At 35.8% G+C, this 72089-nt stretch overlaps 2 protein-coding genes across 2 annotated transcripts in view; one reads left to right on the forward strand and one right to left on the reverse strand.

Moving 5' to 3' along the window:
* LOC131841632 (uncharacterized) overlaps positions 1–9331 on the reverse strand; it is a 17027-nt gene extending 7696 nt beyond the window's left edge. The window contains exon 1 of the mRNA XM_059189958.1: positions 9059–9331. Within this exon, the coding sequence (XP_059045941.1) occupies positions 9059–9232 (174 nt within the window). The 5' untranslated portion in view covers positions 9233–9331. The remainder of the gene's footprint in view (positions 1–9058) is intronic.
* A 17183-nt stretch (positions 9332–26514) lies between these two features.
* LOC131841642 (O-acyltransferase like protein-like) lies at positions 26515–60003 on the forward strand. Its single transcript, XM_059189967.1, has 12 exons — positions 26515–26587; positions 32849–32988; positions 34328–34649; positions 35141–35252; positions 36509–36596; positions 37254–37420; positions 45493–45675; positions 46914–47093; positions 48108–48258; positions 57670–57847; positions 59295–59437; positions 59899–60003. The coding sequence occupies exons 1-12, from the start codon at positions 26515–26517 to the stop codon at positions 60001–60003; spliced, it is 1842 nt and encodes a 613-aa protein (XP_059045950.1).
* Positions 60004–72089: the final 12086 nt, after the last annotated feature.

A 72089-nucleotide genomic window follows, 5' to 3' on the forward strand; every position in this document is an offset into this window, starting at 1 on the left:
GAGTTTACTGTTCAAACAGACAGTGATAAAATCGCAACATTCGGAATATCTTAGCGATTTTACTACTAGAAGTGGTAAATTTGATGCCACATTTTTGCAAATACATGAGTAAATTACAGTCTAACACCTCCGATGATGAAAACACCTATAAAAAATATTAGCTATTAACATTAAGCCCGCCTAGATTTATGTATGTATGTATGTATGTGTATTATTATTATTATTTTATTATATATGAAGGTATCCCAGCGTCCCCAGCCCAGTGAAAACCAGCGTCATGGCACCCCGTCACGACATATGCTGAACGGAGACCTATTTGGTACTGTAATTATTAATATAAAAATGTAGATCAAATTTTAAAATTATTTTCAGTGTACCAAATAAACAATCTTCTTTCTTTCTATTGTACAAAATCAATAAAGTTTTATATAAATAAATAAATAAGTAGACAATAATAATGAATCTATATACTGTAATTGCAAAGATATAGAAGTACCCATGGCAACAAACGACTTCCCATGGCAATAGTTGTTCATGATGATTTTCATATAATGTTAGACACAGACACCTATATAAATGTACATTGTAAATAATCTAGCTGCTAAAAAAAAAGAAATTCAATTGAGTTTCTTGCCAGTTCCTCTCAATTGGATCTATATACTGAATTGGACGGTAGGGATAAAAATATATTTTAAATTTATTTATTCAGATAACAGAGATCCAATTTGTTAGTAACAATTGTACTTAGCCTATGTTAGTATATCTAAAATTACATATTATCATTTAAGGGCCCTCGTAACAATTTGGGTTCAAAAACAAAGTATTGGGCTGTCAAATTTATTGCACAGTATTTTTAGAATGCTGTTACTGCTGCCCCGCAGTCTGTGCAATAGAGAAGCGATCCGTTTGCGTCTGATGGCATAATATAAAAAATGTGACGTTCATAAGCGGCTAAAATGTCCTACATGAATAAATGATTTTTAAATTTGATTTTAATAATAAACACCGATAAACGAGAGATCATTCATTCATTCATAAATTTAAGAGCAACGCTCTTGTCGGTGGAGCTATTTCCACTTTCTACGATCTTCCATCACACTCTTTAAGCCTTGATACGACACGACTCCAATTTTGTCTTTAAGTTGTTTGTTGTGTTGCTGACACAATGTCGACAATTGAGAATGTCTATGACTGATCCCATCTGGTAATACAGTCCTGAAGGTATACATATGATAACTGAAGTGAACAATTTTCCACAAGAAACAAAGTGGAAATTATAAAATAAAGTGAAAACACTTAACGCCTGAGGCTACCGATAGGTTCGAACCTCGGCTCAGGCCGTCGTAATTTCGATCCCCGTTTGAATTGGACGGGGGATCGATTGAAGGGGACTATAATTACACACTCGTGTATATATGTACATACATTTGTAATTTATTGCATTACATCCCTCCTGTGACGACCTCGGTGGTCTAACGGTCTAGCACACCGCTTTACGACCGATGGTCGCGGGTTCGATTCCTCGCATTGAACAAACATTTGTATTCATGAGTATGATTGTTTGTATCGGTCTGGGTGTTTTCTATGTATAATATGTATGTATTTACAAAAAAATATCTATGTATTTGTATCAGTTATCTAGTACCCATAACACAAGTTTCAGCTGGCTTAACTTGGGTCTCGATGGTGCTGTGTGAATTGTCCTGAGGTTATTATTATTACTGTTTACATAACGTTTGCTGTATGTATGTATGTGTGGATTATGACGCGCGTGATCCATCATTCGCTAATCTATACGTATCTACACAGTTAATGACCCGTGTCTGTTTGATTTAATGATAATACAAATATTTAAGCAGAAGATTACAAATTTATATACGACGCCCTCGCGGTCTAGCGGTTTAGCACACCTTACTTCCGATGGTCGCGGGTTGGATTCCTCGCACGGCACAAACATTTGTATTCATGAGTACGATTGTTTGTATTGGTCTGGGTGTTTTCTTATTGTATGTAATTACGAAAAAAATATATCTATGTATTTGTATCAGTTATCTAGTACCCATAACACAAGCTTTAGCTAGCTTAACTTGGGACTAGATGGCGCTGTGTGAATTGAACTGAGATTATTATTATTATTAACACATCAAGTGTATAACTTTTATACCCGTGTGTTTTATCAACTTACACAACTCTATCTAGTCGCAAATGAGATATATTTCTTTTCGTAAATACATATATATTACACATAGAAAACACCCAATCCAATACAAACATACCCATAAATACGATGTTCGTGCCATGCGAGAAATCGAACCCGCGACCGTCGGAAGTAAGGCTGTGTGCTAAACCGCTAGACTACCGAGGCCGTCAGTTTTTTTTAGAAGATGATATTGGGTGGTACACCCGCCGGCGCTAACGGTTTACGCTGGAGGGGCACCAGTGGAGGATAAGGTCAGATCAGTTAGCCCATCGTGACGAATTCACCGGAAATTTATCACGATGGGTTCCAAGGGGAGTTGGGGATGGTTCCCATGGACATCAACCTGACATGGTACATTGCTAGCAATAGGATAATTAGTCCACATTACTAACAATCCACTTAAAACTCCTAAACTGTCAAAGTCTGAAATAATTCAGCGCTTATTGTTATTAAAAATCACCTTGCAAGTGGGCGATGCAGACTTCCTCTTTTTAATTCTGCTAACTTGGATTCCCACGATGGAGAAACGTAGATTCTTCGTCGTCGGCAAAGCTGGTATCCATCTCTCAATTTTGGCTAGTTCCATCTCAATGTAGTTGTACGTGGTTTGTTTTTAGATATCCCTTTTTATCTCCAATAGAATAGAACGGTTTCCCAATTAGTGGTACGCGTACCCTCAGGGGTACATCAAGTTGCATCAAGGAGATCGTGCGGCTATCATACATACACATACACTCACAAACTATTACATTTATAATATTGGTGTTATTGCTACAATAAGGGGTACGCAAAGTTTGATGTTTTTTTTTGAAGTGACACGCAGCAATAATACGCAGAATAAAGATTTTTATCTATCTATCTATCTATCTATCAATAACTATTTGAGAACCTGTATTGCTGTATTTTTCCCTTTTTTTCGCTTATTTTTGCAAAGATCACAACTACGAGACTTGTGATTAGGAATCCTTTTGATAACAAAGTACCTATTTTTTGTCTTGCTCCTTCTCAGCTTACTTCAAATATCGCAACAAATTTTCGTACGATTTTTACATTAATCTAGACAATAACTTCCAGGTTTTTTTAAATTAACCTTCAACCAAACTACCTTCGGCATAAACACTGTGCTAAACCATTTTATATTACAATTTTAACACTTAACTTGCCGGGAGCAAACGTTGTTTTGCCTTAAAATAACAATTAAAAATTTAGGGGTGGACTACCCCTAACATTTAGGGGGATGAAAAATAGATGTTGGCCGATTCTCAGACCTACTCAATACGCTCACAAAATTTCATGAGAATCGGTCAAGCCGTTTCGGCGGAGTAGGGGAACGAAAACTGTGACACGAGAATTTTATATATAAGATAATACATTAAATATGCACTTGAAATAAATTCAAGGCAATATTCACTTTATTACACAGTATAATCGCTGTCGCTGTCTGTCCGTCCCTCTGTATGCTTAAATCTTTAAAACTACGCGACGGATTTTGAAGCGGTTTTTTTTAATAGATAGAGTGTTTCAAGGGGAAGGTGTAGTGTATAATACATGAACACCCGAGCGAAGCCGTGGCGAGTAGCTAGTTGCTGATAAAAATGGCGCGTAACTGTTATTCGTAACTGAAGTTAACATTGAACACTTATAGTATACGTAGAACACTAACAAGAGTATGAAACAGATTATAAAGTATTTAACCGACTGCGTATTAAATTATTGTATTAACGAGAGTGTAATTTTTTCTGAGGTTACAAAACCAATTTCCGCACTTATTTTAACTAAACAAGTTTCACTTTAGGTAGAGTAATCTAAACACAACTTTAACAACACAGATTCTGTTTAACCGACTGCGTATTATATTATGTATTAACGAGAGTGTAATTTTTTCTGAGGTTACAAAACCAATGTCCGCACTTTTTTTACTAAACAAGTTTCACTTTAGGTAGAGTTATATAAACACAATTTTATAAACACTAAATTCGTTTCAGCACACATTTATTTTGGAATATATTACATTTATGATAGTTACGAAATATATATATATATATATATATTTTTTCTTAAGTACTGATTGACTTTACAAATAGATCGATTGTGTTTGACCAGTAAATATCGAGTGAATGATAATGGTTGCACTGAATCGAATCAATATTATCTACGTTGATTTCTGATAAGATCCGTTCGTAAATATTATATAGGTCTAGGTAAGTAAACATACCGATATTGTAGACCGGGAGCTCGTAAAACTTGGGAATAACCTGAGGCAAGAATTTTATTTGCAAATTGTCATGAAATAGAAATAATCTTTATTCAAATAAACTTAATATAAGCACTTATGAATAGTCATATTTTTTAATCTACCACTCATTTGGAACGCAGACTCATCACAATAAGAACTAGCAAGAAACTTGTGTATTGCTCTGTTGTGTTGTTGTAACTTGTGTTGTTGTACCGAGAAGTAACTAAGTATATTTGATTCCTTAAAGCACTTTCGCAGACTCTCTGGAACCCAAACCGTAAATTGAGCATATGGCCTTTTTTTCTGCACACACACTACGTTATCATCATCTGCTTCTTCCTTATCCCATTTATTTGGGGTCGGCGTAATGTTTTTCGCTTCCATTCATCCCTGTTCGCAGTCATCTCGTTATTTACTTCCTTTCTTACCATATCATCTTTCACACAGTCCATGTAGGTATCTCTTTTTCGGCCTTCCTCTGCCCTTATAACCATCCACATTCATATGTAACACACACACTACGTTACTCATACAGTTTTTTTGTCATCTGTATTGCATTTTATTTTATCTATATATTTGTTGTGTATTGTATTTTGTTTGACTTGACTAATGTAATTGCATATCTGTTTTTATTTTTGTTCTTATTATTACAGTGCCTTGTATGTATGCGTGCCTTTAACGTGAATAAAATTTATCATATGTTAGATGCTCGGCTGACTTTAATGAAATAACTTAACAATATCAAATATATTTATATTATTATACAAGCTCTCATTTCATTATCGAAGACATTCTTAACGGTCGACGGCAAGCAGACCGTTCACTTCCTCTCTAAACACTATAGAATAGAATAGAATAGAAAATCATTTATTCAAATAAACTTAATTTAAGCACTTTTGAATAGTCATAACAATTTGTTTTTTATCTACCACTCGTTCGGAAAGCTGTCTCATCACAAGAAGAACGAGCAAGAAACTTGTGTGTTGCTCTTTTAAATAATCCTTGTAAGTTTACATTTACAAGTCGAAACGTGTGAATACAAACTACCAACAAGCACTAATTTTTGGGTCTAATATAAATATGCAATAAGATTAAATCAGTCGTAGTGATAAGAGCAGACCAGTCCCTACAAGCAGCACTCGTTTCACGAGTATGACGGATGAGCCAGCCATCATTGCGCTCGACCATATTTTAGGGAGCCCAATGACCCGGCCCACCACGTTGCCACATGTCTGAACATTTTAGTGAGCATGACTACTTATTCCACACGACCACGTCACAGCTACAAAAATTACTATATGGTAGTTACAGTATTCGCACTTTACATACGGATGCATGCGGCAATCAATATAAAAGCCGCTACGCTATCATATATCAAGAAAGCAGTATGAAAATTAAAATTATAACGTTGTCTGCAAATAAACTTATTCTTGCTATATATTGCTATCATCTATAAATTCATCTATCCTATAATAGGCTTTTTTACATAACATTTGTTTAATATAAGATTTGAATTGCCTCTCTGTAAGATTTAGCGTAGACTCTGGCAGTTTATTATAGAATCTTACGCAATTACTATGTATTGCTACATACAAATCCGTTGCGTAGTTTAAAAGACTAGCGTGCAGACAGCAGAAGCGACTCTGTTTTATACTATATAAAGATTATCAGCATGACTCATGAATATAAAAATTTCAAAATTTAGCTTTACAGAAAAGTTATATATAAAAGGTTCACGAGCTCTTGGACTATTTGAAATGGGTAGGTACGTAGCGAGAATTTTTAATTACATTCGTCTAAAGTAATAAGCTGATTGATATGTTAAATCGCGCAGAATAAATGCTACAATGATATAATCTGGTCACAATGATCACTTTATTCTCCCAAATTTGAATTTAAATGAATCTGTATTATTGTAAACATGTGTAACATTTATTTGAAAAGAATACGAGCTGAGTTTCTTGTCAATTCTCATCTCGAAATCATTCCGAACTGACGGTAGATTTGACATATCATAAGAGTCTGTAATAGACCTACATGAATAAAGATATTTTGAATTTGTAATTCGAATCTGTGGATACAGAGACAAAAAATCTTATATATAAAATTCTCGTGTCACAGTTTTCGTTCCCATACTCCTCCGAAACGGCTTGACCGATTCTCATGAAATTTTGTGAGCGTATTGAGTAGGTGTGAGAATCGGCCAACATCTATTTTTCATCCCCCTAAATGTTAGGGGTAGTCCACCCTTAAATTTTTATTTTTTATTTTAAGGCAAAACGTTTGCCGGACAGCTAGTATATATATATATCAAAAACATAAATGTAAAATGATAGCCGAGTTTAATATTATGATATATGCCTTGATTGTTGACTTCTACGACAAAAGAGATGAGATCTAAATGGGTGCCAAGTTCAATGGTCTGTCCTGAAATGTATTTATAACAATATAAAATATCATTTCTTCTTATAACTTAGGATAATATACTGTAGCCTAAGTTCTAACCGGCCAGTTCTCATATACCAATTATTACTTTCGATTGCTAGTTACTACTAATATTAAAATAGGAGCCGACAAGTAACATGTTTAGAACTTGCGAAGGCTACAGTATATTTCGTATCGACGTCGTGGTAACGGTGGTTATCACCTCACCACTTTATCATGTGATGAGGCGTCGCTCCGTAATTTATTGTTTATAGTAGAGTCTAGGTAGTGAGTATACAGGTGTAATAATTGTACTAATACTCACTAAATGATTACTTGAATGACGAGCGTGCATGGCATTAGTTGTTCATGCACGGGATTTTCATTGAATGTTAGACATAGACACCTATATAAATATACAATGTAAAGAACCTACCGTTTAAAAAAAAAATTTATAATAATCTCAGGATAATTAACACAGCGCCATCTAGACCCAAGTTAAGCTAGCTAAAGCTTGTGTTATGGGTACTAGAAAACTAAATACAAATACGTAGATTTTTTTTTGTACATACATATTATATATAGAAAACACCCAGACCGATACAAACAATTATACACATGAATACAAATGTTTGTGTCGTGCGAGGAATCGAACCCGCGACCATCGGACGTAACGCGGTGTACGTATGTAACGTAACCACTTGCGAATTGGTCAGAGATCGATCCATTCCCCTTCGGGAAACGTTCGTATTCCATCAGTATAAACAAAAAAATATTAAGGAAAAATGATCTGCAAATACAAGCGGCTTTGAAATTCCTTAACAGTTATATGGAACAGTACAGCATACCAAAGCGGTGACCTTACATCATACCATATTGATTCACGAACACTGTCCATATTGTATAAATCATTATTCACCTTTAAAAAACTATACAAGAATTATCTATGTACTATTTAACCTATAAATCTTACGGCAAAGTAGTTGTATATATATGTTTAATGTTTATATTTATTAATGTTATTTTATTCTATTTTGTTCTTTCTACTATATGTAATTGGTTTGTATTTATTAGTTGTAATTTTGTTTTAATTATTATCATTAATATTTTAAATAGTGCCCTCTCTCTCCCCCTTTTATATATATATTTTTGGTGCCACTGAAAACCAGCTGTATGTTCACCTAGGACATACATTAAAGCTGAGTGGAGCCATTTCAGTGCATTTTTGGATGTAAAAAATGATTTTGTTTCTACATGGTGAATTAAGTTTATGTACATTTTATTTGCTCTTTTTTTTTGTTTGTTGTTTATATTGTATTTTTTACATTGCACTGAATAAAATATTTTTCTTTCATTCTTTCTTTCGTTAAATCAAGACCAATTAATTAAATTGTTTTTTTTTTATAACATATACGAGCATGCGGCTCACCTGATTATTACCGCCGCTGCCATTAATACTGTTTTCATAGAAAAACATAAAATCCATAGCACTGACAATATTATCTGATTACACTAATAATGAGTGCGTAGCGATTTCTATGTTGATTATTGCATGCCTCTTACTTGTTATACTGTAATTATTTATATAAAAAAAAACATCTATTAAAAAGAGCAACACACAAGTTTCTTGCTCATTCTTCATGTGATGAATCTGCATTCCGAATGAGTGGTAGAATCAAAATATGACTATTCAAAAGTGCTTGTAATGAGTTTATTTGAATAAAGATTACTTCTATTTCTAGAATAGGACAGTAATAAGTACGATAATGTAATACATTACATTATACAGAACACATAAATATTTGAAATTTAAAGCTATTTGTAAAATGTATTAGACACTCAATGTGTCTAATAGATTTTACAAATAGCTTCTTCTTCAATCTTTTAGAAGAAAAAGTGTAATCCATCACATTTAAAATAAGTAATCATGTTGCTAAGTAACAGTTTATATGTAACGTGCAACTGAATCAGATTGAGAATAAATTATATTTGCTGCTGTATAGAATCCACTGAATAACTCCATCTAAATCAACTACAACTCAAATTTCCGACACAACATAATCTTGTTAATTAATACAAATATTAACGACCAAGGTTACGTTCAGGGTTGCTATATTTCCTTATGTTTGTTTTGATGTCAGCAATAGAGAAATAACGTTAAAATATGTATATATATCACGTTGTGCAGCGGTACTCACCTTGCCCAGATTTTCTACTGGAACCATAGACAGTAGTGGCTTCTCCTGCAGACCCTGGAGGTCACCGCCGGAGCCTGAGCGAGATGTGGAGCCCCTTTGTGATCCTCCTCGCGGAGTACTCGATTCATTCCCATCCTGTACACCTGCCTTCTCGTGGCTTTGATGGCTTCCCATTATTCACAATTCAAATTCGATTTACGTAATTAATCACTAAATACTTAATATTATGAGATTTTACACATAACGTATGGTTATAAACGAATGTATTTTGTCTTTTCTTTTTCTATAGTAGTTCGACACGGCAAGAAACGTCAGTCAGTGTCAGTTCCGCAGTTCAAGTCTGTCAGTCAGACGATTTTTTTATTAATATGTTTTAAGGCTCTGGATATAAGTCCTTTTAGCCCAACTTAAAGTTTTACAATATAAATTACAAAAATTGAATGTCCAATGTTAAATAATCATAAATGTAGTAAACTGTGTTGCCAACTCATTAGCATGATTTTGGAATAAATCGAAACGGTTTAATTTCACAAATTATATAGAGATACTTCGCATGTTTAATATTAAAACAGAATATATAGAAACATGTAAACATACGTACCAAATCATAGTTAAAGTCATAATTATTACTGCTTCGGAAAGATAGCTGTCTTTTCTTCGACAAAATGTTGATATTTCTTTATATTCATTCTATCTAGGACATCAGCACTTAGTATGTTCAGTAAGTGGTAAAGCCGATTAGATATGAATTTACCTTCCACACACTAATATATTTGACTGATAGACTTCAGACACATATCTACAAACAATCCGGTCACCTGTTAGCTATATACGCCTGGAGTTCTTAAATGTATAGGTAACTGGCCGTTAATAGCCGAAGACTATTTTATATAAAAAAAAAGATATAGTCCTGCTTTTGTTTTCCCGCCATTTAGATGTCTTATGCATGACCTTGGTGTACTTACTCTGGATTGCATTGCAAGTCACTGGGTACCATATCATACCATTTATGGGTATTTATAAGTTGGAAGAACACAAATTTATAGGTTTGTAATGAATCAAGTCTTAGTACCCTGTCTTTATTATTATTATTATTATTATATTTTAGCTTTGGAATTGAAACGACTCATCCTAGTAGTTAACTTTGTCCAAAGTCGCGCTGTGTTTAAAATAATATAATAAAACTAGCTGTACCCGCGACTTCGTCCGCGTAATAATGAAAAAATATTTAAGTCAATTAACACAATATAAGTCAAATAAATAAGTTTCATCATTTTAGCTTAATAATGATAAAAAATAAATATTTAATCAGTAGGCTAAAAAATAAATTTCGAGCTTCTAGCTTTAAACATGACGATACATCTATATGACCTTGGATCTACCCTTTCAATTCTCTTGTAACCTTTTTCATATTAAAAAGTAACCTATGTCCTTTCTTAGGATCTAGTCTAACTATGTCTGTTTCAAATTTCAATTTAAATCGGTTCAGTATTTTTGGCGTGTAAGCGAGACAAACAGACAAAGTTACTTTCACATTTATAATATCAGTAAGGTATTTAATAAACTAACTCTAAAAAGACAAAGCAAAAAGTTTAATCGTTCTAGCTTCCACAACCACACAAACAGCAAATTTCCACAATAACTTTCATTCCCTATTTTATTTTATATTCTAAAATTTGTAGGGGGAGGGGCTTCCCCTCCCCCTACAAATTTTTACAAACATTGAATGTCATATTTATTGATATTTAAACAACAGCCAAAAAATGAGTCTCAAACTTCTAGTTTTAAAAAATGACGATTCTTCCATACAGCTTACCATTGCAACCCCCTTACAATCCTTTTTTCACATTCAAAAGTACCCTATATTCTTTGTTCGGGTGTAAATCTACCCCAAAAGAACCAATGAAAATAGTTTTATTGTTCTAGTTTCAAAAATTACGAATTTACATAATAACTATCATCCCCTATTTTATTTTACCCTCTTAAGGATATTTTTTATACAAACAATGAATGTCATATTTATTTATATTTAATCAACAGCCTCAAAAATAAGTTTCAAACTTCTAGTTTCACAAATGACGAATTTACATAAAAACTTGCATCCCCTATTTTATTTCACCCCCTTAAGAGTAAAATTTTTACAAACTTTGAATGTCATATTTATTTATATTTAATCAACAGCCTCAAAAATAAGTTTCAAGCCTCTAGCTTAAAAAATGACGATTTTACATAAAAACTTGCATCCCTTATTTAATTTTACCCCCTTAAGGGTATTTTTTTTACAAACAATGAATGTCATATGTGTTTATATTGAATCAACAGTCTAAACAATAAGTTTCAAGCTTCTAGCTTCAAAAATGACGATTCTTCCATACAATCTTTCATCCCCCCCTTTTAACCCCTTACAACCCTTTTTTCGCATTAAAAAGTAGCCTATGTCCGTTCTCTCAGACTATATGTATACCAAATTTAATTCAAATCGGTTCAGTAGTTTTTGCGGGTAAGCGAGGCAGAGAGACAGAGTTACTTTCGCATTTATAATATTAGTTTTTGTCGCAGCACAAAAATATATTTTTATCGTTTCCGTACAAATAGTAATTTTACAGTATTAATCTACAAACCAACATTTTGTTTCTTACAATCAGCTAAATAATTTAAATAGTTTCATAATATATGACACAATGAAAAGGTCATTTATTTTATAAAAAAGACAGTTAGTTTTTATTTTAGTGAAAAATAAGAAAATTCTATTTTGATACAACAACCATATATTTATTAATACCTATATTTTATTAATTTTGTGTTAATGCTTTTTAAATAAACACCCACACATTATTTCTGTATAACCTACAAAAATGGGTAAATAATTTAATTACGGATAGTGCCACACCACAACATTCTTTAAAAAATGTAAATAATAAAATGTGAAGAAATTGTGATTGTTATTAAGATTTTTTTAATAAGTTCGTCAGAACAGAGAAACAACGTTTGACATTTATTATTATTTGACATTTGACATTGACTTTAATTATTGTAATTTATATTGTAAAACTTTAAGTTGGGCTAAACAGGACTTGTATCCAGAGCCGTAAAACAAATTAATAAAAAAAAATCGCCAAATTTGTCTCGCAATCGGCCAATTTCAGGTTTAAAGAAAAAACACATACACACGATATACGATTTTATCATAAAAAAGTGTCAAAAACAATATTTTCGCTAAACGTCAACGTCATGTTTCCGGCAAGATCTTTCGTTTTACATTATGTTATCTGTGGTTTTGTTCTCTGTGATGGATACCTTATTGGCGCAAACGCACGCGATGTGTTGATTGGTTGTTAGCTAGTGAAATGAAAAGATGGCGAATGGCGCAAACGCACGCGATGTGTTGATTGGTTGTTAGCTAGTGAAATGAAAAGATGACGAATAAGTATTCAACCGCATAAAGATAACCTTGTATTTCCATTTTGAACCCCTTACAACCCTTTTTACGCATTAAAAAGTAGCCTATGTCCTTCCTCGGCGTCTAGACTATCTGCGTACTAAATTTCATTTAAATCGGTTCAGTAGTTTTGGCGTGAAAGCGAGACAGACAGACAGACAGACAGACAGACAGACAGACAGACAGACAGACAGACAGAGTTACTTTCGCATTTATAATATTAGTAAGGATTGCATATAGTCATAGATAATGTTTGTTTTTAATAATGTGTCAATTAAATTAGTATAAAATGCTGCAAAGGTGTAATATCCTAGAAATATTAAATTGTTATATTGTGAATAATTGAATAACAGATAGGTACATAAATGTGAGAAGTTATTCGTGATTAGAAATGCAAATAAGCTTTAGATATGAACTCTATGGTAAATATACACTTTTAAATTTTACCCATCCCGACTTCGCACACGCGTACATGTATAGATTATATGTAATAAACTTTCTTCTTGAATCACTCTATCTATTAAAAAAAAACTTCAAAAGCCGTTGCGTAGTTTGAAAGATACATACATAGAGACGGACAGACAGCGACAGCGACATTGTTTTATACTATGTAGCGATGGTGGCCAATGGCGGCCTTAGGGAGTGGCATACAAGGCAATCGCCCGGAGCCTTGCTCTTGCAGGGGCTTCGCGTAAGGCAATAGTCCGGGGCCTTGTTAAAAAACTAAAGTAATAATAATAATAATCTCAGGAAAATTGACACAGCACCATCTAGACCCAAGTTAAGCTAGCTGAATCTTGTCTTATGGGTACTAGATAACTGATACCAATACATAGATTTTTTTTTCGTAAATACATACATATTATACATAGAAAACACCCAGACCGATACAAACAATCATACTCATGAATACAAATATTTGTGCCGTACGAGGAATCGAACCCGGGACCATCGGTCGTAAAGCGGTGTCCTAGACCGCTATACCACCGAGGTCGTCATAGAAATTTTAAACAACCAGTGATTGGCATTTTGCCTAGTGGCAAGTTACATAAACTTACCGTCTTAGACTTATTTAATGGCAAACGAACAAAATCAACACGAAAATATACAAAGAAAAAAAAAACGATTTAAAAAAATGTTAAATATATTTTTATTGAATCTGTGTTATGTATATGTATATAGAAATGTGCAAATAAACATGTTTGTCCTGCTTTTTTTTAATACGCGAACGAGTGCAGGTCGAGTCCTGGTCCATACGTATAGCGCTGGAATCAACTAAATCGCAAAAATTGAAGAGTTCGTTAACGATAACTAATGTTGTTATAGAAAATTTTCAAATCCATACCGCTGAAAATATTATCCAATTGCACTAATAATGAGTGCGTAGCTGTTACTATGTTAATTATCCCATGCCTCTTACTTGTTATACTGTAATTATTATATATAAAAAAACATCTATTCAAAAGAGCTACATACAAGTATCTTGCTCATTCTTCTTGTGACGAATCTGCATTCCGAATGAGTGATAGAATCAAAATATGACTATTCAAAAGTGTTTGTAATGAGTTTATTTGAATAAAGATTATTTCTCTTTCTATTTTGCGTCACATATATTTCTCGAAGGACAAAGGAAAGCCTGGACCTTGGCAATGGATAAGGACCCCGCTATAAGCGAGGGCCTTCCCCCATTGCGGTGGAAACATGCAAACAGCCCACCTGATCGTAAACAGTTTTTTGAGGGTTGATAAAGGAATGGTGTACCCGCCTGCGCTAACGGTTTACGCTGGCGGGTATCAGTGGAGGATGATAAGATGAGCACGAGGTCAGATCGTTAGCCCATCGTGACAAATCCATCAAAAATTTATAGAATAGAATAGAAAATCATTTTTCAAATAAACTTACATCGAAGCACTTTTGAATAGTCATTACATTTTTTTAATCTACCGCTCATTCGGAAAGCTGTCTCATCACAAGAAGAACGTGTTAGAAACTTGCGTGTTGCTCTTTTAAATAATTTTATTACTACTTTACATTTTTAAGTTTAAGTGTGTGAATACAAACTTCACTATATATATAATATCACGATGGTTTCCAGGGGGCACCGCGTGGAGGTCAACCTGACATGGTACATTGCTAGCAATAAGATCATCAATCCACATTACTAACAATCCCCTTATGGTATTCTACAACGCCTAAGATACAAGGAGTGTCATGAACACGTTGGCAATCCTTAAGAAACCTTAATATGCCCTTAAAAACCATACGTTGTAATATCTAAAATCTCGTTAGGTAGTTAATTTCTCAACTCAATAGTCATGAAAGTTAGTCTTTGTTTAAGTGTCAAAGGTCGGTAAATATTTTATTAAAAAAAAACAATGTTTATTTTATTTCTATATGCTAATTATTAACAATACTGTACTTTAATGACTTACTGTAATGACCTCATAGAGAATGATAATTGTCACCTACAGATGTGAGCTGAGATTCAACATTCAATTAAATATATTTATAACTGGCTGTACTCGCGACTTCGTCTGCGAGGAATTTTACATTATTTTTTTTTAAATAAAAGTAGACTAAGTTACTCCTTATTACATCAGCTACCTGCCAATAAAGATCCCGTCAAAATAGGTCCAGCCATTTCAGAGATTAGCCGGAACAAACAGACAGACAGACAAAAATAGTAAAAAATGTTATTTTGGTGTATGTACCGTATTGATACGAGGGTCAAACTGAAAGTTCTTAGAAAATCAAAAACTGATTCACGTCAATACATCGCTGCCTCCAATAGAACCACTGAGAAAAGCACTTTGCCCACTCGTCCTTAGGGGTCTCTTTGACGGCCTTCTAAAACGTAGCCACCGAATCCTCGGCGTCCATAAAACGTTTTCCTCGAACTTTTTCTTTCATTTTTCGGAATAAATAAAAATCGCAAGATACGAGGTCGGAGCTATAAGGCGAATGACCCAGTGGTTCTACGTCTGAGGTCGCCAAATAATCGATCATTTGCCTGGCGGTGTGCGACGAAGCATTGTCGTGGTGAAGGAGGATCCTACTGCGAGGTCGTTTCTCACGCACTTTTTTCAAAACACGTGGCAAACAATTGTTACTGTACCACTCTGCAGTAACTGTTTTTCGATCCTCTAAAACAATTGTCGCGTAATAACCTGTTCTTCCAAAGAGCGAGGCCACCATCTTTTTTCCTATGCTTCGACCTCTCTTCATTTTAGTTGGCAACTCCTCGGAAGGAAACACCCACTGAGCTGACTGTCTTTTAGTTTCGGGATCATAACAGTAAATCCAGCTTTCGTCTCCCATAACTATGTCCAACACAGAATTTGAGTCACCTCCGTTAAATCTTTCATGCATTTCACGGCACCAATCAACTCGACGGAGTTTTTGAGCCTCAGTGAAATTATAAGGTATCCACCGGGCACAAGGCTTCCTGACCGCCAAATGTTCATGGAGGATTTTGTGCACTTGACTCATACCAATCTTTAAGCTTGCCCGGATCTGCTAATAGGTCACTCTTTTGTAGTCTCTATCATACGCCGCACAACACGGATGTTATCTTCGGATTTTGTCGCCGTAGAAGGCCGTCCCTCACGCAAATCATCGGTGAGATTAGTGCGACCACGTTTAAACTCATTAAACCAGTTGTAAACAGTGGCACGAGACGGGGCTTCATCGTGGAAGTCCAATAGTAGTCTATCATAACTTTCTTGTTGACTTAGATGACATCGAAAGTTATAAAAAATCATCACACGAAAAATTTCTCGTTTTAATTTCATGATAACGTTACACAGACTATTTTCAATTCGCCAAACACATGACATACAAATAAATTATATACTCAGTACTATGCGTAAAGAGTTCTATTTTCAAAATTTTAACAATTTTTTTTATTATATTGCTCTCAAGTAGCCAGTTCTAAAAACTTTCAGTGTAGCCCTCGTATTATATGCGTGTTGTAAAAAACGGTTGTTTCAATATTACAAACAGACAAACCAATTTTACTTATATGATATATGTATAGATGTATAAATATTTTAGCATTATATACTTCAACTAGCTTTTGACCGCGACTTCGCTCGCGTTAATTTATCCCCATTAGGGGTGGAATTTATCAAAATCCTTTCTTAGGGGATGCCTACATCATATTAGATTTTGCACGCAAAGTCTCAGCCCGATCGGTTTAAAATTGACAAAGTTTCATACAAACTTTTATCCCCTGTTTTATCCCCTTGAGGGTAGAATTAATCAAAATCCTTTCGTAGCGGATGCCTACCTCATAACATCTACCTGCATGCCAAATTTCAGCCCGATCCGTCCAGTGGTTTGGGCTGTGCGTTGATAGATCACTACGTCAGTCACCTTTGAGTTATATATATTTAGATAGATTATTTTAGGCTATAGTTTTGGTTGATAATAACTGGCAAGAAACCACAGACATTCAAATGTAATTAAATAAAATGCACCTGCAAAATTCATAGAGCAATTATGAACATCTGCAGATAATATTTATAGAGATTGTGATTTTATTGAAATGCATAGTGTTCTTGTGTTTTATGGATGTTTGTTACTCTTTCACGCAAAAAGTTTCACAGCACAGATAAGATTATATTTACATACTTTATGGCAGGGCTAACTCGAGTGTAGATACCGGACGTACGTTGCTCTGTGTCCACTATACTTTTTCAGGAATGTAGCCAAATATTAAAGTAAATATACCAAAAGGAGCTGTAGCTCTATACATCAGAATTAAACATCATTACTAATATTATAACTGCGAAAGTAACTCTGTCTGTCTGTCTAACTTTCACGTCAAAACTACTGAACAGATTTAAATGAAATTTGGTACACAGATAGTCTAGAATCTGAGAAAGGACATAGGCTACTTTTTAATCCGAAAAAAGGGTTGTAAGGGTTAAATTTGCGCGGACGAAGTTGCGGGCAACAACTTATTAATACTATTTCATTATTTCAAGTGGCTCCACTGAAAATCAGCGCTGTAGTGACATGCTGTGGCACCAGCTGAGAGCTGAGCCTTTTTAGCTCGTAAAGAAATATTAGTTTTTAAGAGTTAAATATTTTTACTCTGTACTATGATGCTGAATAAATTAATATTACTTTTATTTCTTTATATATATATTATATATCTCCCATTGATGGGGTAATAGACTGATCATTGCGGGTAAAAATCACCAAACAATGACAGTATAAATGATGAATGATGAGGATGGATAATTTTTAAGTGGAAGACTAAAATTTGCGGACTATTCTATAAGTGTTTAATATTACAGCTTTTTGGAGAAGGATGAAAGTAAGTGGGTGAAGTTTTAATATCTTGAGGCTAGTGCGTAGGGATGCTGGGATGACACCTATGGACGAGATAATAATTGGGAGAGTTTTCACTGTTTCTACCTGCCATTGTATTTTTAGTTCTATTGTCAAATCAGTATATTTAGCAATTTTTATTATTATTATTATTTTTTCTCAGCTTTTGCTGGTTTTCTCCACACTTACGGACCGAAACCAAGTAAGTGCAGAGTGTATATGTGTGTGAGCGCGTGTGTGCATGTGTGAGTGTGTGTGTACTTATTGTGTGCCTGGTCACTGGTGTGACTGGTGTTATATCCTTTTCATCGATTTCGATTATTATTATGTTGCTATGGCTATACAGTACATACTCATATACCCTACGTCTTATAAAACAAGTTTTGTTAACAAATATTGACTAGTTTGGCAAAATAATCGACGTATAAATTATATACGTATTATTTTAGTTGCGGATACTTGGAGTTATGGTGTGATAATGTCGAAAACACAAAAAATCTTTATATATAAAAATTACGTGTCACGTTGTTCGTCCGCGACGGACTCCTAAACTACTCAGCCGATTGCAAATTTGATTTTCATATTGTGTGCAATTTGATCCAATTTGAAAGATAGGACAGCTTACATCTCAATTTACAGTCGCAATATTATATTACTAGCTTTTGCCCGCGGCTTCGCCCGCATTAATTTATCCCCTTAGGGGTGGAATTCATCAAAATCCTTTCTTAGGGGATGCCTACGTCATAGTAGCTTTATGCAAAGTCTCAGCCCGATCGGTTTAAAATTGACAAAGTTTCATACAAACTTTCATCCCCTATTTTATCCCTTCGGGGGTAGAATTAATCAAAATCCTTTCTTAGAGGATGCCTACGTCATAACATCTACCTGCATGCCAAATTTCAGCCCGATCCGTCCAGTGATTTGAGCTGTGCGTTGATAGATCACTATGTCAGTCAGTCACCTTTGAGTTATATATATTTAAATTTATCATTTTTATTCAAGAACCTTAGCCACAACAACGCGTGGCCGGGTCTGCTAGTAGACTATATTATGTAAATTGATTGTGTATACAAGACATTTTCATGTGCATGCAACGACGTTTGTAGAAGGTGTTAAAACCTCCTAATCGAAAAAATCGGAAATCATTTTTGTAATGTCTGATTTCATCTTTAATATATACTACGTAATATTGTTAATTTATTATATTATATGTTATTTGTGGTTACCCAAGCTCACCCCGCAAGCGCCGCCCGCGGCCTCGCGCAGGACTTCGCTTTTAATCCAGTCATTTAAGCTTAAATTAGGTAAGAATCTCGGAATTTGAGATACACAGCTGTAAGTCTGTAAATATTTGTATATATACGCCATAAAAGTTGTCTCAAAACCTACATATGGTAGGACGTGTGCAATTATTAAATTCCGAAATTTTCATTTTTGAAGCTAGAGCGATTATTTTTTTATTATTTGGTAAAGATCATCTTTACAGCTAGTATTTATATCTAAATATATATAACTCAAAGGTGACTGACGTAGTGATCTATCAACGCACAGCCCAAACCACTAGACGGATCGGGCTGAAATTTGGCATGCAGGTAGATGTTATGACGTAGGCATCCGCTAAGAAAGGATTTTGATTAATTCTACCCCCAAAGGGATAAAATAGGGGATGAAAGTTTGTATGAAACTTTGTCAATTCTAAACCGATCCGGCTGATACTATTAATACATAAAGCTACTATGACGTAGCATCCCCTAAGAAAGGATTTTGATAAATTCCACTCCTAAGGGATAAATTAAAGCGAGCGAAGCCGCGGGCTAGCAAGCTAGTATATATATATGCATTACCGGGTGCAGTTACTCATTATATGAATGTAAAAGACAATAAAATGTATTTTTTTGTTACTAATCCGTGAGATAAACATACATTTATAAACTTACGTTTGGTTTGACATTTATGTTAATCACCAGCCAATTGTAACCTGTTTACAAACAAACAATTAATACGTATGGAATATTTTAAAACAACAAAATCTAATATAACTGGTAGACATGTATAGACATGTATTTGATGGCACAATTTAAAGATAATAACAAATTATATATAAATACTTACTATTTTTAACTTGTTCAAGGTTCAAGAGTGTCACGGTTTACTTATTCGAGTTGTTCAAGTTGAAATCCGGTGGTGACATAACATTATTTGTGGTCACCCAGTGGTCGATATTCGACCATAATTCATTTAAAACTAACTGTGCCCGAGACTTCGTCCGCGTGGAATTTAACTTTATTTTTCTAAAATAAAGAAATTGCTCTAAAATAAAAGTAGTTTTATTTACTTTTTATTACATCGGCTACCTGTCAATAAAAGTTCCGTCAAAATCGGTCCAGCCATTTAAGAGATTAGCCGGAACAAACAGATAAAAATTGTAAAAAATGTTATTTTGGTGCATGTACCATATTTATATTCATATGCATGTAGTAAAAAACGGTTATGTCAATATTACAAACAGACACTCCAATTTTATTTATATGTATAGATATAAGTTTACAATATAATAAGTTTACAAATAATTTTAAAGACAAACAAATATATATCTATTCTCATAGAGAAATAATTTTAAAGGCTAACTATATTAATATATTCACAATTTGACCATACACTTCATTACATAGTATAAAACAAAGTCGCTGTCGCTATCTGTCCGTCCCTATGTATGCTTAAATCTTTAAAACTACGCAACGCATTTTGAAGCGGTTTTTTTAATAGATAGAGTGATTCAAGAGGGAGGTTTATATGTATAATATATGTACACCCTTGCGAAGGCGAGTAGCAAGTTTAAATTATAAGTTTGATCATTATAAAGGTTAAAGACCATAGACAAATAATTTAAAAGGCAAACAATGTTAATATATTCATAATTTAACCTTTAATAATAAACAAAAGAGTATATATGCGTGTGTCAAATAATTGCCAGTGTCTGTAAAGTTTTTTTATGCTTGATTTAAAAAAAAATATTAGCATTGTGCACTCGTCCTCTATATAAACTACTAGCAGCCCGCCCCGGCTTTGCACGGATGTACACGTATTATGCACATAAACCTTCCATTTGAATCAGTCTATCTACTAAAAAAACCCGCTTCTAAATCCTTTGCGTAGTTTTAAAGATTTAAGCATAGGGACGAACAGGCAGCGACAGCGACTTTGTTTTATACTATGTAATGGCCCGGCAAACGTTGTTTTGCTATATAAATTAATATCGCTATTATAAAATAGGGGTTTGTGATAGAATGGTGCAATTTTTTGTTGTCGTAAAAATGAAAAAAAGTTAAATAGTGTTTTGGGCTTAAAAATGGACCCGGGACTTCGGTTCGAGGATCATATTAATAACACTGTACAGAAATGTTTTTATAGACTCAAAGTCCTGTATAAAATGCGCGATTTTCTATCAGTGGAGTTACGTAAACGCTTAGTGGATTCACTGGTTTTGTCAAAATTAAATTACGGAGATGTAGCATATGGACCATGTTTGTTATCAAGAACAGAACGTTTAATTCAACGAGTCCAAAACGCTTGTGCTCGCTTCTGTTTTAGAATACCGCCCAGAAGTCACATAACACCATATTTGAATAATAATGACATTCTCAAAATGACCGCTAGGAGAAATCTCCACCTGGCCACTTTGCTGTTCGGTATAATGGCATCCAATCAGCCTCATTATCTGTACCATAAATTAACCTGGAGGCAAAACTGTTACCAATACGCGATACGATTAAATGTCAATACACTTAAAATTCCAGGTCATAATACAGCTGCATTTAGGGGAAGTTTTAAATATGCCGCCACTCACTGCTGGAATAACATACCACCACCTATTCAAGATCTAAAATCAATTCACACTTTTAAACGACACCTAAAAAAATACTTCATGCAGGTACAAAAATCAATCTAGGCAAAAATACATTACCAATTTATATATCTGTATCTTTATATACCCTCTCCTGTATATCTTTTATTTGACTGTATTTATATCTATTATCGCCTTGTCATTTGTGTACTATCTCTATTTTAGCTAAATGTGTATTTATGTATATTAATTTATATCAATTTATTATATATTAAGTATTGTATCATATCATAAATCGTGTACAACACGGCAATACACCACCCCAGGTCTTGTGCTGAAAAACAGCGTTGCAGCGCTCCAGCCGCTGCAGCATTATGCTGAGCACGGACCTATTCAGTGGATGCTTCGACAGACATACACATGCACGCACACGCGCACACACGTAATCTGTGTACTGTTATTTGTATGTAATTGTTCGCACTATTTGTTATTCTATTTTTTGTTTGTTTAATGTGTGTTTTAGTTTTCTACTGAATAAATATCATTTCATTTCATTTCATTTCATTTCATTTCAAATAGATTAAACATACATTCCATGAAATATTGACAGAACCAGTTTCAGATGCAGCCAAGTTGTGGATGGTATCATATTAGTTTAAGTTTTTTAAATAGATTTATAGTTTACTAGCTTTTGCCCACGGCTTCGCTCGCGTTAATTTATCCCCTTAGGGGTGGAATTTTTCAAAATCCTTTCTTAGGGGACGCCTACGTCATAGTAGCTTTATGCATGCAAATTCTACCCCCAAGGGGATAAAATAGGGGATGAAAGTTTGTATGAAACTTTGTCAGATGAAAGTTTCATACAAACTTTCATCCCCTATTTTATCCCCTTGGGGGTAGAATTAATCGAAATCCTTCCTTAGCGGATGTTATGACGTAGGCACGTCATAACATCTACCTGCATGGCAAATTTCAGCCCGATCCGTCCAGTGGTTTGGGCTGTGCGTTGATAGATCACTATGTCAGTCAGTCACCTTTGAGTTATATATATTTAGATTTTTGTTATTTACTATAGGTACAATGGGAATATCATCGTCACATTTTGTGTACAAAAATCACAAAAAAAAAATAAGAGAAATTCAAATTAAAAAATCATTTATTCATGTAGGACATATTAGCCGCTTATGAACGTCAAATTTTTTACATTATAATTTTAATTTTTTCTACCGTCCAGTTCAGTATATGGATCCAATTGAGAAGAACTGGCAAGAAACTCAATTTAATATTTTATTTTATTTTTTTAAGTCAGTTTAGTTTCTCACCTTAGGGATAGAATTAATCAAAATCCTTTCTTAGCGGATACCTATGTTTTTAACATCTACCTGCATGTCAAATTTCAGCCCGATCCGTCCAGTGGTTTAGGCTGTGTGTTGATAGATCACTATGTCAGTCACCTTTGTGTTATATATATTTAGATATATAAGTGTCTATGTCTAACATTAAATGAAAATCCAGTGCATGAACAACTATTGCCATGCACGCTCGTCATTCAAGTAATCGTTTAGTGCGTAATAGGCTTTGCTCAGTAAATATGATTTAACAGATGTTTTGAATTTATTTAAGGGTAATTCCAGTATATCATTTGGTATCTTATTGTAAATTTTTATACCTATTCCTATAAAAGACCTATTGACTTTTTCTAAACGATACTAGGGGACAGCAAGTTTGTCTTTAAATCTAGTATTAATATTACGAAAAAAAAATTTTTTGTATAAACTTCATATAACTCGCCAAAACTACAATATCCATTAATAGTATGTGCTCGTAATACTATGTTATCTGTGGTTACTAGCAACGACCTGACCTTAGGTTCATCTTATCATCCTCCACTGGTGTCTCGCCAGAGCAAACCGTTAGCGCAGGCGGGTGCACCGTCCTGTATACATTCATACATATAAAAAGAATTGTGTGCGAGTGTCTGTTTTTTTTTATACCACTTAGGTGGCAAACAAGCATACGGCCCATCTGATGGTAAACGGTTATCGTAGCCAATAGACGCCTGAAACACCAGGGGTGTCACATACGCGTTGCCGACCCTTAAGAAACCTTAATATACCCTTCTTGAAAAACCCCATGCTGTAGTCTCTCGAGAAAACCTCGGCAGGTATTTCATTCCACAATCTAAGTGTACGCGGGAGGAAGCTCCTCTGAAATCGCACTGTCCGAGACCACTTAGGTTCCAGCGTGTGGGGATGAATTCCCTGTCGATGGCGAGCGGTGCGATGGTAAAAGGTAGCCGTAGGCATCATGTCAAACAATTCATCAGAACAGTCCGTTGTATATTTGGTAGAACACACAAAGCGATCTGTTTGTAATATTGAAATATCCGTTTCTTAGATAAATAAATTCTTTATTCACAATTACAGACACATAACATACATGAGATACAGAAAAAACACGAATTACTAAAAGAAATGTAGGTGACTTTATGTGCCGCAAAAGTGAAAAGGCAGCCAACTCAGCATAATGCTACAGATAACTCTGCAGCGCTGATATTCTGTTGGCTCCTTACTTATACTATACTTATTACTAGAAAATTACATAAATATTAAACTTCGAACTCATCAAAATATATAAAGTATGAATAAACTGTAAATAACGTGATTAATTATGTTATTACACTACATAAGTAGTGTAATATCCATTACTAACAAACTATAGACAAAAATTGAAAAAAAAAATTATTTTGGTGTATGTACCGTATTTATATTCATATGCTTGTAGTTGTAAAATCGTAATCCTAATTTATATTATCAATTTTTGTCTATCTGTTTGTTTGTTCCGGCTAATCTCTGAAATGGCTGGACCGATTTTAACGGAACTTTTATTGGCAGGTAGGTGATGTAATAAGGAGTAACTTAGAGTACTTTTTTTAGAAAAATAAAGATAAATTTCACGCGGACGTAGTCGAGGGAACTGCTAGTAATATTAACAAGGATAGACGTCGTTATCTTGTTATAAACTATAGATACATGTTATCAGTAAGGATTACATTATTGTAGCCAGGGGCGGATTGCGAATTTGTGGGGCCCTGGGCTAAATCTACTTAAGGGCCTACCTAATTATATTACTCAACTAAAAAAATACACCGACCAAAAACAAGTGACCAGAAATTCCCCGTTCCTTTCTGCGTCTATAGAAAGGAAATCTATAGAAAAAAAAAGGCATTCGCATGGGTTGATTGATCTCAGGGTTGCCAACCTTATGATAGATTTTTTAACATTCTAGATATTTTTTTATATTCTAAATATCGTTTCAGTGGGGACTGGGGGCCTTTGTATCCTCGGGGCCCTGGGCTGCAGCCCAAAAAGCCCTTAGGTAGATCCGCCCCTGATTGTAGATACAATAACATATCAAAAAGTTTATAAATCAGAGATATGAGATGTACATATATATATCTATCTATCTAATCTACATTTTTTCACCAGTTGGGTGTGTTTCTCCAAAGGATAACAAGACTACGATTGATTACGAACATCAGGTTACCGGCCACGTAAGGGGAGATTACATCATCCAATCCATATTCGTTAAATAATTATGAAATGGTGCATTCATATGCATTAACAGTATACTCTGTTAGGGAAGGATACCGGCTACTCGAATCAATAGTCCAATAGACTATTGCTATTGAGTAAAAAGAATATATGCGAGAGCGAGGAATCGAACCCGCGACCATAGGAAGTAAGACAGTGGGCTAAACCGCTAAACCACCGAGGACTTCGTCGAAATTTCTTATAAAACGAAAAAATAAGATGTTTTTGAAGCTTAATGATTTCAACTTGTTTATGTATTCATTACGTCAGCACTGCGCTTGTCAGGTCAGTTTTTTCTTCTCAGGACAATTCACACAGCGCCATCTAAACCCAAGTTAAGCTAGCTAAAGCTTGTGTTATGGTTACTAGACAACTGATACATAGATATATATTTTTTCGTAAATACATACATATTATACATAGAAAACACCCAGACCGATACAAACAATCATACTCATGAATACAAAGGTTTGTGCAATGCGAGGAATCGAACACACGACCATCGGAAGTAAGGCGTTGTGCTACACCGCTAGATCATTGAGGCCGTCATTATAATTCAAGATGTTCATAAATACAAATTCAGATTCAAAATATCTTTATTCATGTAGGTCTATTACAGACTCTTATGATATGTCAAATCTACCGTCAGTTCCGAATGATATCGAGATGAGAAGAACTGACAAGAAACTCAGCTCGTATTCTTTTCAAATAAATGTCATGACTGTAGCAGATTGGACTATGTAATTACCGCCTAATCGTCGTCATATATACAGCAACTAGCTTTTGCCCGCGGCTTCGCTCGCGTTAATTTATCCCCTTAGGGGTGGAATTTATCAAAATCCTTTCTTAGGGGATGCCTACGTCATAGTAGCTTTATGCATGCAAAGTCACAACCCGATCGGTTTAAAATTGACAAAGTTTCATACAAACTTTCATCCCCTATTTTATCCCCTTGGGGGTAGAATTAATCAAAATCCTTTCTTAGCGGATGCCTACGTCATAACATCTATCTGCATGCCAAATTTCAGCCCTTCGACGGCGGCTCCGTCCAGTGGTTTGGGCTGTGCGTTGATAGATCACTATGTCAGTCACCTTTGAGTTATATAAATATGGATATATGTAAAGAGTATAAATATATATTATCTATGTGTTATAAGACGTTATATACCTCCAGCGGCAAATCTGTAGCCGATGTATATGTATAAATAATAATAAGTGTATAATACACGGATTATTTACAAAGATGATCGCCTCAGTGATAGTGCTGTGTTTAGTTGGTTGTGTGTTTGCAATAGTGACAGCTCGCGACATTACCGGTACGTAGTTACTTTTAAACTTCCGTGTTTAATATACATTATTTAAATTATTAACCGGGTCTTATCCGGGTATTTCATTTGCCATAAAATATTCGTGTTAAGTCAGTCAGCTCGTGACCACGGCTAGTGCAACCTAGTCGACGCGTCGAGAGAGGTAAATACCTTTATTTGCCATAAAATATTCGTGTTAAGACCCGGTTAATAATTTAAATAATTCGCGTGAAATTTATAGCCTATATGATATTCTGATTTATAAGCTATATCAAAACATCTGTTAAATCATATTTACTGAGCAAAGACTCTTACTTGAATGACGAGCGTGCACGGCAATAGTTGTTCATGAACGGGATTTTCATTTAATGTTAGACATAGACACCTATATACATAAATATACTAGCTGTCCCGGCAAAGGTTGTTTTGCCATATAAATTAATAACGCTATAAAAAAATAGGGGTTGATGATAGAAGGGTGAAAATTTAGGATTGTATGTATTTTTGGATGTTGTATCATAAAAAAATAGAAACTAAAAATTTTGTCTAAAAAATAAAATTTAGGGGAGGACTACCCCTAACATTTAGGGGGATGAAAAATAGATGTTGGCCGATTCTCAGACCTACTCAATACGCTCACGAAATTTCATGAGAATCGATCAAGTCGTTTCGGAGGAGTATGGGAACGAAAACTGTGACACGAGAATTTTATACCTATATAAGTTATTGTAAATAAACTGGCTTTAAAAAAAATCGATTGATTTTCTTGCCAGTTCTTTTCAATTGGATCTATATGTTTTTTTTTATTGGGTTGTTTGGGCTATTGTCAAATGTTTGTAGCACCTGTAGCACTGCGACCTACATAGATCTATTGTGCTCGTCCTTTTTCAAAGTTCGCTACCTAGACCCGTCAGGGACAAGAATTTAATCTATATGTATACTGAACTGAATGGTAGGGAAAACATTATAATAAAAAAAAACATTCATAAGCTGCTAAAATGTCCTACATGAATAAATGCTTTTTGAATTTGAATTTGAATTGGAATTACTGTAAAGTTTCATCAAAATCAGTTCAGTAGTTTTAGCGTGAAAGAGTAACAAATATCCACACTCGCAATCTTTCGCGGTTATAATATTATTAAGATTTCAGGCAACTAGGCCTGAAACAACTATTATAAATAACTTTTAGGCTAACATATATATAAATTAATATTATAATACTAATATATCTAAATATATATAAATCAAAGGTGACTGACGTAGTGATCTATCAACGCACAGCACAAACCATAAATCATCATAATCTCAGCCCGGAAGACGTCCACTGCTGGACATAGGCCTCCCCCAAAGATCTCCGCGACGATCGGTCTTGCGCTGCTCGCATCCAATGCCTTCCAGCGATCTTAACCAGATCGTCGGCCCACCTTGCTGGAGGCCTTCCCACGCTGCGTCTTCCGGTCCGTGGTCGTCACTCGAGGACTTTATTGTCTCAACGGCCATTTGTTCTACGACCTATGTGCCCTGCCCATTGCCACTTCAGTAATAATAATAATAATCTCAGGACAATTCACACAGCGCCATCTAAACCCAAGTTAAGCTAGCTAAAGCTTTTGTTATGGGTACTAGATAACTGATACAAATACATAGATATTTTTTTTCGTAAATACATACATAGAAAATACCCAGACAGATACAAACAATCATACTCATGAATACAAATGTTTGTGCCGTGCGAGGAATCGAACCCGCGACCATCGGACGTAAAGCGGTGTGCTAGACCGCTAGACCACCGAGGTCGTCAAACTTCAGTGTCGCAATTCTTCGGGCTATGTCGGTTCGTCTGGATCTTCTGCGGATCACCTCATTTCTGAATCGATCACGCAGAGAAACTCCGAGCATAGCCCTCTCCATTGCCCTCTGAGTGACTCTGAGCTTGTTCATGAGGCCCATAGTTAGCGACCACGTCTCTGTGCCGTAAGTCATTACTGGCAATACACATTGGTCGTAAACCTTCGTCTTGAGACTCTGCGGAAATTTGGACGAAAAGATATATCGGAGCTTCCCGAACGCTGCCCATCCGAGTTGGATTCGACGATTGACCTCTTTCTCGAAGTTGGATCTACGTAGCTGGATAGTTTGCCCTAAGTATACGTAGTGATCGACAATTTCGAGTGTAGAATCACCGATTTTTACGGGAGCAGGTACGACATGGACGTTTGACCTGATTTTCGCCTTGGGGGCCGTTCAAGTATTACGTAAGCACTATTTGGGGGGGGGGGGGGGGGGGGGGGGGTCTTTGCTTTGCTTATTTTGGATGACATGGGGGGTGGGGGGAGTCTAGATGATGATTACGTCATCGGTAATTATTTACTTTTTTACGCAAATGTCAACCCTCACATCGTCTTTGCTAAAAAAAAAAACAATACATTAATTGAAAAATGTTTACGTAAGCATGGGGGGAGGGGGTAAGAGCTTTGCTTACTTTTGCTGACAAAGGGGATGGGGGTAAATAATTGTAATAAATTTGCTTACGTAATACTTGAACGGCCCCTTGTCCATTCATTTTAAGACCTACTCCTTGCGAGACTCTACTGAGGTCTTCGAGCATTTTGCTAAGGTCTTCCAGGGTCTCAGCCATGACCACGATATCGTCGGCAAATCGAAGGTGATTGATGTACTCGCCGTTAATGTTGATGCCCAGCCCGCTCATAAACTGAAAAAATCTAAAAAAATAAAAAAGTCTATTTTGATACAACAACCAAATATTTATTAATACCTATACTTAATTAATTTTGTGTTAATGCGTTTTATATAAACACCCACACATTATTTCTGAATAACCCAAAAAAATGGGTAATTAATATCAATTTCCGATAGTGCCAAGCAAAAATCTGGCAACATCGGTAACGTCAAATTTGTTTCCGGGATTAAAAAAACAATATAATAATTACAAGAATAGTCAAGTTGATTATTATTATAATGATACCATCAGGAATGATAATTATGAAGTAATTATCTGTACATATTACTCCGTATGTAACTCAGGTCAAAGGAGTTATGTCGAATAGGTCAATCCACTCAAATTAAATTTATTCATGTAGGTACGGTAGAGTTGCCTTCCTGTTTTCCCAGTACATGTCCTAGTTTTTGTAGTGTCCTGGGGTGTCCTGGATAGTTTTTAAGCAGCATCCTGGGTAACGCCCTGATAAGATCATGTATTTTCATAATTCGCGCGCCATTTTTACAACGCCTGCTCGAATTGTAGAGTTTTTTTTTTTAATATTTTTAAGTATTAAGTACTGATTATTAGTATTACTTGAATTTTATTAATTTAGCCTATTGACATTATATATTAATATAATTATAACAAGTATATTACAGAGTCCTGGTTTTAAACTAAATTGTCCTGGTTTTGCCAACTCCAAATCCTTTACACACAATATCGCGCATTCAGCCGGGCGCCTGCGAGCGCCCGGGCGCTCCACACCGGCGCCCCCGAGCGCCCCTCCGATCGATCCCCCGTCCAACTCAAACGGGGATCGAAATTACGACGGCCTGAGCCGAGGTTCGAACCCCTAGTGGTGCCCTCAGACTAAAGTCGTATCAGTCAGGCGGGAGTTGGCCTTCAGCCGCTCCATAAGTCCTTCCGCGGGTTTGGAGTGCCATCTGCACTCGCCCCCTAACGTCCGGTGAAGCTGTAAAGGCCAGCTGCGGCCAACAGCATTAGAGTAGTCCGAAAAATAAAAAAATAAAAATCCAAATCCTAGTTTTTTATGGCACTGTGTGAATTTTCCTGTGTTACTATTATTAAGTAACATTATGTTATCTGTGCTTTTATGCAATTAAGATGACACACGGGCGAAGTCGCGGGCACCATTAGTTAAATAATAGCTTAGACTTCTGACCTCTTTGTTAGATAATATTGTAACTTAATTGGAGTAATGTAAATACTTAGAAATATGTTAGTTTCATGTTTACTCGTAACTATCGATAAACTGATGTTATATGTTAACATAATATAACATATATAAACAAACATACCGTGAAAATGTATACGTGTTTGTTATTGATTAAGTAAAATCAACATTTCGTCGGTTAAATAGAAAAATGGCAGTATTCATAATGTACATTTTTTACAAACCAAGCATTTAAAGATTTTAAATTTCTTTAAATTATTTTTAATTTAAAGTTTCAAATTTACACAGATGTATTATATATCATTTTAAAAGTATTTAGATAATAGAATAGAAAATCATTTATTCAAATAAAATTAATTTAAGCACTTTTGAATAGTCATAACAATTTTTTTTTAATTTACCGCTCATCCGGAATCTTGTGATGAGCACAAGAAGAACGAGTAAGAAACTTGTGTGTTGCTCTTTTAAATAATCCTTGTAAGTTTACATTTTACAAGTCAAAACGTGTGAATACAAACTACTAACCAGTACTAATTTTTTGGGTCAAATATAAATATACAATAAGATTAAATCAGTCGTAGTGATAAGAGCAGACCAGTCCCTACAAGCAGCACTCGTTCACGAGTATGACGGATGAGCCAGCCATCACTGCGCTCGATATTTTAGGGAGCCCAATGATTAATAAGACGGCGTGGTTCATTTAATTGACTTATATAAAAGGAGGCAATTCTAGCTTCTAATTTTGTAAAATGACATTTTTCTATTCGACGATTTAATAGGTGTGATAGCCAGATTCATTACTACTTAGGAGGAAATAAATACTGTCTGTCCATTACTGTTTGTTGCTGCGCAACCAAATAGATAACCCCGCAGTTGTAGAACGTATAGGATTTAATATTCCACCGAATTACGTGAGAAGTGTCACACGTCGTCGTGTCCGACTGTATGCAACTGCAGCGGTGCGCACAAGCCCACTATTGCAATTATGCCTAATTTACACTCAGCCCGAGTGGGCAGGGAAGTGAGCAGCGCGAGCGTGTAAACACGATACTTCCCATGCCAATCGGTTTTTCGTGCGCGAGTCAAAGGACTGACAGCGCGAGTGGCAGCGTGTTTTTACATTCAGCCCTCTCGCTCAGTTGTCGCCCGGCAATATTTCCGGCAGCGCGAGTGGCAGGGGAAGCGGCTGAATGTAAACGTAGTATAATGCTACGTTTACATTCATTTCAATTCATTTTTAGGTAAGATCCAAGATGCTAACGTATACACAGAAGCCTTGCTTTCCATAATAAATAAAATAAAAATATCTTTGTCATTATATAGTTTATTAGCTACTTGCCCCGGCTTTGTACGGGTGTACATGTCTTATATATATATATATAAACTATCCTCTTGAATCACTCTATCTATTAAAAAATACCGCTTCAAAATCCGTTGTATAGTTTTAAATATTTAAGCAGGGACGGACGGACAGACACAGCGACTTTGTTTTATACTATGTAATGATTATTATTATCCTAATTTTATTTTATTTATTTATTTTTATTTATTTATTTAATCCTTCATCAGTGTACAGTTTGATGCAGTCCTGACTCCTAAACTAGCGTGAACAGTATATCTGGAGTCAATTCCTTCCCAAAACAAGGATAACAGTTTTAATTAATTTACATGCAGACATAAACCTAAATAATTTTTTATACAATTTAGCCAGTGTGTGTGTGTGTGTGTTGTTTTATATATTTTCACAGCTATTATTATTATTATATATTTATTTTCTTTTCTATTCTTTTATCTTACTTAAAAGGTGATAATCACTCACACGAGCCTTAGCCAAGTGTGGGAAGGGTGCTATGTGAAGATGTTATTATTGTCGAAGCCAGAAATTTTCTTTTATTGTGACGGGTATTGAGTATTGTGGGTTTTTTTAAGAGTTATTATTGTTACTAGCTTTTGCCCGCGGCTTCGCTTGCGTTAATTTGTCTCTTTAGCGGTGGAATTTATCAAAATCCTTTCTTAGGGAGTGCTTACGTCATAGTAGCTTTATGCATGAAAAGTCTCAGTCCGATCGGTTTAAAATTGACAAAGTTTTATACAAACTTTCATCCCCTATTTTATCCCCTTGGGGGTAGAATTAATCAAAATCCTTTCTTAGCGGATGCCTACGTCATAACATCTACCTGCATGCAAAATTTCAGCCCGATCCGTCCAGTGGTTTGGGCTGTGCGTTTATAGATCACTATGTCAGTCACCTTTGAGTTAAATATATTTAGATATATAGATAATGGTTAACACAAACCATCAGGTGGTTTGCCATTTAGTTTTTTTTTTTAGAAATATGTTGTTTCTTCAACAGATGAGGAGTACTACAATCTACCACCACTGTTTCACCTTGACCGTTACGATGCGTGCCTCTCGCAGGCCGACGGTCTCTACTGCCTGGGCACCTTCCACCTCACTTCTGATGAAGAAAACCCAACTTTTCAACTTATGCAGGTAGGTATATATATTGATGTGCAGACTTTCCAAATTCACAATAAAAAAAATTAGGACTACTCTAATGCTGTTGGCCGCAGCTGGCCTTACAGCTTCCCGGACGATAGGGGGCGAGTGTATGTATTTATATCAGTTATCTAGTACCTATAATACAAGCTCTGGATTAGAGGACGCTGTGTAAATTCCTTTCGTATCTATTGAAATAGAAATAATCTTTATTCAAATAAACTCATTACAAGCACTGTTGAATAGTCATATTTTGATTCTACCACTCATTCGGAATGCAGATTCATCAAGAAGAATGAGCAAGAAACTTGTGTGCTGCTCTTTTGAATAGATGTTTTTTTATATATATAAATAATTACAGGATAACAAGTAAGAGGCATGCGATAATCAACATAGAACCGCTACGCACTCTCTATTAGTGTTCTGGAACAGCGGATTTTCGGGAATAATAAAATTAAAAACTTCTATATTTTAACTTAATAAAACTACTAAATTGTATGTAGAAACAACTAAGAGTATAATATTTGCCTTAAAAAAATAGTAGGCGCTTCGACTTCACAACAATTAGTGTAATCAGATAATATTGTCAGTGCAATGCATTTTTAGTTTTTCTATAAATTTTTGGGGAAATCCAATTTGATGGTACGGGGAATCCATTTGAATAAGATTCCCCGTCCAATTCAAATGGGAATACGAAATTACGACGGCCTGAGCCGAGGTTCGAACCCCTAGCGGTGCCCTCAGACTAAAGTCGTATCCGTCAGGCGGGAGTTGGCCTTCAGCCGCTCCATAAGTCCTTCCTTTGGTTTGGAGTGTCATCTGCACTCGCCCCCTATGGCCCCCTGCAGCCAACAGCATACGATTAAAAAGCTGTGTATTGTCCTGAGAAGGTATTATTATTCTCATTAGAGTATTTTTTTATGAATATATACCATATATATATATATATACCATAACCTTTATGGTATTCTGGTATTTCTCTCATGGTTTTCATTCCCGATGACTCATACTTCGATACCGTCTAATCTATACATCTATTCATATAAATAAAATTGGAGTGTCTGTTTGTAATATTGAAATAACCGTTTTTTACTACATGCATATGAATATAAATACAGTACATACACCAAAATAATATTTTTTACAATTTTTTCTGTCTGTCTGTTTGCTCCGGCTAATCTCTGAAATGACTGGACCGATTTTGACGGGACTTTTATTGGCAGGTAGCTGATGTGGAAAGGAGTAACTTAGGCTACTTTTATTTTAGAAAATTAAAGGTAATTTCCACGCGGACGAAGTCACGAGTACAGTTCGGTAATAACATTGTTTCCAGGAGTATTCATCAGATAGCAACCACTACAATCACACGCAACTCCACCGCGGGTACTGCATCAGCAGACGCTGCCCGCAGACCGCTTCAGAAAAGAATACCTCGTACCGCTTCGAACTCTGCGTCCAGAAGTGGGCGGATACCCACTCTCTCCACTCGCAGCTGTACCACCTCCAGTACTGCCATACTCACGAGGATATCAGCGAAGCAAATACCCTGCAGCCTGATACCCTGCAGTTGGTCTTCGCAGCGGTAGTTGGGCTGATCTTGTTGATGAATGTTGTAGGAACCGTGTATGATCTGATGGTCAAGGATGAATCAAAAAGTGAGTATATATAATAATACAGCATAAGAAATATATTGGAAAATCCAAGTATATATAATAATAATAATAATCTCAGGACAATTCACACAGCGCCATCTGGACCCAAGTTAAGCTAGCTAAAGCTTATCCTATGGATACTAGGCGACTGATACAAATACATAGATATATTTTTCTCGTAAATACATACATATTATACATAAAAAATCACCTAGACAATCATACTCATGAATACAAAAGTATGTGCCGTGCGAAGAATCGAACTCGCGACCATCGGAAATAAGGCGGTATGCTAAACCGCTAGACCGCAAGGACGTCCGGTCATCGTCGTTATGACCTAATCATGAAGAACAAACATTAAAAAAATACAGTAGTATTGAGAACCTCCTCCTTTTCTACAATCGGTTAAAAAGTATTAGCATTTTCTATTTAAACTCGTACATTTTATAAACAATTTTGTATAAGTGTGTAAGTAGTGAATTAATTTATTCCAGAATCGAAGGCACTGTCCGCGTGGTCGGCTGCTTCAAATTGGCGGCGCTTGTTGAGTAATCGTGTTGCGGCAGACCCGGCGCGTGCTGCTCTACTACCGCTGGAAGGCGCAAGGTAACCTTAGGTAGCATCATCATCATCACCATCATCACCATAGTGAATATTAACGTGGATGGATGGAAAGTAGATGGATGAAAAAAAGATGGATCGATTGTGTGAAAGATGATATGAATAAAAGAGGTATCAGCTTACATATGACGGCAGATAGAGATCAGAGGAAGAGAATGACATACTGACCACAAATAATGGGATAAAGCTAAGTCAATGACGACATTCTGCTCATTATTGACTTTCTTTATACTCTACCACAAGTTTCTTTTATAGATGATTAGGTATGGTACGATATACCCGCCTGCGCTAATGGTTTACGCTGGCGGGGCACCAGTGGAGGATGACAAGATGAGCCTGAGGTCAGGCCAGTTAGCCCATCGTAACAACTTCACCAAGAATTTATCACGATGCTTTCCAGGGGAATCGCGTAGGGCAACCTGATATGGCACATTGCTAGCAATGGGGTCATCAGTCCACATTACTAATAATTCGCTTTCCCCCCAAATAGATGACTTTTTTATGGATGATATTGGAATGGTGCACCCGCCTGCGCTAACGGTTTACGCTGGCGGGGAACCAGTGGAGGATGATAAGATAAGTCAGGTCAGGTCAGTTAGCCCATCGTGACAAATTCACCAGGAATTTGTCACGATAGCACAATGTGGTTGTGCGTGGAAAAAAAATTATATAAAATCGCACTGTGGAGGACCAGCTTGCATACAGGTGATCAGGATGATGTTTTAATTCGTGGTGGTTAGTGCGATGGTAAAACTCAGCAGCTGGTATTAATCCGTACAATTCCTCAGAACACTCCCCGTGATATATGCGGTAGAAAATGCACAGAGATGCAATATCTCGCCGCAAAGCCAATGGGTCGAGTCTGTCACATAGACGTTGATTACCAATGATTCTGGCTGCTCGGTTCTGAATGCGGTAAAATGGAAGTAGCTGGTATTGTGGTGCTCCCGCCCAGAGATGAGAACAGTGTTCCATATGCGGCCGGATCTGCGCCTTGTATAAGAAATACCGTCTCACTCTACTGAGCACACCAAGCTTTTTTGAGGCTATTTTACCCTACAATTCCTCAGAATACTCACTGAGATATATGCGGTAGAAAATACACAGAGATGTAAGGTCAAGCCGCAAAGCCTAAAGGTCTTACAATTGGTTTTTTATGTGATCGCGTGGATGATAAATAGCATCATCTATTCTTAAATAATCATCATCATTTTGACTTTAATCCGTGATGAATTTTGCAGGGTGGTGATGCTGGTTCTGGTGATCGTGGTACATACAGGCTTTATTTATTATACGCTATACCCGTACAGTCCTCGGGCCGCAGAGCAGGTGATTTTTATTATATTACAATAACATTTATTTCGGAAAACTTAAGTACCATTTTCTCGGTGGTCTAGCGGTTGAGCACACCGCTTTACGACCGATGGTCACGGGTTCGATGCCTCGCACGGTACAAAGATTTGTAATCATGAGTATAATTGTTTGTATCGGTCTGGGTGTTTTCTATATATAATATGTATTTACGAAAAAAAATATCTATGTATTTGTATCAGTTATCTAGTATCCATAACACAAGCTTTAGTTAGCTTAACTTGGGTCTAGATGGCGCTGTGTGAATTGTCCTGAATTATTATTATATTATTATTGTCTACACATATAAATAAAATTGGAGTGTCTGTTTGTAATATTGAAATAACCGTTCTTTACTACATGCATATGAATATAAATATGGTACATACACTAAAATAACATTTTTTACAATTTTTGTCTGTCTGTTTGTTCCGGCTAATCTCTGAAATGCCTGGACCGATTTGGACGGGACTTTTATTGGCAGATGATGTAATAAGGAGTAATTTATGCTACTTTAATTTTAGAAAAATAAAGTTAAATCCACGCGGACGAAGTCGTAGGTACAGCTAGTTATTATATGTATAATTATAATTACGAGATTGTTAGTTGGTATAATAATTGTATTCTCGTTTCCAGTTGATGCAGCATCCACTAGTGGCGGTCCTGAAGAGCGGCACAGCAATGGTGCAGTGTTTCGTGGTGCTCACCAGTTTCCTGTTCGGATATAACATTCTGTTGTACTCAAAATCTGAAGCCATCACGTTTAAGATGCTACCCAAGTGTATCTTTTACAGACTTATCAGGTGAATACTAATCTAAAGAAAGAAAGACTAATCAGATTATAAACGACGACCGACGTAGCCCGAAGAATTGCGACACTGTAGTGGCAATGGGCAGGGCACATAGCTCGTAGGACAGATGGCCGTCGGGGCAATAAAGTCCTCGAGTAGCGACCACGGACCGGAAGACGCAGCGTGGGAAGGCCTCCAGCAAGGTGGACCGACGATCTGGTCAAGATCGCTGGAAGGCATTGGATGCGAGCAGCGCAGGACCGATCGTCGTGGAGATCATTGGGGGAGGCCTATGTCTAGCAGTGGACGTCTTTCCAGGCTGAGATGATGATGATGATGATGAATATTATAAGCGCGAAAGTTTGTAAGTATGGATGTTTGTTACTCTTTCACGGAAAAACTACTGAACGGATTTTGATAAAATATTAGTTGTATAAAGTCGAGGTTCTGGAGATCAGGAGCGTTGTACTTATTGAATGAAATACAGTTATGAGGTTACAACCGTATATATTGATCTAAGTGCCTAAATAAAAAATTACATATCTATATAAGGAACAACAAAAATATCTTATTAGCGTGTTTTAGAAATATGTATGCAAAAATACAGCGCCATCTAGTTGTACTAGTATAAAACTATTTTGACTCGAACATACCGCCCACCAAGGACATAATGAAACAATGTCCTTTACAGTACTAAATATCCGCCCACCATGACAAAATGGGTTGAAGTTACATGTTTGTAATTAACTACTGAATAATACAGAGTATAAAAATATTGAACTATTAAACTTAAACACTAAATAAATGATAAATAAAACATTCTTTAACATACTAATCAACAACTGGTAATACACACAATTTAGATGTTGGTCTTTTTATAATTGAACTTTTTGTCTTTAATGTGACTACTCGGGTTATGTTGTCATCGCCAGGATGTTTTTGAATAATACGACCAAGTAACCATCGACTAGGAGGCATATCGCTTTCCTTGACAAGAACTATGTCTCCTAATTTAGGTTCAGGAACTTGAGAAGCCCATTTATATCTATGCAACAGTGTAGTCAAATATTCCTGGGACCATCTCCGCCAAAAATTTTGCAACATTTTTTGTATAGTCTGCCATCGAGTCAATGAAGAAATAGGTGAGTTCTCAAAATTAACATCTGGCACAGCTACTAGTGGTTCACCTACCAGAAAATGACCTGGAGTTAATGGCATAGGTTCTTCAGGATCATTGCCATTTATAATAGTCATTGGCCTAGAATTTAGACACGCCTCAATTTGACTGAGCAGTGTACTCATCTCTTCATACGTCAACGTTGACTCTCCTATAACACTTTTTAAGTGAAATTTAGTGGAGCGCACCGCTGCTTCCCATAATCCACCAAAATTAGGCGCATGAGGGGGTATAAAATGCCATTTAGTACCTTCACATGCTATATTTTCTGCAACCTTTTGTTGTAAAACAAGTAACTCTTGTAATTCTCGAGCAGCACCAACAAAATTGGTGCCATTATCGCTCCATACTTGTGCACAGAGTCCACGTCTGGATGTGAAGCGCCTGAAGGCCGCTATAAAACCTTTCGTACTCATGTCACTGACGACTTCTAGATGTATCGCTCGAGTTGCCATACAGACAAACAAACAAATGTACCCCTTGTATGAATGATGACCCCTACCCTTCGATGTCCTAATATTTATGGGTCCTGCGTAATCAATACCAGTATGAAGAAAAGGTCTTGTAGGAGTACAACGTTCAGATGGGAGTGATCCCATTAGTTGGTTTGCCACCTTGTTTTTATGTTTTACACAAGCGATACATTTCTTGATGTGTCGTTTTACAAGACTCTTAACACCTACAATCCAATAGGCAGATCTTAAATAGTTTATCATCATTTGGATACCTCCATGCAGAGTTCTCTCATGTGAATCCTTTATTATAAGTTTGGTAAGATGCGATGCATGAGGTAAAATTATTGGATGTTTTGCATGTTCATCCAATGAAGACTTATGTAGTCGTCCATCAACTCTCATTATACCATATTCATCAATGTACGGACATAATGTATTAATTTTACTTCCCTTTACTTTTTTACTACCATTGCTCTTCAATTGTATATACTCTTCTTGAAACCACTTACTTTGACTATCCCTTATTAAACATTTTAAAGCTTCTTCTATTTCTTCCTTTTGTAAATACATAAATTTTTCACTTTTCTTATCCCTTTTCACTATTAAAAACCGTCTACAATAAGAAACTACTCTCAAAAGTTTCTTAAGGTTTGAAAATCTTGTCCATGGAGAATCCTCTATTATTGTTACATATGACTTAATTGTTTCTTCAATTTTTGTTTCGAAAGCCTTTGATCTATTGTACAATATTTCCTTTTCCCGTAAAAACTCTGGACCAGTCAACCAAAGCTTATTTTCTGCAAGTGCACTTGGTTGAATACCTCTCGAGGCACAATCAGCAGGGTTATTCTTCGATGATATATGAGCCCAATGAGATGAATCCAGTGTAGTTAAAATTTCCGATACACGGTTACCTACAAATGTCTTCCATCGACTAGGGTGACTGTTCAACCATGCCAGTACGACAGTGGAATCAGTCCACGCTCGTAAATTGGATTTCTCGACATTCATAGCCTCTGCTACTTCCACCAAGAGTCGAGCTAGCAAAACTGCGCCACAAAGCTCCAACCGTGGAATACTTACTTGCTTTATTGGCGACACCTTCGTTTTAGCTGCCAATAATGATACAGAAATGTCTCCGGTCTGACTAATTGTTCTTGTATATACAACTGCAGCATACGCTGCCTTTGATGCATCACAGAAACCGTGAAGTTCGACGTGATCACCAGGCTTCATGCCGAGCCACCTTGGAATACGCACATTGGTAAGTTGTGACAACTCACCACGGTAAGTCTCCCATTCTTGTAATAATATATCCGGGACTACATCATCCCAGTCTATACCCGAAAGCCACAATTTTTGTATAAATATCTTAGCTAAGATCACACTGGGTGCTACCCAACCTAGTGGATCAAACAACCTAGCAATGTCTGATATGATAGATCTTTTTGTTACAGATCCAGTATCCTGTTCTCCCGGCGGCAGTTTTACAGAGTACTTAAATTTATCATCACTGCGGCTCCAGGTAAGTCCTAATATTTTTGTTGTATCTATCATTATGTCCTTTTCTATTTTATTCTCTCTGATATCTTCCTCTTGATCCTCGCTGTCCTTCCTTTCTTTTTGTCCTTCATAAACTTCTATTTGCTCTAATAATTCCTTATTATTACTATTCCACTTTTGTAGTATAAATCCTCCGCTTTTTAATAAATTATTCATTTCCTTGTATAACTCCACTCCATCTTTCACTGTTGAACATCCCGTCATAAGATCGTCCATATAGAATGAATTCCTGACTATATTAGCTGCAATTTTGTACTTCTTTTCCTCATCTAGGGCAACTTGATGTAATGTTTTTACTGCTAAATATGGAGCAGATGCTGTTCCGAATGTTACTGTTACTAATTCATAATCTATAATTTCATTTTCAGGTTTATTTCTCCATACTATACGTTGATACGCAGCATCATCATCCGTTACTCTCACCTGGCGGTACATTTTTATTATGTCTGCTATTAAACCTATGTAGTGCATTCTCCAACGTATTATTATATGCCGTAAGTCTGACTGCAGTGTGGGTCCCACCATCAATGAATCGTTAAGCGACACTCCATTCTCATTTTTGCAGGACGCATCGAAGACGACACGCACCTTTGATGTCAACTTATCTTCTCTAATAACAGCGTGGTGTGGTAAGTAAACAGATTCATTTTCTTTTTCTTCTTTTTTTACAGGTCTCATGTGTCCTAATTGTATGTACTCCTTTATCACCTGTGTATACTTTTCTTTCAGCTTTTCGTCTTTTGATAATCTTCGTTCTAACGCTTTAAGTCTGTTCACAGCAATCGTTCGAGAGTTGCCGCCTACGCAGAGTGGATGTGAATCCCGAAAAGGTAAGTTTACTGTATAGCGACCATCCTGTGCTCTAGTTGTCGTTAGTGTATAATACTCTTCACATTTTTGTTCTTCTTCGCTTAATATTCTTTGTGTGCTCGTAGTTTGATCTTCTATTTCCCAGAATTTTTTTAGTAAATCATTTTCATTTACCTGTGCATGCATTACTGAAATTGTATTTGAACTAATATCCTGACTTGAACTTTCCGAATTAACTATGCCAGATAGGATCCACCCGAAAGTGGTGCACTGAGCGACAAGAGTTCCCATCGGTGCTCTTTTCACACCTTCCTTTATTATCTGACTATAGACATCTGCCCCTAATAAAATATCAATTTTATTGGGGCGGTTGAACTGCGGATCTGCCAATTTTATATTTTGGAGATCGCTCCATTCCATTTCTTCTAGTCTCTTCTCTGGTAAGTAAGAAGTTATGTTCTTTAATACGTATGCTTTGACCTTTATTTTAAAGTTACTATCAGTTAATGAGTGCAAAATAAGAGTAACCATATGCTTTGATATTATTGTCCTGTCTGCACTCAATCCCGATACTGTTCCCCTAACTGTACTCCTTTTTAAACGTAAATGTTGTACTGTGGCCTCCGTTACAAATGAGGCTTGGGAGCCTTGATCAAGCAAGGCCCGAACTACCTGCAAATCTCCTGTTTCAGACTGAGCTTTTATTAACGCAGTGGCTAATAAAACTTGCCTAGTTTTGATGATTTTATTTGTCGATAGACATGACACTATTGGAGCATTGTCTTCTGAAGAATTAACACCTTCAGAGGATGTGCTCTGTTGCGCTTCCTGACCTTGTGAACTATTATTTGAATCATCCTTTGGATGCAAAAGGTGTGGTGTCGTTTTTTACAGATACGACAATTGGTTGGTTTTTGACAATACTTAACCGAATAATTTCCACCTAGACAATTAAAACAAATATTATTATTTAAAACAAATTGACGCCTTTGATCTGACTCTTGTTTACTAAATTTTCTACAAAAACATAATTTGTGAGCTTCTGAACAAAACTCACAACTTAATCTGGCACTGCTAAATTTTTGTGTTGCCAACAAAACCTTAGGATGACCTAGTGTATGTGAACTACTATGCTGTGCCAATGCTCTTTTTGGTTCGATACATTCCAATGTTCGAAATCTGCCTTCAATAAATTCTTTAAATTGTGAAAAGGTTGGCAATTCCATGGAGTTGTCATTAGAAATCTTAAACTCCCACTGTTTCCTAGTTTCCTGATCGAGCTTAAATGATACGATATGAATGATGATCAAATCCCAAGTACTCACATCAATATTCAAATTGTTTAATGCACCCAGACACTCAGAAGTTGTATCTAACATTTCTTTCAGAGCCGATGCTGATTCTGTTATAATGCGTTTTTGACCGAAAAACCGTTTTAGAATACAATTGGCTAGATATTTTTTATTATTATATCTATTTTCTAATGTGTCCCAACATTGTTGATAGTTTACATCACTAATTGGCACATGTCTTACAAGCTGTTCGGCTTCACCAGTGAGATGGCCCTTTAAGTAATGCATTTTCTGCACGTTATCTAAAGCATTATTTTGATGTACTAAAGAAATGAATAAATCGCGGAAGGTTACCCACTCAGAATATTTGCCTGAGAATAACGGAATCGAAATTTTGGGTAATTTCACTAATGAACCAGCGACATTGCCATCATCATTACAAGCTGGACGGGTTAAGGTTACTAATTTATTATTCACAGTTTTCATAAGTGTTTTACATTCCATATATGTTTCTTCCGTATTATAATAAATATCATTTTTTACATACACTGAATTTTCTAATTTATCGGAATCTGAAGTCTCAATCAATTTTGTATTATTTTTACGAAAGAGCACCCAATCTTTGTCTACATTCTCTGATCTAGTTTCTATATATTCTTTTGTAATTCTGTCCTTAGGGGACTTTTTAAAATTAACTAAAGCTCTTTCAATAGAACGTTGTAAATCTAACTGAACATTTATTAAAGCTTCCATGTTTTATACAAATTATTCTTACTATAAATTATCAATTGGTTACAATAATCAGTTTAAATTATGTAAACTCAAACCGAAACAAACAATAAAAAAAACTATAATATATCAAGGTTACTTCCAAAATAATCAATTAAAGATTGTATCTATATTGTTTATAAATCCGTGATAACACTATAAAACTTTTTTTAAAAAGTTGAAGATATTATCAAAATGAAAACATAAAACTTTCTTAGTTAATATCTCGTTTAAAATTAAGAACAATATATACTACATCTAAGAGAACTCGTAAAGTAAAAGTTAATTTTCCATACAGAAGTTATCGAAAATATTCTAAGTTCAAGACAAATCCTAAAATTTTACAAGTTAATATTTCATACAAAATTTATCAAAATTATTCTAAGTTCATGAAAAATCCGAAAATTTTACAAGTTAATATTCCATACAAAAATTATCAAAATTATTCTAAGTCCATGAAAAATCCTAAAAATTTTACAAGTGTTTTGACAATTTTCAACCTGGCTGAAATCGGGCATAGATTCCTCGTTCCGTCGTTTTTTCTTAAATTATTATAAGTGTCTACTAAATTACATGCAAATTATTCTATGTCCAAAACTGCTTGAAATTTTTCTATGTTTTTGATTTCTAATTAATATAGTTCAATTTTGCTTGGCAAATAAATAACAACAAATGTACTCACAATTGCACTTCACCAACACACACATGTATACTTGACTGATGTTTCACTGAAGATGATGCCCTGATGACGTCATGTACGACCAGCTCGTACATCCGCTGTACTTCCTCAGTGATGTCCTCGGTGTGGTGCGGGGGCTGCGGGGCGGGCTTCGCTGCAATAGTCGGCAGGGGGAAACACTTCCCGCCGATGACCTATGGTACCCCTTGAACAGCGGTCCACTGCCCGTCGAGTACGAATAAACCAAAAACCTGACCAAGCCGTATCAATCCGGCTCGAAGGACCATGTATAAAGTCGAGGTTCTGGAGATCAGGAGCGTTGTACTTATTGAATGAAATACAGTTATGAGGTTACAACCGTATATATTGATCTAAGTGCCTAAATAAAAAATTACATATCTATATAAGGAACAACAAAAATATCTTATTAGCGTGTTTTAGAAATATGTATGCAAAAATACAGCGCCATCTAGTTGTACTAGTATAAAACTATTTTGACTCGAATATTAGTAATGTAACTTTACCACGGAATAAAATAGACTATAATTTAGAGAGAGAATATAATTTAGAAGAGATATTATGTATGTAAATTGGGTGAAATGTAATGATAAATTTCAACTAAGTGTGATGCAGACGAAGTATGTAGTAAGTAAGACGAAGTATGAAAGTGGCACCGATGTCGGAGAGGTTAAAGAGTAATCGTCTATCGTGGTATGGGCATGTAATGCGTAGGAATGAAGATCATATCCTAAGGACGGTGTTACATATGAATGTGGATGGTTATAGGGGTAGAGAAAGACCGAAAAAGAGATGGACGGACTGTGTGAAAGATGATATGGTGAGAAAGGGAGTAAATAACGGAATGACTGCGAACAGAGATGAATGGAAGAGAAAAACATATTACGCCGATCCCAAATAAATGGGATAAGGAAGAAGCAGAAGATGACATGAAGACGAAGTTGCACGGGTCAGCTAGTATAATAATAATACACACAAACAAACATACAAACATACCCGTGCGTTCTACCACGAGCAAACACAAACACTCCATAACCACTCACAGGGGTTCGAACCTCGGCTCAGGCCGTCGTAATATCGATCCCTGATTGAATTGGACGGGGGATCGATCGAAGAGGCGACCGGGGGCACCAGTGTGGAGCGCCCGGGAGCGCGCTGTCGCCTGATTGATTGTGATCTTACTACACGTCATGCATCGGCAAAAATCATGAAATATCGTCAAAAGGGACGACGCCTTCCTCCATTGACAATATTTCGTGATTTTTCCTGAACCTTTCACCTTCTTTGGAGTCTCACGAGACTAATGCACAGTCCCTCGTCAGGATATCTCCAGTCCATTTGTTGGTGGTGTGGTTCGCGGGGACATGGTGGGTGTACTCGGGCTCCGGGCCCGTGTGGGGCGCCGTCACCGCAGAGAGCGCCGCGTGCCGTCACCGCTTGTGGGTGCACGCTCTCTACGCACACAACCTTCTACCTGCAGACTACTTCTGCCTTCTACCCACCTGGTATTACAGCTTTATCATTTATACATATAGTAACAAATTTAATAATTATAGTTGTCTAATATGGTCGAGTGCAATGATGGATGGCTCACCCATCATGCTCGTGAACGGATGCTATCTGTGGGGACTGGTCTTGTTACGAACACTGATTAGACTTTTTGCTTTTGCAACAGCATATGCTGATGGTCACTCTATTCTCCTAAATTTGAATTTAGAAATGAATCTATATTATTGTAAACACGTACAACGTTTATTTGAAAATAATACGAGCTGAGATACTTGTCAGCTCTTCTCATTCCGAACTGACGGTAGATTTGACATATCATAGGAGTCTGATCGGAGTGTCTATTTCCCAAAAGGACTCACAGAGAAGAAGTAACGGATCAAAAGTGACATACTAAAACAGATATCAAAAGTACAAAGTTTATAAAAAGAATGGTAGACAATCTGCCAGCAACTGTTGCTACTCGATTCACTGCTCTTCGTGAACGACCCTTACAGAAAGAAGCATTTACAGGTGGCAATCGACGCACCGCTCCTTGTAAATGGTAAATTAAATTTATTTTAAAGGAGCGGGAAGCTAATCCTATATTTTGTCAAGTTCAAGGTATCTAAAGTTTATTAACTTTATATTTTTCCCTGGAGATAATTATGGGACACAGTCACATAGATACATCAAAATAATAATTGCAATTAATAATGTCTAGTAAGACAAATTCAATATTGTCTATTAAGCACTGCCGTGTCTAAACTGTGTCACACCTTACATTTTCCTATTGTTATTTAGTATATAAGACCAATATTTCTATGTACATATTGTCAGTTTATTATCATCTGTAATATACATCGTCACGACCAACAACATAGTATCACTCACCCGCAACAATAATCCATGGGTAACTTTTGACTAATTAAACTGTTTTTGTTTTGGAAAACATAAATTTAATAAATATAAAAATCAAATGCAACAAAATTGCAAATTTTGTAATCTGAAAGATGCAGAATGATTAAGCGCAAAATATAAGTACACCTGTTTCTTGCAAACCAATGTTTGGAACAAAGATTTTCGAATGACGATCAAAGAACAAAGCTCCAATAAAAAGAGAAATGATGAGTTCTTATTTGACTGATGGACTTTGTTTTGTAACATAAAATATTGAAGACTTACAATCACTAGTACACGATGCATCTAATGAAATTGATGATCCGAAATAGTATCTAACCACAATCCTTACTTCTAGGTTCCTAGCAATGGACATGCAGTTGTATTTAGTGGCAGTAGTGCTAACGATTGTCCTGATACGACTCGGCCGCGATTCTGTCCGGATACTTGGCGTTTTGTTCTTGGCATCTTGTCTGTTGAACGCCGTACTCATTTATATCTTCGAGTGGAAGTCAATGCTGTATATAATGAACCCACAGTAAGTACCACTCTAGTAGCTTGCGATCTTTCTATTTCTCTATCTGTATTGCCTCATCTTCTATACTTATGATGTACATACCATAAATCCCTTGACAACTTTCTTCCTACATTATCTTTCATAATTTATAGCATGGCCTCGTACAAACCTATTTCAGAAATTCCAATTTGATTCACAATTTTCAATACGTCACCTATAATTTTATTAGTCAAGTCATTACTCGGTCTATGACAACCTCGATGGTCTAGCGGTCTAGCACACCGCTTTACGACCGATGGTCGCGGGTTCGATTCCTCGCACGGCACAAACATTTGTATTCTTGAGTATGATTGTTTGCATCGGTTTTTTTTTGTAAATACATACATATTATACATAGAAAATTGTATAATATATATGTATTTATAAAAAAAAACTATGTATATGTATCATGTAAGATGGCACCTGTATAAGATGATTACTTAGGCTTTGAAGCCGGCTACCGCAAGGGAAACCCCAAATAGCGTCCGTGACTTGAGACACGGGTGTAGGTTTAAAAAGCTCTTTTAGAATGCATTAATACTCGCCTTCACTACTTGCAGCTTCCCCCCAGGCCCAACTAAGACCGGGATGAACCCATTCCTAATACAATTCACTTTAGTATCCAAAACACAACCGGCACGCTCTGCACTCGTCGACGGAATGCCGCGGCTCACCCAACCAAAGAGGATTATTCAACTACCGACCTCCGTATTTATAAACCGAAGTTAGTGTAGTAGGGAGAGAAGCGGAGGTAACGGTTATCTTCTGACAAACAACGTGGTTCGGTCTATAAATACTAGATGGCGCTATTTACCAAATAGATCATATTAGATACTCAATTATATTCATAATCTTACAATCAGTTATCTAGTACCCATAACACAAACTTTAGATAGCTTAACTTGTGTCTAGATGGCGCTAAAAAGATACTCAGCCATAAACGAAATTAATTCATTTTTGCGGTATAATTAACTGTAGCATCTTTCCAATTTTCAGGAATACTCACACTAGATTCGTGGATGTACCATCGTTCCATCAGTTCTACATGTCGCCGTGGGGAAGCCTGCCGTCCAGTATTCTGGGCCTATTGGTTGCAAATATTTATTTCGAGCAACAAAACCAGGGATTTAAGGCAATTAAATGTAAGGTATGTAATTAATCCTTTAAACAATAAATAACATAGACATTTTAAGTAGTGTTTTCTCTCTGTAGGTGTTACATTACATAGTATAAAACAAAGTCGCTGTCGCTGTCTGTCCGTCCCTATGTATGCTTATATCTTTAAAACTACGCGACGGATTTTGAAGCGGTTTTTTTAATAGATAGAGTGATTCAAGAAAAAAGTTTATATATATATAATACATGTACACCCGTGCGAAGCCGGGGCGAGTAGTTAGTAAATAAATAAACAAAAACGCAACTTAAAAAGTCGCTTTTTTATGACATCAAACGAGAAGCAATGGTACTTACTACTGAATTGTTATTATTCATAAAAAAAGCAAATAGAGAAATGGAGCATACTAATCCAATTGTTATATTTAAAACACAATTTTTATTCTCATTTCATTTCATAAAGCTATTAAGAATAGAGAATGGAATGAGTATTTGCACACGACCTGGTCGCACGTCAAAGAACGTGTAAAGGCAACTATTAAGAATAGAGAATTGAATGAGAATTTGCACAAATTCATGATTGCGCGTGAAAGAACGTGTAAAGGCAACTATTAAGAATAGAGAATTGAATGAGAATTTTCACACGTTCCTGGTCACAAGTCAAAGAACGTGTAAAGGCAACTATTAAGAATAAAGAATTAAATGAGAATTTGCACACGTTTTTTAAAATCACTAGTATTCTGACGACTTAGGCGTAATGCCGGTTAGTCAGGGAGAGAAACACCTCAATGCCTACAATATTCACAATTACCTATCTCTTATTTGTTTTTATAATAATATCAACACTTTCGCTCCAAAACTCCCGCTGCCTACGTTCAATCATCCGTCATCCACTTGTCAATGTCACATAGATTACTTTGGCTCTGGCCTCTGACGTTCCGTTTCAGGTTACATGATATTGACTTTACCATTTTTAATTAATGGTGCGTCACACGATAGTTAACAGTCGGCCATCCTGCAATAGTGTCTGGCCCAGACACATAGGTAACTTATGAGCGTAGTCATGCTTATCAAAGGATATAGTGTCTACAGGATCATATAACAAATACTAAACTAAAGATACACATTACTTTCATAACATTGACTATCTTAGTATACTGTCCAAGGTTTACAATCTAAAATCAATACTAACAGAGCTAAGTTTCGGCATGCATTCAGAAATGCACAAAATATAACATAACATATATTAATTTACATAATCCAAATCACCCAAAAACATGAACAACCTTTTAGAGTAACAAACAATTATTTGGCGGTGATTGACTTCTATGAGTCAGACTGTAACATATCACCATCACAATGTAAGTTTCCGATCTTATGAACATTGCATTTTTTTTTTATACCTCCAAAATAGAACTTGACATTTCTCATCATGAATATTTTAACGGATAAATTTAACATATCACATTACAAAAGGTAAAACTTAATTACCTACATATATAGAAAAAAAATATAAAGAGAAAGTAATATTCTCGTGACATAAAATTAGAACAAAATCGCTGCCTGCCTTCACCTAACCAATAGAAAATAACAGGTCAATATTATTCAAGTGGTTCTAATACCCTCAATACAACTACTACTATTTTACTTCGACGATACTCTTGATTTACCAGAGAATTATTTTAATATAACATAATTCATTGAATTTCAGTTATGATTTACTTAATAATACCATCAGCTCACTGGTCAAGTAATCTATTGCACCCTTTGAACCCTGTACATTTAGGGGACTATAAATGATTGTAGATACTGATCTCAATTTTCTTTACAACACCAGTTTAACATAAACCAAAACCCAATGTTCCAGATTAATGTGAAATAGAAATAATCTTTATTCAAATAAACTTAATATAAGCACTTTTGAGTAGTCAAGTTTTTTGAATCTATCGCTCATTCGGAACGCAGATTCATCACAAGAAGAACAAACAAGAACCCTGTGTGTTGCTCTTTTAAATAAATATTGATTTACTTATATTTAATTAACAACAAGGATTAGGCATGCGGCAATCAACATAAAAACCGCTACGCACTTAATCTCCGTTCGATCAGACAACATTGACAGCGCTATGAATTTCAAATTAGATATTTTCTAAAAAACACTGATTTATAAATGATGACATTTATAAATTCTTCAATTCTATAATAAGCCTCTTTTTTTTACAAAGAAAATATTTTATGACACATTTGATTTCTTTTTCTGGCAAATTGAGTACAGACTCTAGGAGTTCGTTGCAAAACCTTGCGCAATTTCCATAAAACGAATTACTAACTTTCGTCAAACGAACGTGAGTTTAGTAAGCCTACTATTCACTTTATATTTAATCGATGGTATTCGTAGCCACTTCGGCCATCCAACGTTATCGAAGGGCCTCATTCGATATTATCATAACAGTTAACATCGGGTAATATAATAAAATTAAAATCATATAAAATTTAGTTTGAGATAATTTACATACTTAAAATATGAAAGTTGCCACTGACAACTACACATTACATTTCAACATCATGACTTCAGTCTTTGTTATATTTTTCCGCCTTAAGTTGTTGTAATTTTTCACACCAGGTACTAGTCAGCATCTCTGCGAACACGGCTGCCTAGCTAATTAGTGAAATACCTGTTAAAACAAAACATTAAAAAAATGCCACCGCTTGCCCACTATGAGCTACGGTCTCAACAGATCTGGATTTTATTAGACTCAGCCACCGCTTGCCCGCACAAGGAGCTACGGCCTCAAACTGGTCAAATTCTCATTAGACTCAGCCACCGCTTGCCCACACAAGGAGCTACGGCCTCAAACTGGTCAGATTCTCATTAGACTCAGCCACCGCTTGCCGCCACAAGGAACTACGGTCTCCAACTGAAACACATCAAATATTTAACAACTGGTCATTTTCTCAATGAGGCATTCACCGCTTGCGCACACAAGGAGTTACGGCCTCCAACTAGTCATATTCTTTATGGTACTATGCTATTTTTACTTCAGCCTCAAGTGCTCTACATTGCAACTCAACTATGGGTTATATGTACTCCCATCAAATTTTACTATTACTTTTTATTCTATTACATTTCTTTAAGAACTGGATTTCCTGGTTCCATTTTACTATTTCTCCAACGCTTTAAAGGACATTATAACATTTAATCATAAGTTAATTCAATTTAATTATGTACCAAATTCGAATTATATATCTGGTTGATATATATCTATCAATTTCTGAACGAAGTTGCAATATATTACTACCACATACCCTACACCTATTATTATCTACCAAATCTTGAGTAGCATCAACAAAAAGCGAGTCGTTCGTTGTACGTCGCATTGAGCACACGCGGATCCCCATTTTCTCCGTGAACTAACGTATACGGAACCATCAGCCGCGATCTCAGCGCAATCATCTCATCAGTATATCATCAAATCTAAATCACCATCATTTACCTTAAAATCCATAAATCGTATTCATAGTCATATGATTATTATATTAATCTCATAATTTCATCAAAGTATTGCAAATCATTTTTCATTGTCATATCAACCGCCCGTTCTATTAGCCATTTTGCTCATAATTCAGCTTGTCATCGATTGTAACTCATCATTGTATCACTAGCATTCCTTAATCTTTCAGATCTATTCGTTCATGTACAACTCTTCACCGCGTATATTTACCGACTATTTTCCATCGAGGTGTATCAAATTTTACCTTGTGAACGTCCTTACTACAATCTTGCAGTGTAACTATCTTGTACACCTCGAGCGCTTTATTCATAATATTTCAAAAGTGTCTGTATACGGTGTCTGGGTTCTATAAATTAGCACCTCTTCTAATTTCCCATTAATTACAACACATTTTCTAAAATATTCTGCGTATTCGGCTGTAACTTTCTGCTTACTAGCAGACCATGTTATCAAGCCATTAGTTGTATTTAAATTCCCGACACATAAAATCAGTTCTGAAAGGATTAATTTCAATTTAAACTATTTAGTTAGTACAATAGTCAATCCGATTTCTCCAAAGGGCGTTCAGCCACACATACAAGTGCATATAGGTGCTCAGACTAATCTATGGAATCAAATGTCCAGCATTTGATTGCGTTGATCATTACTTATAAAAATTTTAACTTCCGTCGTCGTCAAAGACAACGCTTTAAATTTAATTCAATCTTATTTATCTGATGAATATCAACCAAATATTTGAAAACAACATCACCGTTATTATTATAAACTTCCAATATCTCTACACCTGTAATTTTGTACAATTCAACATTAAAACACCCTCACTTATTTAATACATCCGTTCTCGTATGCTATGCAAGTGACAACATCAATTCTTATATGTTGATGAGTTCACTATTAAAAGCCTTAGTTAACACTTTTATTTTACTTCAACTCAACAATTATGTCAAAAGTTACAATGGTCTAAATACCTAATACATCTAATACACCTACCTAAACACATCCAATCTCATATTCAAGTCAATTGAGTCAACATGTATACCAACAATTCTTACATGCTCGTTAATTTAGCATTATACGCTTCGATTATTCTCTTTTTTTTTTTAATCAATTAAAATCTTAATAGATACAATATCTCAAGATTTAACAAAGGTTAACTAGAAATTAATAAAATTGGCAAAACCATCTACAACAGTAATTTATAACTGTAAACTGTAATCCTTAACAATATTTAACTTTCTTATATCTTAACTTTCATTTATATCCTCTAGTAACTTTTCTTATATATTCTTTGTTTTTTTTTCTTTTAACTACCTGTGCTTCTTAAATTTGTATTCACTATAATACCATTATAATTAAAGAACAATGGCTCAGCTCGCTAACATTTTCTCAACAAATACTTCTCTGTAACATGTAAAACTTACAACTTAGACCATGCAGTATTTATTTTTCATTCTACATATATGCTATTCATAAAGTAGTTTATTATCCATCAGGAAACCATATAAAAATCTCCTAAATTACGCCAGTATCCATATTCATAAACCAGCTCGTCCATACTGACTATCCACGTCTCTCTCTCTCTCTCTCTATGGAAGTTTGCATCCAGTCTTTTCCTGGTGTTTCCTTTTTTTTTTTTCTTATGTCATCTGCTTATCTTTTTTTTCTGCTGTCCTATTTTTCTTTTGTCTGTCGTCTCTGCCATTTTCTTATATATATATATATATATATATATATATATTCTTTGGCTATCACTGGTCTCTTGGCTTATAAATTTTTCATTTCATTATATGGCGTCATACAATCCAATCAATCAGAATACTATTTAAATGTTAAATAGGCATTACTATATGTATTTATACCTGTACATATGATACAATCTTCTTTTGAATCATTGCTATTTATATTTTTTTTTTCTATAAATTATACTGATACTGTGCTTGTGAATCACTGTTCATCCCAACGGATACCAACATCTCACTTTCAATCTAAGTTACATTTGCAGTGATTAACTTGTGTTCACGAGATATTGAGGATTTTTCCTATTCTTCTTTTTTTTTTTTTACTTATATATTCCTGTCATAGCTATACCGAAATCGCCATGCACTGTCCTCTACAGTACAGTAGATTCACAGAAGATAATTGGAAGTGTGGCACAGTATAGGAGTGCTCTCATAAAATGAATCTTCATAAAACTGACTAACTTCAGTCTCATCCTCTTTGGTAACAAAGTTATGTTAAATAAAACAAACCACATGCTTATAAAGGCATAGCATAAAACACCAACAATCAGGAATTCTCATAAATATATAACGGTTGTATAGAATGGGAACGAATTTCCATGCATGGAAAGTTATGCAGCCTATTAATAACCACATTACCAAGGTCATCAGCAAAGTTTTCTAGAATATCCATATCTCTTTACTTTCCTAACAATCTTGTCTGCCTGTGTCTCATAATTTTCCTCTATAATAATTTTAAAGCTTATGTACTTTGAATATCTTAACATTGCCTCCCACAGAGACTATTTAATAATAACTAATTAATATACAGAAACTTCATTAGTCAAATCATAAAATATTTTATAATCCTGTAGTATACAAATACATAAAAGGTAAGTTACATAAACCATTTAAAAATAGTATCCAATTTTTCCTTTCTCCTCTATTTCACCATATCACAGTTTACATGTATTCACTTAATTCTCTCCCATCTGTCCATACCTATATACAACAAAAGAGTGCTATGCACTCATTTATTTCCATTTTCCTGCCATAATATCTGAATTATAAAGTTTATTATCCAAATTTCACAATTCTAGACCACACTGTTTGACACAATCCATGTGCTAACTTCAAGATGAGTTCATTATTAACTCATGAATGCTTTAAATCAGTTATTATCATCTTCTGATATACATTTATTTATATTAATATTCAATAATATATTCTATACATTCTATTTTTTTTTTTATCTGTACTTCACAAATATATAATACAATTTGAATTTAAACAATTATGATTTCATCATTGGTAGACATTTCAATTCCAATACAGATTTAACAATGAATCTGTCCACTTTATAGTTTCTTAGTACTGTCATTCTACAAATGACACTAAATAATAAAACTCAATGGATAACTTAAGCTCAGATCCTTGCAGCAAATCTTCAGTTCATTAGCTTATGCAGTACACAAGATTGGACAATATAGCAATACATTGCAATATATTACAATAGTCTATTTTCATTATTGTGATAACAATTGTCTTATGTTGTACATATTCAGCGACTCAATATATATATCCAAACATTCTGTATGTACACAAATATTAACTTATTTCCAAAAACTTTTATTCATATTCATAACACTAATAGTAAATTTAAAGACAAACTTGTTGCTCAAGTATTGTTTAGAAAATTCAACAGGTTTCTTGTACAATCAATAATACAATCAAGAGCCAACAACATTCATTTCTGGCTTTACCAAAAGCTTTTCTTTAGGTTAAAAGACAACTTCATAAATTATAAAACTAAACTAAAGTCAACAGGTCTTTTGTACAATCAAGACCCAACAACAACCATTTCTGGCTTTACCAAAAGCCTTTCTTTAGGTTAAAAGACAACTTCATAGTTTACAAAACTGAACCATGTAAGAATAGTCTTACCTGTAATCTATCACTTTCTAACATGTCACATATTAATTGGGTGCTTATAAATTCCAACAATCACTTACAAAACATTGTCTCAAATGACTAATGTACATAGCTACAGGTACCTGCACAGGACCTTTAAGTACCTTTATTGCTCAACAATGGCTGCTAAGGGCCATTCTAATGAATTTCAAGAGAAGCATCAAAGAAGTGAACCAATTGCTCAAACATATAATACATTCAATATGAGCATACATATAATATATAATTCCAGCATAATATGACACCTTTGAGGAATTGGATATCATCTCTAGGTGCTTTTTCAACACATTAATAATCAATATCATATTATTATGATAACCTCGAGGATCCTAATAGATCTCAATTGGATTTTATACTAATTAATAATTAAATAAGGAACTATTAATAATAATAGTTTACAGTTATTCGGTTTTTAACATTGGAGTTTACTACCAATTGTTAGCCATTGCTATATGATTATGATAACCTCGAGGATCCTAATAGATCTCAATTGGATTTTATATATATATAAATAAGGAACTATTAATAATAATAGTTTACAGTTATTCGGTTTTTAACATTGGAGTTTACTACCAATTGTTAGCCATTGCTATATATATATACATATATAGATATACATTTATAAAATTCAAAACACAACAAGAAATAAATATAATAATTGTACTATCAGAGTTAAGTACTATTTTCACTGAGAGCTTCACAGCTAATCCTGAGATAGCATCTAAAATGTCTTTAATATGTAATATTATGAAATATAACATGTTATGTAGCTTGTATCAGTTTATGTCAACAATATACTGTGTCTATCTATATTAATATGCTTTATTAATTCATTAATAAACACATATCAAAGTATCAACCCATATAATATATATATGACAGTATCTCAATTTGGGAATATAACCACAATCAAGACATATACCTGGACTATGCCTGTGATTGTCATTTATCTGAAATGGGATCATCAAACATATATGTGTACCTATGTAAAGAAATAATAACAATTCTTCAATTCAATTCACGTAGAACAAACACACAAAACTGAACAGCAAGTTTGACTAATTTACTGTGAATTAGCAACAAACTCAGCAATACCATTACACTGTTTATATGTATAACATGGTATGTGTTCTCATGTTCAACCTGTATGTCAACATAGTTGATGTAACTGTTTCTAATCTGTTGATATCCTATCATACTCTATCATAGGCATTAATAACATAACAATAGTTACTCTGTATTTTAAACTAATTAGATATCCATGTTGTTTTATACTTAATGTATTCATAATACTTCTTTCTTAGGTATATTGTATACCTCAATATCGTGCTACATGTCATGTCATTACTCTCGCAAGTTATCGTACATACTAAATCTATTTAATATGTAGAAAGCAATTCATCCAAAAGTTCAATAAAACAAGTGAGATACTGCGTTTAATGGTATGCGTGTTATTAACGTAAATTCACTTACCACAACTTCTAGTCAGAATTACCTTACGGTCGAATTTGTAGGCGGGATTGGTACCGCTTCTGAACTTTTAAAATCACTAGTATTCTGACGACTTAGGCGTAATGCCGGTTAGTCAGGGAGAGAAACACCTCAATGCCTACAATATTCACAATTACCTATCTCTTATTTGTTTTTATAATAATATCAACACTTTCGCTCCAAAACTCCCGCTGCCTACGTTCAATCATCCGTCATCCACTTGTCAATGTCACATAGATTACTTTGGCTCTGGCCTCTGACGTTCCGTTTCAGGTTACATGATATTGACTTTACCATTTTTAATTAATGGTGCGTCACACGATAGTTAACACGTTCCTGGTCACAAGTCAAAGAACGTGTAAAGGCAACTATTAAGAATAAAGAATTAAATGAGAATTTGCACTTTTTTTTTTATTCGGACTTCTCTAATGCTGTTGGCCGCAGCTGGCCTTTACAGCTTCAGCGGACGATAGGGGGCGAGTGCAGATGGCACTCCAAACCAAGGAAGGACTTATGGAGCGGCTGAAGGCCAAGTCCTGCCTGACGGATACGATATTAGTCTGAGGGCAGTCTACTAGGGGTTCGAACCTCGGCTCAGGCCGTCGTAATTTCGATCCCCGTTTGAATTGGACGAGGGATCGATCTTTGCACACGTTCCTGATCGCACATGAAAGAAAATGTATAGGCAGCTATTAAGAATAGAGAATTGAATGAGAATATATGATTTTATCATTATTCATGTTTTTATTTCAGTGGCTGGTGTGGTCCTACAAACTTAGTATACCAATGATGGTGGGACTGGCTTCTCTGGGCACCTACCTTGACCACTACACGTCTCCAATCGTCATCCTCGTGTACACGGCCCTCGAGCGACCAGTTTTTGTTCTCGTCTTTGCTATCTTCCTATTGGGCCTGTTCAATGACCTCGACGGTAAGTTCTCAACTGGTAGGGATATAAGCTCTTAAATAATATTATTATAAATAATAATATATAAGATGTCACTTCACTTCCTTTAAAAAAAATCCAGAGACTCGCTTAGTATTTATAAATTATGAATAATAATTTTTTTGCTCTATAGTCAGATATCCGCCATTTTGTAATAATTAATTCTTATTAAAAAGCGTTACAGCACGAACGTTCTCTTTATCTATATTTACATTCTTTCTTGCTTTAAAGCCTAATAGATGTTTTTACACGTGTAATTTAATAATCATGGGTGTGTAAATGTTAAAAGAGAACGAGAAAGACTGCGCTCAAACACGTTTGCGCGTCTTGGCTTTCTCGCGCTAAATATCACGCGCTCTTAATCGCTCAAGAAAGAACGTGTCGTGTAAAAGCAGGCTATTTATATACTCACTTCTCGCGTGAAAGCCTTTTTGCACGTGTAAGAGCGTCCGTGTATGAACAGCTTTTGTCTATATTTACATGCACAATGTTTTCTGCGTGAAAGTCTATTGGCGCGTGAAAGAACGTCCGTGTAAAGACAGCTTTTGTCTACATTTACATGCACAATGTTTTCTGCGTGAAAGTCTATTGGCGCGTTTTTTTTCGGACTACTCTAATGCTGTTGGCCGCAGCTGGCCTTTACAGCTTCACGGCGAGAGCAGTTACACTCCAAACCCGAGAAAGGACTTATGGAGCGGCTGAAGGCCAACTCTGAAACGAATACGACTTTAGTCTGAGGGCATCGCTAGGGTTTCGAACCTGTAGACCGTTGTAATTTCGATCCCCGTTTGAATTGGACGGGGGATCGATCGGAGGGGTATTGGCGCGTGAAAAAGCGTTCGTGAAAAGGCATGTTTTGTCAAGTGTGTACGGTTGTCTACATTTAAATGCACATTGTTTCTTGTATGAGAGCTGTTAGCGTCTGAAAGAGCGTTTATGTAAAGGCATGTTTTGTCAAGTGTGTACGGTTGTCTACATTTAAATGCACATTGTTTCTTGTATGAGAGCTGTTGGCGTCTGAAAGAGCGTTCATGTAAAGGCATGTTTTGTCAGGTGTGTACGGTTGTCTACATTTAAAAGCACATTGTTTCTTGCATGAGAGCTGTTGGCGTCTGAAAGAGCGTTCATGTAAAGGCATGTTTTGTCAGGTGTGTACGGTTGTCTACATTTAAAAGCACATTGTTTCTTGCATGAGAGCTGTTGGCGTCTGAAAGAGCGTTCATGTAAAGGCATGTTTTGTCAGGTGTGTACGGTTGTCTACATTTTTCCCACATTGTTTCTTGCATGAGAGCTGTTGGCGTCTGAAAGGGCGTTCGTGTAAAGGCATGTTTTGTCAGGTGTGTAGGGTTGTCTACATTTAAATGCACATTGTTTCTTGTATGAGAGCTGTTGGCGTCTGAAAGAGCGTTCATGTAAAGGCATGTTTTGTCAGATGTGTACAGCGCCGTGTTCTCGTGGGGAGGGTGGCGGTCGCTGGGCCGCGTGTCGCTGTCCGTGCTCACCATCCACTGGTGCGTGGGAATGATGTTGGTAGCCGCGCGACAACATACCATCACCTTCTCTATACCACAATTGGTGAGTGATTTATTTGTATTTTACGACACTTAAAAGAAGGTGCTCGGGATGGATGCGGTAGGTAGACCGTAAACGGTGGAAGGTATTGGGTGACGGTCATGGTGAAAGGCTGAACATATATTCAACAGTGGATAGATACCTGAAATGATAATAATGACTTTTATTGATCAGCGAAGTTATTTAAGTCAGTTAATCGTAAAAATGTTTGTTCAAAACTGGAAAGTAACGAAACTAAACAAAAAAACTGTATTTTCATTAAATGCATATGAGAGTATTAACGGTAATTTAAGAATCTATTTTTTATATGTATTATCTGTCTGTCTGTTTGTTCTTGCTAGTCTCTGAAACGGCTGGACCGATTTTGACAAAACTTTCACATATATATTCTTGATGGTTTTTATAATTTTTTATTTGCACTTTTGCATAAAACTATGAATATATGTTTGTGTAATGCATTTCAGTTGGTGGATGCGATAGCGACAGTCGTTATCACATACTTGATATCAGTTCCGGTCACGGTGCTGGTGGAAATGCCGGTGCACAGGTTCTTTGCTGCTCTCGTATGACACACCAAAAGAAGAGAATACCTAATGTAGAGTATATATATATATATATATATATATATATATATATATTACGATGTATTCTTCAGAGGAGGATATATATATATATATATCTCCTCTGAAGAATACATCGTAAAATTTACAACTGCCCTCGTACGACACAACAAAATGAGAAAATACCTAATCTAAACATATATAACTCAAAGGTGACTGACATAGTGATCTATCAACGCACAGCCCAAACCACTGGACGGATCGGGCTGAAATTTGGCATGCAGGTAGATGTTATGACGTAGGCATCCGCTAAGAAATGATTTTGATTAATTCTACCCCCAAAGGGATAAAATAGGGGATGAAATTTTATATGAAACTTTGTCAATTTAAACCGATCGGGCTGAGACTTTGCATGCATAAAGCTACTATGACATAGGCATCCTCTAAGAAAGGGTTTTGGTATATCCACCCCCAAGGGGACAAATTAACGCGAACGAAGCCGCGGGCAAAAGCTAGTTTATTGTAATATGTCTTAAGAAAACATTGTAAAATTTATAACTGCCCTCATATGACACAGCAAAATGAGAAAATACCTGATGTATTGTAATATATCTGAAGAAAATATTGTAAAATTTACAAGAGATCACGGCAGCATGTCATGCCCATGACATGCCATGCCATTCGTTGCCATTCCCGGGAACTGTGTCATATATATCTTATTATTATTATTAATATTATAAACGCGAAAGGTTGTGAGTATGGATGGATGTATGTTACCCTTTCACGCTAAAACTACTGAACGGATTTTGTTGAAACTTTACAGTAATATAGCTCATACATCAGAATAACATCGTCGGTTAAATAGAAAAACGGCAGTTTTCAAGAAATACTTTTTTGATTTATTTTAATTTATTTAAATTATTTTTTCCTCTAACGTTTTAAATTTACACATAAGTTTTATATATCATTTTAAAAGTATTTACATAATGATTAAGACGGCGTGGTTAATCTAATTACTTATATAAAAGGATATTCTAGCTTCTAATTTTCAAAATAGTCATTTTTCTATTTAATCGATGACATATAGGCTGTAAATTTTACGCGGGTGAAATCACGGGTACATCTAGTATTAGATAATTTTTATTTTTGAAACAATTGGCTCTTATAGAGTAGAGTTAGTCTCGGTAGTCTAGCTGACGGCCTTAATTCTGATTCGAACGGTAAAAACTTTTGTATTAATGAGTATGATTGTATAGGTCTAGGTGTTTTCTATGTATATTATGTAGGGATAAAAAAAAATTTTATGTGAATTGTTAAAAAATGGTTATACCTGAGCCTGTATTGCAGAAGTACATTAATTAATTATTAGATAACTGTTATAGATCAGTGAGATGCTATCTGCATTGGAAATAGGAATGAAAAAGAATTCCGCAATATAACACCCAATTCTAATGCTGTTGGCCTTTACAGCTTCACCGGACGATAGGGGGCGAGTGCAGATGGCACTCCAAACCAAAGGAAGGACTTATGGAGCGGCTGAAGGCCAACTCCCGCCTGACGGATACGACTATAGTCTGAGCGCACCGCTAGGGGTTCGAACCTCAGCTCAGGCTGTTGTAATTTCGATCCCCGTTTGAATTGGACGGGGTTCGATCGGAGGGGCTGTCTATGTGGGTTTTGTATTATCTATTTCTGTAAGCAGGTGGTTTTGTTATCTTTGTTTATAAGTACTAATAAATATATTAATATATCTAGATATTTTAAGTAGATTTGTTTTTGAATGACTGATGTTATGTACCTATACTTGTCCTAAAAATTATATATTATTTATTGTAAATAAAATGGAATAATGACAAAAATGTTATAATAAATTGTTCGAATATAAGTAGCGAAAATATATTTTTTTTATTTTTGACAATTGTTTAATTATATTGTGTGTCCATATATCATGTAAGATAGCCTCTAAACTAGGGTTCATGATTTCTCGAGCTTTTCAATTTCTCGGGTCTCGAGAATTCTCGAGGTTAATTTCTCGGGTCTTCTCGGGTTGTCGAGAAATTTACATTTACGTACATTTTCTCATATTATTTGGTTCCAATAACTTCAAAAAACTCAGTGGTTTCATTTGAGACGAAAACCACTGCATTTTTTGTTAAATATTAAATATAAAATTTAACTATAAAATTAATTATAAAACTTTTATTGAGTAGGTATATTTAAAAACATTATACATATTATGAATAAGCAATTTTGTTTTTAAATACTGAAATATATTAGGTTCTTACATATGAAATTAGCGTTTTGTCGTATTGGCCACTTTGATCTTAAATAACTCCTCTTTGGTTAGGAATTTCCAATTTCAAATTTATACGGCTATTCACTCATGCATTTGTTTTTCGAAAACCGTAATACATACGCTTGGTTTTTTCTTTGGGTCACTCAGCTTACAAAATGCAAAACTTAAAATATCGCGTCATTTACAAGTACGAGTACGAGTTCCGCCATGGCACTAGTGCTGCAGAAACGGCTCGAAGGATTAATGATGTGTATGGTGGTGGTGTCGCAAAAGTAAACACAATGCATTTTTGGTTGCAACGTTTTCGTTCTGGAAATTCGAACCTACAAAACAATCCCCGTGGGCGGCTGGAGCCCAAGGTTGGTAATGAAGAATTGAAGGCTATTGTGATAGCAGATCCATCGCAAACCACGTCCGAGTTAGTTGCAGGGTGCGGTGTTAGTGACAAAACTGTATTAATCCACTTGTAGCAAATTGGGAGGGTGAAAAAGCTTGAAAGGTGGGTCCCTCATGAATTGAGTGGACAATTCGCGTTTCGATCGACAAACGCGCGTAGACTCCTGCGTTACATTAGTCGACCGGCATAATAATAAAGGGATTTTAAATCGAATCATTACCTTTGATGATGTGGATTTTGTATGATAATTGGAAACGCTCATCGCAATGGCTGAACCCTGGCAAACCAACCAAATCCTGCCCCAAGCGAAAATTGACCCAAAAAAAGTTACTTGCGAGCGTTTAGTGGACTAGTTCCGGTGTTGTTCACTTCAGCTTTCTTAAATCTGGCCAGATGATTACGGCTATGTGTTTTGTCAGTAATTGAGAAACCATACTGCTTCAGGACAACGCTAGTCCACACACTGCACAACTGACATTTACCAAATTAGAAGAGATTCAATTGTAATGTCTAAGACTTCACAATTGCTCCCCGGACCTTGCTCCAACAGATTACCATTTTTTTAGAAATTTGGATAACTGATTAGGACAAAATTCAAATCCGGGGCAGTCCAAAGTCGAAAGATTTTATTGATATGTCCAAATGTTCCCGTTCAAATGTTTTTTTCAGTAAAGGGATCAATGAAGTACCTATGAGATGGCGAAAGTGCATAAATAGCAATGGTACATAGTTTGATGAAATAAACATGTTATATTTTGAAAAAACATACTTCAGGTTACTCCCTTACAAAACACCACTTTCATATGTTAGGACCTAATATTATTCAGACTTATATTTATAATGACAATGACATTTTTGGCTGGTTATTTAGAAAAAATCTACCTTAAACTTGTAAACAAAAATAGTTTCTGTAAAACAAAAAAAAATACATGAAAGAAAACCTTAATATCTTGAATTATTACGCCGCCACGCATTACAACAAACAGTAATTTAATTTCTATATCAGTACTTGATTTCTCGAGTTCTCGACTTTTCTCGAGCTTGATTTCCCGGGAACAAAACCCAACGATTTCCCGGGAATTCTCGACCCGAGAATTCCCGGGAATGAACCCTACTCTAAACTAAAGTAAAAAGCATTAAACATGAGTACGTAGTCGTTGTCCTCGGGTTCTGTAACTTTTATAACTAAGTTTAGAAAAATTAGTTTTAAATTATTTTATGTTACTGGATAAGATGACGGTCCACCTTATGGTAAAAATGACACGTGTGCCGACCTACCTGATGGAATATAGCAAACAAGCTGCCGGCTCAAATTACGGTAAGTGGCAAACAATCTGACGGTCCATCTGATGGATTGTAACAAACAATCTGACAGTCCATCTGATGGATTGTATCAAACAGCACGACCGTCCAACTGATGGACTGTAACAATGAATCAGACGGTATATCTGATGGATTGTAACAATCAATCTGACGGTATATCTGTTGGATCGTAACAATCAATCTGACGGTATATCTGATGGATTGCAACAAACAATCTGACAGTCAATCTGATGGATTGTAACAAACTACACGACCGTTCATCTGATGGATTGTAACAAACAATCTGACAGTATATCTGATGGATTGTAACAAACAATCTGAAGGTCCATCTGATGGATTGAAACAAACAATCTGACGGTATATCTGATGGATTGTAACAAACAATCTGACATTCCAACTGATGGATTGTAACAAACAATATGACAGTCCATCTGATGGATTGAAACAATTAATCTGAAGATCAATCTGATGGATTGTATCAAACAGCACGACCGTCCGACTGATGGATTATAACAAACAATCTGACGGTATATCTGGTGGATTGTAACAAACAATCTGACGATATATCTGATGGATTGTATCAAACAACACGACCTTCTAACTGATGGATTGTAACAAACAATCTGACGGTCCATCTGATGGATTGTATCAAATAATCTGACGGTCCAATTGATTGATTGTAACAAATAATCTGACAGTCTATCTGATGGATTGTAACAAACAATCTGACAGTCCAACTGATTGATTGAAACAAATAATCTGTCAGTCAGTCCATGTGATGGATTGTAACAAACAATCTGACAGTCCATCTGATGGATTGAAACAAACAATCTGACGGTATATCTGATGGATTGTAACAAACAATCTGACAGTCCATCTGATGGATTGTATCAAACAGCACGACCGTCCAACTGATGGACTGTAACAAACAATCTGACGGTATATCTGATGGATTGTAACAATGAATCAGACGGTATATCTGATGGTATATCTGATGGATTGAAACAAACAATCTGAAGGTCCATCTGATGGATTGTATCAAACAACACGACCGTCCAACTGATGGATTGTAACAAACAATCTGACAGTCCAACTGATGGATTGTAACAAACAATCTGACGGTATATCTGATGGATTGTAACAATGAATCAGACGGTATATCTGATCGTATATCTGATGGATTGAAACAAACAATCTGAAGGTCCATCTGATGGATTGTATCAAACAACACGACCGTCCAACTGATGGATTGTAACAAACAATCTGACAGTCCAACTGATGGATTGTAACAAACAATCTGACGGTATATCTGATGGATTGTAACAAACAATCTGACAGTCCATCTGATGGATTGTATCAAACAGCACGACCGTCCAACTGATGGACTGTAACAAACAATCTGACGGTATATCTGATGGATTGTAACAATGAATCAGACGGTATATCTGATGGATTGTAACAATCAATCTGACGGTATATCTGTTGGATCGTAACAATCAATCTGACGGTATATCTGATGGATTGCAACAAACAATCTGACAGTCAATCTGATGGATTGTAACAAACTACACGACCGTTCATCTGATGGATTGTAACAAACAATCTGACAGTATATCTGATGGATTGTAACAAACAATCTGAAGGTCCATCTGATGGATTGTATCAAACAACACGACCTTCCAACTGATGGATTGTAACAAACAATCTGAAGGTCCATCTGATGGATTGAAACAAACAATCTGACGGTATATCTGATGGATTGTAACAAACAATCTGACATTCCAACTGATGGATTGTAACAAACAATCTGACAGTCCATCTGATGGATTGAAACAATTAATCTGAAGATCAATCTGATGGATTGTATCAAACAGCACGACCGTCCGACTGATGGATTATAACAAACAATCCGACGGTATATCTGGTGGATTGTAACAAACAATCTGACAGTCCATCTGATGGATTGTATCAAACAACACGACCTTCTAACTGATGGATTGTTACAAACAATCTGACAGTCCATCTGATGGATTGTAACAAACAATCTGACGGTCCAACTGATTGATTGTAACAAACAATCTGACGGATTGTAACAAACAATCTGACGGATAGTAACAAACAATCTGACGGTCCAACTGATTGATTGTAACAAACAATCTGACAGTCCATCTGATGAATTGTAACAAACAATCTGACGGTATATCTGATGGATTGTAACAAACAATCTGACAGTCCATCTGATGGATTGTATCAAAACAGCACGACCGTCCATCTGATGGATTGTAACAAACAATCTGACAGTCCATCTGATGGATTGTATCAAACAACACGACCGTCCAACTGATGGATTGTAACAAACAATCTGACGGTCCATCGATGGATCGTATCAAACAATCTGATGGTCCAATTGATTGATTGTAACAAATAATCTGACAGTCTATCTGATGGATTGTAACAAACAATCTGACAGTCCAACTGATTGATTGAAACAAACAATCTGTCAGTCCATGTGATGGATTGTATCAAACAGCACGGCCGTCCATCTGATGGATTGTAACAAACAATCTGACAGTCCATCTGATGGATTGAAACAAACAATCTGACGGTATATCTGATGGATTGTAACAAACAATCTTACAGTCCATCTGATGGATTGTAACAATCAATCGGACAGTCTAACTGATTGATTGAAACAAACAATCTGTCAGTCCATGTGAAGGATTGAAACAAACAAGCTGACAGTCCATCTGAGGGATTGTAACAAACAATCTGTCAGTCCATCTGAGGGTTTGAAACAAACAATCTGTCAGTCCATGTGATGGATTGTAACAAACAATCTGACAGTCCATCTGATGGATTGAAACAATTAATCTGAAGATCAATCTGATGGATTGTATCAAACAACACGACCGTCCATCTGATTGGACGTATCAATCATTCAATATCATCATATCAATCAATCTGATCGTATATCTGATCTGTATTAATGTAAATCTGTGTGTGTGTGTGTGAGTTCATCATCGGCTTCTTCCTTATCCCATTTATTTGTTGTCGTCGTAATATGTTTTTCTCTTCCATTCATCCCTGTTCGCAATCATCTCGTTATTTACTTCCTTTCTTACCATATCATCATTCATACAGTCCATCCATCTCTTTTTCGGCCTTCCTCTGCCCTTATTACCATCCACATTCATATGTAACATCTTTCTTAAAATATTATCCTCGTTCCTACGCAATACATGTCCATACCATGATAGACCATACTGACTGACATACTGACAGTCCAACTGATTGATTGAAACAAACAATCTGTCAGTCCATGTGATGGATTGTAACAAACAATGACGGTATATCTGATGGATTGTAACAAACAATCTGACAGTCCATCTGATGGATTGTATCAAACAGCACGACCGTCCATCTGATGGATTGTAACAAACAATCTGACAGTCCATCTGATGGATTGTATCAAACAACACGACCGTCCAACTGATGGATTGTAACAAACAATCTGAAGGTCCATCTGATGGATTGAAACAAACAATCTGACGGTATATCTGATGGATTGTAACAAACAATCTGACAGTCCATCTGTTGGATTGAAACAAACAATCTGACGGTATATCTGATGGATTGTAACAAACAATCTGACAGTCCATCTGATGGATTGTAACAAACAATCTGACAGTCCATCTGATGGATTGAAACAATTAATCTGAAGATCAATCTGATGGATTGTATCAAACAGCACGACCGTCCAACTGATGGATTGTAACAAACAATCTGACGGTATATCTGGTGGATTGTAACAAACAATCTGACAGTCCATCTGATGGATTGTATCAAACAACACGACCGTCTAACTGATGGATTGTAACAAACAATCTGACGGTCCATTTGATGGATTGTAATAAATAATCTGACAGTCCATCTGATGGATTGAAACAAACAATCTGACGGTATATCTGATGGATTGTAACAAACACTCTGACAGTACATCTGATGGATTGTATCAAACAGCACGACCGTCCATCTGATGGATTGTAACAAACAATCTGACGGTCCAATTGATTGTTGTAACAAATAATCTGACAGTCTATCTGATGGATTGTAACAAACAATCTGACAGTCCATCTGATGGATTGTATCAAACAACACGACCGTCTAACTGATGGATTGTAACAAACAATCTGACGGTCCATCTGATGGATTGTATCAAACAATCTGACAGTCCATCTGATGGATTGAAACAAACAATCTGACAGTCCATCTGATGGATTGTATCAAACAATCTGACGGTCCAATTGATTGTTGTAACAAATAATCTGACAGTCTATCTGATGGATTGTAACAAACAATCTGACAGTCCAACTGATTGATTGAAACAAACAATCTGTCAGTCCATGTGATGGTTGTATCAAACAGCACGACCGTCCATCTGATGGATTGTAACAAACAATCTGACAGTCCATCTGAGGGTTTGAAACAAACAATCTGTCAGTCCATGTGATGGATTGTAACAAACAATCTGACAGTCCATCTGATAGATTGTAACAAACAATCTGACAGTCCATCTGATGGATTGAAACAATTAATCTGAAGATCAATCTGATGGATTGTATCAAACAACGCGACCGTCCATCTGATTGGACGTATCAATCATTCAATATCATCATATCAATCAATCTGATCGTATATCTGATCTGTATTAATGTAAATCTGTGTGTGTGTGTGTGAGTTCATCATCGGCTTCTTCCTTATCCCATTTATTTGTTGTCGTCGTAATATGTTTTTCTCTTCCACTCATCTCTGTTCGCAATCATCTCGTTATTTACTTCCTTTCTTACCATATCATCATTCATACAGTCCATCCATCTCTTTTTCGGCCTTCCTCTGCCCTTATTACCATCCACATTCATATGTAACATCTTTCTTAAAATATTATCCTCGTTCCTACGCATTACATGTCCATACCATGATAGACCATACTGACTGACATACTGACAGTCCAACTGATTGATTGAAACAAACAATCTGTCAGTCCATGTGATGGATTGTAACAAACAATGACGGTATATCTGATGGATTGTAACAAACAATCTGACAGTCCATCTGATGGATTGTATCAAACAAAACGACAGTCTAACTGATTGATTGTAACAAACAATCTGACGATATATCTGATGGATTGTATCAAACAACACGAACGTACATCTAATGGATTGAAACATCAAAATCTGACGTTATATCTGACGGATTGTAACAAACAATCTACCGGATTGTAACAAACAATCTGATATATCTGATGGATTGTATCAAACAATCTGACGGTATATCTGATGGATTGTATCAAACAATCTGACAGTCCAACTGATGGATTGTAACAAACAATCTGACAGTCCATCTGATGGATTGAAACAATTAATCTGAAGATCAATCTGATGGATTGTTTCAAACAGCACGACCGTCCAACTGATGGATTGTAACAAACAATCTGACGGTATATCTGGTGGATTGTAACAAACAATCTGACAGTCCATCTGATGGATTGTATCAAACAACACGACCGTCTAACTGATGGATTGTAACAAACAGCACGACCGTCCATCTGATGGATTGTATCAAACAATCTGACAGTCCATCTGATGGATTGAAACAAACAATCTGACGGTATATCTGATGGATTGTAACAAACACTCTGACAGTCCATCTGATGGATTGTATCAAACAGCACGACCGTCCATCTGATGGATTGAAACAAACAATCTGTCAGTCCATGTGATGGATTGTATCAAACAGCACGACCGTCCATCTGATGGATTGTAACAAACAATCTTACAGTCCATCTGATGGATTGTAACAATCAATCGGACAGTCTAACTGATTGATTGAAACAAACAATCTGTCAGTCCATGTGAAGGATTGAAACAAACAATCTGACAGTCCATCTGAGGGTTTGAAACAAACAATCTGTCAGTCCATGTGATGGATTGTAACAAACAATCTGACAGTCCATCTGATGGATTGTAACAAACAATCTGACAGTCCATCTGATGGATTGAAACAATTAATCTGAAATTCAATCTGATGGATTGTATCAAACAACACGACCGTCCATCTGATTGGACGTATCAATCATTCAATATCATCATATCAATCAATCTGATCGTATATCTGATCTGTATTAATGTAAATCTGTGTGTGTGTGTGTGAGTTCATCATCGGCTTCTTCCTTATCCCATTTATTTGTTGTCGTCGTAATATGTTTTTCTCTTCCATTCATCCCTGTTCGCAATCATCTCGTTATTTACTTCCTTTCTTACCATATCATCATTCATACAGTCCATCCATCTCTTTTTCGGCCTTCCTCTGCCCTTATTACCATCCACATTCATATGTAACATCTTTCTTAAAATATTATCCTCGTTCCTACGCATTACATGTCCATACCATGATAGACCATACTGACTGACATACTGACAGTCCAACTGATTGATTGAAACAAACAATCTGTCAGTCCATGTGATGGATTGTAACAAACAATCTGACAGTCCATCTGAGGGTTTGAAACAAACAATGACGGTATATCTGATGGATTGTAACAAACAATCTGACAGTCCATCTGATGGATTGTATCAAACAGCACGACCGTCCATCTGATGGATTGTAACAAACAATCTGAAGGTCCATCTGATGGATTGAAACAAACAATCTGACGGTATATCTGATGGATTGTAACAAACAATCTGACAGTCCATCTGTTGGATTGAAACAAACAATCTGACGGTATATCTGATGGATTGTAACAAACAATCTGACAGTCCATCTGATGGATTGTAACAAACAATCTGACAGTCCATCTGATGGATTGAAACAATTAATCTGAAGATCAATCTGATGGATTGTATCAAACAGCACGACCGTCCAACTGATGGATTGTAACAAACAATCTGACGGTATATCTGGTGGATTGTAACAAACAATCTGACAGTCCATCTGATGGATTGTATCAAACAACACGACCGTCTAACTGATGGATTGTAACAAACAATCTGACGTTCCTACTGATTGATTGTAACAATCAGACAGTCCAACTGATCGATTGTAACAAAACAATCTGACATACCATCTGATGGACTGTAAAAAACAACACAACCGTCCATCTGGTGGATTGTAACAAACAATCTGACGTTCTAACTGATTGATGTAACAAATAATCTGACAGTCTATCTGATGGATTGTAACAAACAATCTGACAGTCCAACTGATTGATTGAAACAAATAATCTGTCAGTCCATGTGATGGTTGTATCAAACAGCACGACCGTCCATCTGAGGGATTGTAACAAACAATCTGTCAGTCCATCTGAGGGTTTGAAACAAACAATCTGTCAGTCCATGTGATGGATTGTAACAAACAATCTGACAGTCCATCCAATGGATTGTAACAAACAATCTGACAGTCCATCTGATGGATTGAAACAATTAATCTGAAGATCAATCTGATGGATTGTATCAAACAACACGACCGTCCATCTGATTGGACGTATCAATCATTCAATATCATCATATCAATCAATCTGATCGTATATCTGATCTGTATTAATGTAAATCTGTGTGTGTGTGTGTGTGTGAGTTCATCATCGGCTTCTTCCTTATCCCATTTATTTGTTGTCGTCGTAATATGTTTTTCTCTTCCATTCATCCCTGTTCGCAATCATCTCGTTATTTACTTCCTTTCTTACCATATCATCATTCATACAGTCCATCCATCTCTTTTTCGGCCTTCCTCTGCCCTTATTACCATCCACATTCATATGTAACATCTTTCTTAAAATATTATCCTCGTTCCTACGCATTACATGTCCATACCATGATAGACCATACTGACTGACATACTGACAGTCCAACTGATTGATTGAAACAAACAATCTGTCAGTCCATGTGATGGATTGTAACAAACAATCTGACAGTCCATCTGAGGGTTTGAAACAAACAATCTGACGGTATATCTGATGGATTGTAACAAACAATCTGACAGTCCATCTGATGGATTGTATCAAACAGCACGACCGTCCAT

Source organism: Achroia grisella, unplaced genomic scaffold (genome assembly GCF_030625045.1).
Source record: "Achroia grisella isolate CSIRO2021 unplaced genomic scaffold, CSIRO_AGI_Agris_v1 utg1866, whole genome shotgun sequence".
Classification (NCBI taxonomy): domain Eukaryota; kingdom Metazoa; phylum Arthropoda; class Insecta; order Lepidoptera; family Pyralidae; genus Achroia; species Achroia grisella.

What these genes read in the sequence shown, in the direction of transcription:
- LOC131841642 (XM_059189967.1), top strand. Translation starts at nt 26,515, where the DNA reads ATGATCGCCTCAGTGATAGTGCTGTGTTTAGTTGGTTGTGTGTTTGCA. An exon ending in CAACTTTTCAACTTATGCAG is followed by an intron (nt 32,989 to 34,327) that starts GTAGGTATATAT and finishes CATTGTTTCCAG; the next exon opens with GAGTATTCATCAGATAGCAA. An exon ending in TTAAGGCAATTAAATGTAAG is followed by an intron (nt 48,259 to 57,669) that starts GTATGTAATTAA and finishes TTTTTATTTCAG; the next exon opens with TGGCTGGTGTGGTCCTACAA.